Raw genomic sequence first — 72,089 nt, 5'->3', positions numbered from 1 at the left:
GTTCTTAATGGTAAATGTTGCTGTTGTTTAGTCACTAAATTGTGTCTGACTCTTTTGCAACCCATGAACTATAGGCCACCAGGCTGCTCTGTCCATGGGATTTCCCAGGCAAGAAAATTGGAATGTGTTGCCATTTCCTTCTCCAGGGGATCTTCCTGACCCAGGGATTGAGCCGGTGTCTTTCGCACTGGCAGGAGGATTCTTTACCGCTGAGCCATAAGGAAAGCCCAATAGTAAGTATACTAGATGAAAAAGCTAGTGTGTGATGTCAGATTATTTAAACCTCTCTCATTCTCAGTTTGCGCCTTTCTAAAATTTTCTTTCTTTTGTAGAGTACCCCACTATGGTACATGCAGTAAATTTGGAAACCACTAATACAGTAGAAAGAAATGGGCTTTTTCCCCCCTCTTTCTCTAGAACTATGTCTCACAGATACAAGGTCCATAATTAGCATATAATTTCAAAAGCAAGATGGAAAGCAAGCTAGTAGATACAATAATTTGGGTGAAAGAACTCGTTGGAATAAAATAAATATCCCCAAATTGTGTATGTGCTTGTTATAAAACTTTTATAATACTTTTTGTTGTTGTTCAGTCACTCAGTCATGTCCAACTCTATGTGACCCCATGGACTGCAGCACACCATGCTTCCTGTCCTTCACCATCTCCCAGAACTTGCTCAAATTCATGTCCATTGACTTGGTGATGCCATCCAACGATCTCATCCTCTGTCGTCCCCTTCTCCTCTTGCCTTCAATCTTTCCCAGCATCAGGGTCTTTTCAAATGAGTCAGCTCTTCACATCAGGTGGTGAAAGTAATGGAGCTTCAGCTGCAGCATCAGTCCTTCCAATGAATATTCAGGACTGATTTCCTTTAGGATGAACTGGCTTGATCCGCTTGCAGTCCAAGGGACTCTCAAGAGTCTTCTCCAGCAACACAGTTCAAAAGCATCAGTTTTTGGCACTCAGTCTTTTTATGGTCCAACTACCACATCATACATGACTACTGGAAAAACCACAGCTTTGACTAGATGGACCTTTGTCAGAAAGGTAATGTCCCTCCTTTTTAATATGTTGTCTAGGCTGGTCATAGCTTTTCTTCCAAGGAGCAAGTGTCTTTTAATTTCATGGATGCACTAACCATCTGCAGTGATTTTGGATCCTAAAACAATAAAGTCTGTCACTGTTTCCAATGTTTCTCCATCTATTTGCCATGAAGTGATGGGACCAGATGCCATGATCTTAGTTTTTTGAATGCTCAATTTTAAGCCAACTTTTTCACTCTCCTCTTTCACTTTCATCAAAAGGCTCTTTAGTTCCTCTTTGCTTTCTGCCATAAGGGTGGTGTCACCTGCATATCTGCATAAAGTTTTATAATACTTTAAGTATATTATTACTTAAATATAATAAATATGTTATATAATAAATATAATATAATTATATTAAATATACAAATTATATTAAATATATTATTAAGTATAATAAATATAAATAAATGTTATATTTATAACACTATAAGTATATTAAAATATTTCGCATTTTTAGATATTTTCAGATATATATCATTTTAGTAATTAATCACACTTTTTGCTATAATAAAATTGAAACAATCTAATTAGTTAATAGAGGTATAGTAAAATTCATCTAATTATCTTCCATATAAGATACAATCACCATCTTGATCTCATGTAGAATAGAACCACAATGGTGTGCAGTAATGAAAGGCACTCCAGTTAAAGATTAACACAATCAATTAACCACATTATCCTAAGTCGTCCAAGTTTACGTATCAGTCTGAGCTGTTCTGACATAATGAAATGTTTGAGAAAATACTGCAAATTATAAAACATACATGGCAAGGTTCTGTATTTGTAAAACACCAATAATATATAAAATATATACATATATAATATCTAAAGAGATATGTACACGTGTGCTCAGTCGTGTCTGATTCTTGGCCACCCTATGGACTTTAGCCCACCAGGCTCCTCTGTCCATGAGGTTTTCCAGGCAAGAATACCAGACAGGGTTGCCGTTTTCTCTCCAGAGTTTCTTCCCAACCCAGAAATCAAACCCATGTCTCTTGTATTGGCAGGCAGATTCTTCACCACTGAGCCACTTGAGAAGCCCTACAGAGATATAGTATTTGTACTAACAGTGTTTTTCAGATGGATTATAGTTATTTGCAATTTTTGTTAAATGTCTGGTTTTTCATTTACATGTATGTACTGCCTTTTTTATCCAAAAGAAATTCTAAAAAGAAATGTAAAACTTGAGTGTTCTGCTTTTTACAAACTATTTTATTTTAAGCCAAATTAATTGCTTTTCTTGTTTATGTTTTGTGTCTAAGAACACAAGTGATTCACACTAATTTCATTATCAAATATTTACTTCCTTTCAATTTTTCCTATTAACACAGCCTAAGCAAAGGCTCTGGAGACAGACCGTCTGGATACAAATATTGGTTCTGCCATTTGCTAAGTATACAATTTTGGATGAATTATTTAATATCTGTGTGTCTCAGTTTTCTTGCCTACAAAATGATAATAACTGTATCTATTTCATAGGTTAACTGTGAAAAATAAATCAGATAATCCAGCAAAATAAATCTGCTTGCATACAGGAGGTTTCTCTATAGGTATTGGCTATTTTTATCAATATATTTATTACTAACTAGAAAATATTCAAATTAATTGAATAGAAATGAAGAAAAAGAAGCACACACACCAAAAAAAAAAAAAATGACATAGGATATTCTTTTGCAATTAAATTACCCTTTAACAAAGCTTAGTGTCACAGAATTTAAGATTACTGCACTCTATAGAACATTCTACATATTGGCCAGTGGGGAGGCAATAGGCAAGAAATAGAAACCGAAAAGAACCTGGTTAAAGTATAAAGCAGAGATATGTAACATACTACTGTGCTAAATTAACACAGACAAACGCTTGCACATGATTTCATGCTCACAGTGCATATAAAACCAGCTGGGTATCTATAAGCATGAACCTAATGTAGAGCTATAGTGCATTCGAGTCAAAAATCTCTGCTGTCCCAAGGTTTTTTTTGATAACTTCTAAAACTACTACCAAAACTTAGTCAACACTTATGGCCCTTTAGGAACTATTTTTTGGACTAATAAATTAATTTGTTGCATCATTTGAAATTCTTAATTTATTTTCAAAGCAATGAATATGAATAGCTTAGTTCTTTCTAGAGCATTTGCAACCACATCATACAATGATTAAGGGGAAATATGCAGAAAACTTATTTCAGCTAAGATCAAAGTATATTCACAAACAGTAATTAATTTTCATATTTCTAAGTGCTAATGTTATATCGTTTAAAAAAATGAATTACTAATTAAAGAAAAAAGTTCAATATAACAAATAAAATCTGTTAACAATACTGTGTTGGAAATTGCCAATTTTAACTTCAATCTCATTGTAATTTTTAAGCTATACTTCTAAAAACACAGAATTAGTGCTTTTTAAGATATATTTCTCCTAAAACACTGTACTTTTTGGTAACAATATATTTCACAAATAAAATGAAGACCTGGTAGACTGCACTGTTGAAATAATTTTATCTCAGACACTGCTAATAGCTGACTATGTTCAGAAATAGCCAAGGCCACCAAAAAAGCACATATTGCTAAAACCTTAAAAATTAGTTTAGTGCCTATTTCCTGCCACAAATTACAATATTATCCTTGCATTTTTCCTTAGTCTAAAATCAAGTTCATTCCCCTTCTTAAACATCACAAGAAAATGTACTCCTTGAGATACTGGAAGAAAATTTCAGTACAGAAAAAGTTCTATAAACATGATTGACCCAACTCTGACCTCTAGCCATGTGACTAAGAAAACTGCTTGAAAATTGGTTTATACTGGATTGCTTATATATTAAAAATCACTTGTGCATGATGTTATTCGAATACAAGTTGCCAAGAAAAAGCTATTAATTTGTTAACACAGTTTCTAAGGTGTGGGAAATTCATCAATGATGATGTAAGATCTCAATATTATTCAGACAAAGAGCCCATAGACAAATCATCACAAAAGCAAGAAAGATGGAGCTATAATTTATAGGGGTTAAAGAAACTGGATAACTTCCTGCAAGCCCAAAGATAAAAGAATTATAATTAGTTTGCCTGCTTCAACCCAAATGTCTACTGAACATGTCTTAACTTGTATTGTCTGTGCTGGCCAAGTTCTTCCCCAGAAGAAAATGCATTTGAAAGTTTATTAATGGCTATACTATAGCAAGATGCTTTAAGGTTACACTAAATTGTCAAGAAAATGATTATATTTTTCAATCATTTTTAGGTTATTTTGCTTCAAGTAAGCTTTCAAATGAGTCTGGTGGGCTACAGTGCATGGGGTCGAAAAGTTGGACACAACTGATCACGCAGCATTCAAACTGCATCTCTGTAAAAGGTTCTTTATAAAGGTTTATTTAGTTAAAAAGGCAAATAATTGTAGGAAATGCATGATGAGAAGAACCTGAAAAGTTTTTAAATCCTTTGCCTTGAGCCTGAAAAGTGTAAGAATAAGGAGGTGAAGTGGAATATTTATACCACTCAAAACATAGCTACAGCTGGTTTGTATCATTATCTACTAAAAGCCAACTCAAATACATAAAAAGAGGTTCACTGTATAATGAGTGGGATAGTCACCTTTTCCAAAACTTAGTTTTTTAAGGGATTATGTTGCTTGGTATTGGTTTAATGGATCATGATCTAACATTTTAATTGAAGAAGGTAAGATTTTTTCTGCTTTGAAAAGTCTAAAATCCTCCATCAACTCAGCAGCTGTGTACGATTAAGAATGCAAATAGGCTCAAGAGACTGAATCCCCTTCCAGGTCCTCTGCTTATGAATCACCTACCCAGAGACATAATTTTAATGGAAACAGAATTTCTTTCTAAAGCAACAAATAAATTATCTTGCAGGAATACTGCAGCAAGGCAACACTTCTTTACTAGCTATTGCACTGAACAGAGACAGGCTCCATTTTCTTTATTTTAAGACGTATAGTCAGGAAATGAGTTCTGTTTTTCATTTTCTGGAGGAAAAAAAATATTAGAGTTGCCTTTCTAGTAATAGCAACATAAACTCCAAATCTTGTTATGGCAGATTAAAGATCTTTCACTGAGGATGGACACAGTATTTTGGATGGAGAAAGTAGAGTACGTTAAGATTGTTCAAAACTGGTTCTGTTTACCTGGCCATCGTGTGCTCAATTTGCTGATCAACATGAAATCCACGCTAATGCCTGGGATTGTAAAAAGTGTGCTTATTATCTAGTCAATTATTTAGCACAAGGGATTGACTTCAAGCAAGGAAGCCAACGTTCTTTCTGAGTGAAGGATAAAGGTGAGTGAACACAAATCTTAGTAAAAGTAATGCTAATACTTATTTGAAATAAGAGACAACAGCTAAAGCTGAAACTCAAGGAAAATGAACTCAGTCTCACAGACATTCATATGCTGCCCATTGTATTACAAATTAGAATATGTGGACATGTGCACAGTTTTGCTTTTTGCCTCTCAATGGCGTGATGTCAAAACAAAGTACATAGCATTATTATGTAAAATAGACTTGACATATTTTATTCAAATTTGACTCAAAAAAACATGTGTGACTATCAAAAACGTCAAGTTGTATACCTTAAATATATATACTTTATTTGTCTATTATACCTTAATGAAGCTGTTCTTAAAAAATTCTATGGCTATCAATTCTTAATACTGGTCTGATATAAAGGATATAAAGCCTAAGAAGGAAAGCAACCCAGAGTACATAATTCAGTGACCACAGTGACTCTTAATAGTCATTCTTTAAGTTGGAATATAATATAAATGTATCCAATCACACTACGCATTTTAAATGTACCCAATGTTACATGTCAATTACATCTCAAAAAGTAAATAGGAACTTTTATATCAATAGGCATGGAAAATAAAAATTATTCAGATACACTAATTTATCTTTTTATCACTGGTCTTACTTTGAATCATCTTTCTAAACACTAGATAGAAGCCATACAAGAAACAATCACCATCTCTGCTATTCCTTTGACCTCATGTAGATCTGAACCACAGTGGAATATAGGGAAGAAAGGTACTCCATGTAAATCCAGACATAATCATTTAATCATATTATCCTGAGTTATCCAGGAATATTTGTAAATCTTTCAGATATTTTGATGTAACGAACTGGATCATTTATTCAACTGGTCCTCTTTACTTTTGATTGTAGAAGCCCAGGTTGGAAGCAATCAAAGGAAAATAAAATAACTGAGAATCTGAGTACTTCAGAAGCTTAATTTTTTATGACTACAGTCTTTCACTTAAAAAACAGCATGAATCCACTTTTATTCGATGCCATGTTTATAAAATTTTTACTTCATGGCATTTACTTTTGTTTAGTAAAACTTCTTTCTGAAAGTCACCAGTATTTCATTTCAACAGAAAATTACACTCACAAAATGACACAAGATAGATTCTGCTCACAGAATTATAGAAATACCCTTACAGTTTATTGAATGTTTATACTCCCTCAATGCCAGGACATATGGCCTAGTCACTCAGAAATACAAGTTTAATTGCTCAGTTAGCACTGTTCATCTTACAATATTGTGCAAGGGGTTAATGAAACAGGAAATTACCTTTAGTTCCTCCTTAATACCTTCTCAAGAAGATCTGGAAATGAGATTTACATTCTACTAATTGGGAGGTGAAGTGGGAAACCTTAAGTCACTGGAAAAATTCAGATTAAAACTATGACTTAATTCCTTAAAATCTATTAACTTTGCTCTGAAAATAGAATTGTTTTAATATTAAAATAAAAATACCATCTCTGTAACACTCTTTTATAAGACTGAATTTGTGACTAAATTACTAGGCCATTATTTTTTCAATTGACTTCCATAAACGAAACTACTGAAGTTTTGTCGTTTATGGTCTCTCAAACAGACTAGGAAACATAAAGAATGTCATAATAGTTTTCTGTCCACTCCCTAACCACAGTTTGAGGGAAACTTTAAAATGGAAAATAAAGTACTAAGAATCTATTTGTTTTAGAACTATAATTCAGGCTGAAAAAAAGAGTAAGTTCAATATCAGGCATTAAATGTAAGAGAGCAATATGAATGATTCCCTCTTAAATTAGAAGTATGTTTTATGCTGTTCCAGTAGAAAAATAATATACATAAAATACTTTCAGGGCAGATTCCAATATCCACATACATAGACTATAATGGCAAGACCAAAAGATGTATATTTGGGAATAAAACAAATACTAAAACCAGAATTAGGAAAATTTAACTTATTTTCATAGAAATAGTAAAATAGCATTATGTATCAAAGAAACACAGAGCTCCTGAAACACATCTCAATGATTCTAAAAGCTAGCTCGACAAAAATAACATAGAATTTATTTTTTGAATATAAGTTTCTCCACATTCATTTTGAATTTGTTTTTGTGAAGAAAACACTATCCAGAGAATTGTTATTTCTGTTACATTTAATATACATGAGAGCTATCATTTAGCCTTCTAAGTTGGCCATTCAGTTCAGTTCAGTTCCATTCAGTCGCTCAGTCGTGTCCAACTCTTTGAGGCCATTAATAAACGCTAAATTATCAATTACCAACATAAAAATATAATTACACATACATTTCATAAGAACAGATTTCCCTGATAGCTCAGATGGTAAAGAATCTGCCTGCAACATGGGATACTGGGGTTTGATCCCTGGGTTGGGAAGATCCCCTGGAGAAGGGTATGGCAACCACCCGTTTTCTTGCCTGGAGAATCCCATGGACAGAGGAGCTTGGCGGGCTACAGTCCATGGGTTCACAAAGGGTCAGACACAAGTGAGCAACTAACACTTTCCCACATTATAAGTATACAAATGCATTATACACACTTTTCACTAAAGCTTCATTTTTTAATCTAGAAGCTAAATATCTATGGACTTGATTAAATACAATGACAAATTCAATGATGCTTTTTTATGTTTACTTTACAAAGCAAAAATATATGAATATACATGGAATTGCATAGATTTTTAGTCATTGATGTATTTTACTGGTTCACATAGAAGGTAACTCACTAACTTTAAGAACATCAGCTGTTATAAAACCTATTAAATACTTACTATGCAAAAAACTTCCCTGGTGGCTCAGACGGTAAAGCATCTGTCTACAATGTGGGAGACCCGGGTTCGAGCCCTGGGTTGGGAAGATCCCCTGGAGGAGGAAATGGCAATCCACTCCAGTACTATTGCTTGGAAAATCCCATGGACAGAGGAGCCTGGTAGGCTACAGTCTAAGGGGTCTAAAAGAGTTGGGACACAACTGAGTTATTTAACTTATATGCAGAGTACATCATGAGAAACGCTGGACTGGAAGAAACACAAGCTGGAATCAAGATTGCTGGGAGAAATATCAATAACCTCAGATATGCACATGATACCACCCTTACGGCAGAAAGTGAAGAGGAACTAAAAAGCCTCTTGATGAAAGTGAAAGTGGAGAGTGAAAAAGTTGGCTTAAAGCTCAACATTCAGAAGATCATGGCATCTGGTCCCATCACTTCATGGGAAATATATGGGGAAACAGTGGAAACAGTGTCAGACTTTATTTTGGGGGGCTTCAAAATCACTGCAGATGGTGACTGCAGCCATGAAATTAAAAGACACTTACTCCTTGGAAGGAAAGTTATGACCAACCTAGATAGCATATTCAAAAGCAGAGACATTACTTTGCCGACTAAGGTCCGTCTAGTCAAGGCTATGGTTTTTCCTGTGGTCATGTATGGATGTGAGAGTTGGACCGTGAAGAAAGCTGAGCATTGAAGAATTGATGCTTTTGAACTGTGGTGTTGGAGAAGACTCTTGAGAGTCCCTTGGACTGCAAGGAGATCCAACCAGTCCATTCTGAGGGAGATCAACCCTGGGATTTCTTTGGAAGGACTGATGCTGAAGCTGAAGCTCCAGTACTTTGGCCACCACATGCGAAGAGATGACTCATTGGAAAAGACTCTGATGCTCGGAGGGATTGGGGGCAGGAGGAGAAGGGGACGACAGAGGATGAGATGGCTGGACGGCATCACTGACTCGATGGACGTGAGTCTGCGTGAACTCCGGGATATGGTGATGGACAGGGAGGCCTGGCGTGCTGCGATTCATGGGGTCGCAAAGAGTCGGACATGACTGAGCGACTGAACTGAACTGAACTGAACTGAGTGACTTCACTTCACTTCATGCAAAAAACAGTCATATATTATTATCACTTTAAAATAACATAAATCAAAACTTTTCATGTCAAAACATATATCAAAATTTTATAATTATAATCTCGAAATTTTTATTTTAAAAAATTTTGCATTCATATTTCCAACCTTTAAGTATAGATAAACCTAGTCTCATGCTTCCTTTCAATTCTCTTTTTTTGTGAGGGGAAGGGGTAGCAACAAGTAGTGCAGGCACTTTGGGGCATTTTCTTTTTGGATTTTTGGTTCTGTTTTGTTTCTTTGGCCATACCATGGGGCTTATAGAGTACCCCAACTAGGGATTGAATCCAGGCATCTGACAGCAAGTGGAAGGACAGAGTCCTAACCCCTGGACCCCAGGGAATCTCCTTTCCTTTCTGTTCTTTCTCACCACCTATCCTTCCATGTATCTGAAAGAAAACCAAATGAGTCCTTATGTCCACAAACCCATCACCCTAGTGCTCATTCCATTCTGCTGCCTCAAAAATCTGCTTTACCCTTCACTGCCTAGAGAAATTCCCTTCTATCATTCAACACTTACCTCCAATAACATCTCCTCTATAAAGTCTTCTTTATTTACCCTAGCTTATGCTGTTGGCTCTTCAGTGTGGTCAGAAAATTTTTGAATTTATTTATTTTAATTAGAGGATAATTACAATATGTTAATGGTTTTTGCCATACATCAACATGAATTGGCCACAGGTATACATGTGTCCCCCCCTCCCCCATCCTGAACCACCCCCATCTTCCTTCAAACCATAACCCTCTGCATTGTCCCAGAGCACTGGCTTTGGATGCCCTGCTTCATGCATCAAACTTGCACTCATCTAGTTTACATATGATAATATACATGTTTCAGTGCTATTCTCCAAACCACCCCACCCTCGCCTTCTCCCACAGAGTCCAAAAGTCTGTTCTTTACATCTGTGTCTCCTTTGATGTTCTGCATGTAGAATCGCTGGCACCATCTTTCTAAATGCCATATATCTGTTAATATACAGTATTTGTCCTTCTCTTTCTGACTTATTTCACTTTGTATAACAGGCTCAAGTTTCATCCACCTCATTAGAACTGACTCAAATGCACTTTTTCATAGCTGAGGAATATTCCATTGTATATATGCATCATGACTTCCTTATGCATTCATCTGCCAATGGGCATCTAGGTTGCTTTCATGTCCTAGCTATTATAAATAGTGCTGCAATGAACAGTGGGGTACCTGTGTCTCAGTTCTGGTTTCCTCGGTGTGTATGCCCAACAGTGGGATTGCTGGGTCATATGGCAGTTCTATTCCCAGTTTTCTAAGGAATCTCCACACTGTTCTCCATAGTGGCTGTACTAGTTTGCATTCCCACCAACAGTGTAAGAGGGTTCCCTTTCCTCCACACCATCTCTAGCATTTATTGTTTGTAGACTTTTTGATGAATGGCCATTCTGACTGGTGTGAAATGACATCGCGTTGTGGTTTTGATTTGCATTTCTCTAATAATGAGTGACGCTGAGCATCTTTTCATGTGTTTATTAGCAATCTGTATGTTTTCTTTGGAGAAATGTATGTTTAGTTCTTTTGCCCACATTTTGATTGGGGTGTTCATTTTTTCTGGTATTGAGCTGCATAAGCTGCTTATATATTTTGGAGATTAATTGTCAGTTGTTTTGTTGCTATTATTTTCTCCCATTCTGAGAGCTGTCTTCTCACCTTACTTATAGTTTCCTTTGTTGTGCAAAAACTTAAGTTTAATTAGGCCCCACTTATTTTATTTTTGTCCTTCTTTCCATTACTCTGAGAGGTGGGTCAGAGGATCTTGCTGTGATTTATGTCAGCGAGTGTTCTGCCTGTGTTTTCCTCTAAGAGTTTTATACTTTCTGGTCTTATATTTAGGTCTTTAATCCATTTTCAGTTTATTTTGTGTACGGTGTTAGAAAGTATTCTAGTTTCATTCTTTTACACGTAGATGACCACTTTTCTCAGCACCACTAATCTGTGCTTCTTTTCTGTTATACTGAAATTTCCTTAAGAAAAGGATCTGTCTTAAGCCTGTTTAAGCCTCGCTCCCATCTTGCTTCCCTGGTACCTCAGTTGGTAAATAATCCACCTGCAATGCAAGAGACCCAGGTTTGATCCCTGGGTTGGAAAGGTTCCATGGAGAAGGAAATGGCAAACCACTCCAGTATTCTTTTTATTTTTCTTTTTAGTTTATTTTTTTATTGAAGAATAATTGCTTCACCAAATTTTGCTGTTTTCTGTCAAACCTCAACATGAATCAACCATAGGTATACATATATCCCCTCCCTTTTGAATCTCCCTCCCATCTCCCTCCCCATCCACTCCAGTAATCTTGCCTAGAGAATTCCATAGACAGGGGAGCCTGGTGGGTTACAGTCCATGGGGCTGCAAAGAGTCGGACATGACTAAGTGACGAAAGCACACACACACACACACACACACACACACACACACACACACACACACCTGAGGTAGGCCCTTAACAATTATCTTTGAAAAGAGAAATGGGAGTGGGGAAAGAAGAAATAAATTAAAAACAACAAAAAAAAGAGTAGTTAATAACTAATAACTACCTTTTGGGGAAAAACAATTAGAAGCACAAATTCTATGTGGCTAGAACTCTATAAGCAATCATCAACATAAACCAGATATTAAAATACTTTTAAACACAGTCCTTAAATACCACAGCAATGAAAAGGTACATAGGTGTTATATAAAAATCTGCCTTTAATACTGCCAACCTTTAGGAAAATAAAAATTCAGAGCTATTACTAAATGATAATACAGTGAGATTTAGTTTGGGTTTAAGAAAACATATTATTAGTGAATATCTTTCTAAGTAAAGAATAAGCAAAGCTTACAGAGAAGGAGAGGAAATCCTATGGTTATCAAGGAAGGAGTTTAAAGCAAAATCCAACATTTGTTTGATGCAACGGTTTCCCAGGAATAAACTGCTACTCACTAATGGGGTCAAAGACAGTAGATGGCTCTCCAAAATGCCCTTTTCTATTCAAAAGGTATTTCAAAATAAAGTGGGGGTGGAATGAGAGGCTAGGGAACTATTCTGTGCACCAAACACATTCTCAGAGTACTAACAGCTGTTTCAGTTTACATACTTTAAGTATGACTTTACACATAGAAATTAAACTTAGGCAACATGCCTAAGAAGCCTCTCTGCAAAGAACTGCATGTACCATCAACAGCTGGAATTTGTATAGGTCCACATTCTACAGAATATAATGTCCTGTGAGCCACCAGTGACCTCCATCCCCAAACCCAAATGTCAAGAACAACTTCTAATGCTCATGAAATTTTAGGGTAGAGAGGGATAAGATGGTGAAGGAAGAGGAATCTAATTTCAAAACAGTATAGAAGAATTCTAGAACTTAAAGACATCTTTTGTAAATAAATACAAGTAAAGATTTACAAAGATCTTTTTGAATGTTTCTATACTAAGAAATGCTCATCCCATAACACTCTACTGAGCTTAAATATCAGCTAGATATTAAAAATATTTTTCTATGTGCTGATAGGGTAATTATAATTTCTGGTAGAAGTAAAAATACAAAGTCTGCAAAAATAATGATGTGTCTTTGGTGCCACCATGTGGTGTATTTTTATTTTTGCAGTCATTTTTTAAAAACCAATTTTCATACCTAGTTCTGAAGTCATCATCAGCTCAGATCTCTGGCACGCAAATAATATTAAATACTTCAGGAATATAAGGTTGGTTCCAAGATAATTTACCTACTAATAAATCATCAACCAATAAATGGTAATTAGGAACCCACAATGCAGGAAACACTGCATTATGATATCCAAAAGGACAATATACTGTCTTGACCTCTAGGATTGCATATCTGTTAACACCAAAACACAGACAAATCAAGTATTAACTTGAGACAACTCAAGCTACTATATAATTAAAATGCAATAAGTCATATAGAAAAGTTTACCTGCTCAGATTAGAAAGTAGAAAGATAAATGAGAATATTCATGGAAGAGAACTGAGAAGGTTTAAAACTCTTAGAAAGGATTTCAGTTTTTAGAATAAAAATAAGAAGGAATTTCAGGTAGAAGCAACATAAGAAAAGGTACAGATTTAGAATCATCATGGAATGTTAGGAGGACCATACCCACAGCGAGGTTCATAAAAGCAAGAAAAATAAGATAGATTTTAAAAAGTTAGGACAATCTGTGTCAGTCCTTCATTGCCAGCTGCACAGTACCAGAGTGAGCGGTGGGCTCAAACAAACCTTGTGTGCACCAGGACCCAGGGACCCCACAGAGACTGAATGGAACTGTGCTTGAGCGTCTCCTGTGGAGGAAAGGGTCAGCAGTGGACTGCCACAGGAAGAGGGGCTCTGGTGCAGCAGACTTGGGTATGGCATAAGCCCTCTTGGAGGAGGTCACCATTAACCCCGCCACAGAACTGCCAGAACTTAAACAGGACTGGGAAATAGACCCTTGGAGGGCACAAACAGAACCTTGTGTGCACCAGGACCCAGGAGAAAGGAGCAGTGTCCCCACAACAGACTGACCCAGACTTGCCTGTGAGTGTCCAGGAGTCTCCAGTGGAGGCGTGGGTCAGTGGTGGCCTGCGGCAGGGTCGGGGGCACTGAGTCTAGAAGCAGCACATGCATGAGATCTTTTGAAGGAGGTCTCCATTATCTTCATTGAAAGCGAAGTCACTCAGTCGTGTCTGACTCTTTGCAACCCCTTAGACTGTAGCCTACCAGGCTCCTCTGTCCATGGGATTTTCCAGGCAATAGTGCTGGAGTGGATTGTCATTTCCTTCTCCAGGAGATCTTCCCAACCCAGGGCTCGAACCTGGGTCTCCCGCATTGCTTTACTATTGAGCCACCATTATCTTCATTACCTCCACCATAGTTTGCCCCAGGTAAATAGCTAGGAGGGAACACAGCTTCACCCATCAACAAAAAACTGGATTCAAGATATACTGAGCATAGTGCCTTCGGAGAAGGCAATGCACCCCACTCCAGTGGTTTTGCCTGGAAAATCCTGTGGACGGAGGAGCCTGGTGGGCTGTAGTCCATGGGGCTGCTAAGAGTCAGACAGGACTGAGCGACTTCACTTTCACTTTTCACTTTCATGCACTGGAGAAGGAAATGGCAACCCACTCCAGTGTTCTTGCCTGGAGAATCCCAGGGACAGGGGAGCCTGGTGGGCTGCCACCTATGGAGTCGCACAGACACGGACATGACTGAAGCGACTTAGCAGCAGCAAGAGCATAGTGAAAGTGAAGTTGCTCAGTCGTGTCCAACTCTTTGCGACCCCATGGACTGTAGCCCACCAGGCTTCTCCATCCATGGGGTTCTCCAGGCAAGAGTACTGGAGTAGGTTGCCATTTCCTTCTCCAGGGGATCTTCCCAACCCAGGGATCGAACCCAGGTCTCCCGCATTGTAGGCAGACACTTTACCATCCGAGCCACCAGGGAAATCCAGTCACTGGTACTGAGCATGGCCCTGTATAATTATAAGGGACTTGATTTAGGTCATACCTGAATGGTCTAGTGGTTTTCCCCACTTTCTTCAACTTAAGTCTGAATTTGGCAACAAGGAGTTCATGATCTGAGCCACAGTCAGCTCCCGGTCTTGTTTTTGCTGACTGTTGACAGTTCTCCATCTTTGGCAGCAAAGAATATAAACAATCTGATTTCAGTGTTGGCCATCTGGTGATGTCCATGTGTAGAGTATTCTCTTGTAGATCTCATCAAGAAGATTAGAGATATCAAGGGAACATTTCATGCAAAGATGGGCTCAATGAAGGACAGAAATGGTATGGACCTAAGAGAAGCAGAAGAGGTTAAGAAGAGGTGGCAAGAATACACAGAAGAACCGTACAAAAAAGATCTCCATGATCCAGATAATCACGATGGTGTGATCACTCACCTAGAGCCAGACATCCTGGAATGGGAAGTCAAGTGGGCCTTAGGAAGCAACACTATGAACAAAGCTAGAGGAGGTGATGGTAGTCCAGTTGAGCTGTTTCAAATCCTAAAAGACGATGCTGTGAAAGTGCTACACTCAATATGCCGGCAAATTTGGAAAACTCAGCAGTGGCCACAGGACTGGAAAAGGTCAGTTTTCATCCCAATCCCAAAGAAAGGTAATGCCAAAGAATGCTCAAACTACTGCACAATTGCACTCATCTCACACGCTAGTAAAGTAATCCTCAAAATTCTCCAAGCCAGGCTTCAACAACTCGTGAAACGTGAATTTCCAGATGTTCAAGCTGGATTTAGAAAAGGCAGAAGAACCAGAGATCAAATTGCCAATATCCATTGGATCGTAGAAAAACCAAGAGAGTTCCAGAAAAATATCTATTTCTGCTTTATTGACTATGCCAAAGCCTTTTGTGGATCAACACTGTGTGGATCACCACAAAGTGTGGAAAATTCTGAAAGAGATGGGAATACCAGACCACCTGACTTGCCTCTTGAGAGATCTGTATGCAGGTAGGAAGCAACCGTTAGAACTGGACATGGAACAACAGATTGGTTCCAAATAGGGAAAGGAGTACATCAAAGCTATATATTGTCACCCTGCTTATTTAACTTATATGTAGAGTATATGATGAGAAATGCGGGGTTGAATGAAACACAAGCTGAAATCAAGATTGCCAGGAGAAATATCAATAACCTCAAATATGCAGATGACACCACCCTTATGGCAGAAAGTGAAGAGGAACTAAAGAGCCTCTTGATGAAAGTAAAAGAGGAGAGTGAAAAAGTTGACTTACAGCTCAACATTCAGAAAACTAAGATCATGGCATCCGGTCCCATTACCTCATGGGAAATAGATGGGGAAACAGTGGAAACAGTGCCTTACTTTATTTTGGGGGGGCTCCAAAATCACTGCAGACAGTGACTTCAGCAATGAAATTAAAAGACGCTTGCTCCTTGGAAGAAAATTTATGACCAAACTAGACAGCATATTAAAAAGCAGAGACATTACTTTGTCAACAAAGGTCCATCTAGTCAAGGCTATGGTTTTTCCAGTAGTCATGTATGGATGTGAGAGTTGGACTATAAAGAAAGCTGAGCACCGAAGAGCTGATGCTTTTGAACTGTGGTGTTGGAGAAGACTCTTGAGAGTCCCTTGGAGAGCAATGAGATCCAACCAGTCCATTCTAAAGGAAATCAGTCCTGAATATTTATTGGAAGGACTGATGTTGAAGCAGAAAATCCAATACTTTGGCCCCCTATGCGAAGAGCTGACTCATTTGAAAAGACTCTGATGCTGGAAAAGATTGAAGGCAGGAGGAGAAGAGGACAACAGAGGATGAGGTGGTTGGATGGCAACACAGACTCAATGTTCATGAGTTTGAGTAAACTCCAGGAGTTGGTCATGGACAGGGAGGCCTGTTGTGTGGCAGTCCATGGGGTCTCAAAGAGTCGGACACGACTGAGTGACTGAACAGAATTGAACTTCATTGCCAGATCAAGAAGCCTAGATTTTACCTATGGATCATAAGGAATCATTGATTCAAATTATCATGCTTTTATTTACCACTGTAGAAATAATAATTTATTTCCCAAACTGAAAATAATCTAACAAGTCAGGCCCTTTAATATCATACTCTGAATCAGTAATTTGAGATTACAAAGCCCTGAAATCAAAGTCAACCAATAAATCACTCCAGAAAGAAAAAAATTAATAAGTACTAAAATGGACAGTGACTGAACCCAGTGAGATATGAAACCTTCTTCCTAGTCTTTTACGGAGATCTGTTCTGAGTGGATGGGTGAGCGTTGCAGGGAAGGAGAATTTTAGACTCACAGGCGCCTTTGGAAGCAGAGTGTAATGTAGTGTGTATTGAAGAAGAGCAGAGTCAGATAAAGGAATGATGGGCTAGGACAATTGCTAGGTGAGACTTAGATGGCCAGGTAAAAGTGAACACTCTAGCACTGGGTCAGTTTTCTTCAAATGGTTGATATAAAAAATTTTTTAAATAGAAAATTTACTGCGGGTCATGTTATTGGATGCTATAACTGATCTGTTCTTTAAAATGCACTTATAGACCACCATGAAGAATAAAAGATCTCCAGGGGAAGATTCAAATAACAGTTCCTCAATCTTCACATGTGAGAAATCATGGGGGAAAACTGGGGTCTTTTTTATGCTGTTCATTCTGCCTGGAATGTTCTTTACAGAATCTCTTTACATGGCTTACTTCTATTCATCCTTTAAGAATTACGTGAATCATCACTTCCCTCAGAAATTCAGATCAGGTCAGGGGGCCTTCTGTAAACCCACATCACCATGTATATATGACATTTGCACTGGACATGGAAAAACAGGTTGGTTCCAAATAGGAAAAGGAGTACGTCAAGGCTGTATACTGTCACCCTGCTTATTTAACTTATATGCAGAGTACATCATGAGAAACGCTAGGCTGGAAGAAGCACAAGCTGGAATCAAGATTGCCAGGAGAAATATCAATAACCTCAGATATGCAGATGACACCACCCTTATGGCAGAAAGTGAAGACGAACTAAAAAGCCTCTTGATGAAAGTGAAAGAGGAGAGTGAAAAAGTTGGCTTAAAGCTCAACATTCAGAAAACGAAGATCATGGCATCCGGTCCCATCACTTCATGGGAAATAGATGGGGAAACAGTGGAAACAGTGTCAAACTTTATATTTTGGGGCTCCAAAATCACTGCAGATGGTGATTGCAGCCATGAAATTAAAAGACACTTATTCCTTGGAAGGAAAGTTTTGACCAACCTAGATAGCATATTGAAAAGCAGAGACATTACTTTGCCAACAAAGGTCCGTCTAGTCAAGGCTATGGTTTTTCCAGGGGTCATGTATGGATGTGAGAGTTGGACTGTGAAGAAAGCTGAGCACCAAAGAACTGATGGTTTTGAACTGTGGTGTTGGAGAAGACTCTTGAGAGTCCCTTGAACTGCAAGAAGATCCAACCAGTCCATCCTAAAGGAAATCAGTCCTGAATATTCATTGGAAGGATTGATGTTGAAGCTGAAACTTCAATACTTTGGCCACATGATGCAAAGAGCTGACTCATTTGAAAAGACCCTGATGCTGGGAAAGATTGACGGCAGGAGGAGAAGGGGATGACAGAGGATGAGATGGTTGGATGGGATCACCAACTCAATGGACATGGGTTTGGGTGGACTCTGGGAGTTGGTGATGGAGAGGAAGGCCTGGTGTGCTGCGGTTCATGGGGTCGCAAAGAGTTGGACATGACTGCATGACTGAACTGAACTGAATACACCTATTTAGATGATTTTTAAAAGATTAAATGGATGAACTACTTTATATAATCTCTCTGCTAAGTCCCTTCAGTCGTGTCCAACTCTGTGCAACCCTATAGACGGCAGCCCACCAGGCTCCCCCGTCCCTGGGATTCTCCAGGCAAGAACACTGGAGTGGGTTGCCATTTCCTTCTCCAGTGCATGAAAGTGAAAAGTGAAAGGGAAGTCGCTCAGTCATGTCCGACTCTTCGCGACTCCATGGACCGCAGCCTACCAGGCTCCTCTGTCCGTGGGATTTTCCAGGCAAGAGTACTGGAGTGGGGTGCCATCGCCTTCTCCGTCTTTATATAATAGACCATCACAATTTCATAATTGTTTAATGTTTTTATATTTTCACTTGTTTTTCAAAAATTATCAAATTTCTAAACTAAATTAATTCACAAAGGTTGTATGTCCACTCTAAGGTGTAGAAAAACACTGTATCTTGGGGGAACAAAAAAAGGCCTTAGAAATTCATCACTTTGGATAATGCAGAAACACAATTTACTATCAGACACTTCATCTTACATGTTGAATTAAATTTCGTGATTGCATGTATCAGTGGATAATTATTTAATCTGATTTAATTCAGATTTTATGAATTATAAATTAATCAACATAATTTAATTCAAAAATGAGGAAACAAAACAGAATAGACATCAGTTGTATATAAACAAGAACTTTTTAAAATTTTGCAGTATCTGGGAAACCAATTATAATCAGGTTTAAAAATAATAAATACTGTATTAAAGATGTCAAAAGTGCCCTCTATATTCACATTTGTTTCTTAGCAACCAGTTTCTAATCTTGTTAAATTTTGCACCCTAATAGTTGAAGAGACAATTTTAGTATGCATATCCAAATATATGTATACACATAGGCTAGGGATATGTGCCTGTATGCGTGTATGTATCCATAGTAGTGTACTAAATTCTTATAAACACAAAACCAAATAAACACGAAAAGGAATAAGATCAGAGAAGCTCCAAAAAAAGATTAATGAAATCAGGCCCTCAGCAGAGTTAGTGACTGGTCATTCTGTTGCTGTAGTTGCTGTTGCTTAGCAGCAAGGTTATTCTTTTGTGACCCCCATAGACTGTAACCTGCCGGGTTCCTATGTCCATGGGATTTTCCAGGCAAGAATACTGGAGTAGGTTGCCATTTCCTTCTCCAGGGGATCTTCCCGACCCAGGGATCAAACTCATATCTCCTGCATTGGCAAGTGGGTTTACTGCTGAGCCACGATGGAAGCCCATGTGTAGCTAATTACATCTTTATAGATAGTAAGGAAGTTTTAGTAAAAGCTTGTAATGAATAGCTAGAACACCCTTGGGGATATAACTAGCATAAAGTATAGTGTTTTGTATAAGTTGATTTTTATGTGGGTAGGACTTGAGACTCTACTCAATGGCTTATTTTGCACTTGTTGTTTAGTCACTAAGTCATGTCCAACTCTTTGTAACCCCGTGGACTGCAGCACCCCAGACTTCCGTCTTTCACTAACTCCTGGATTTTGCTCAAACTCATGTCCACTGAGTCGGTGATGGCCATCCAACCATCTCATCCTGTCACCCGCTTCTCCTCCTGCTTTCAATCTTTCCTAGAATTAGGGTCTTTTCCAATGAGTGGGCGCTTCACAGCAGGTGGACAAAGCATTAGAGCTTCAGCTCCAGCATCAGTCCTTCCAATGAATATTCAGGACTGATTTTCTTTAGGATTTACTGGTTTGATCTCCTTGCAGTCCAAGGGACTCTCAAGAGTCTTCCCCAACACCACAATTCAAAAGCATCAATTCTTTGGCACATAGCCTTTTTTACGGTTCAACTCTCACATCCATACATAACTACTGGAAAAGCTTTGCTTTGACTGTATAGACCTTTGTTGGCAAAGCGATGCTTCTACTTTTTAATATGCTGTCTAGTTTTGCCATAGTTGTTCTTCCAAGGAGCAAGCATCTTTGTATCTCATGGCTGCAGTCACAATCTACAGTGATTTTGGAGCCCAAAAAAATAAAATCTGCCTCTGTTTCCCCATCTATTTGCCATGAAGTGATGGGACCGGGTGGGATGGTGTTCATTTTTGTGAAGATTTAAACCAGGTTTTCCACTCTCCTTTCACCCTCATCAGGAATCTCCTTAATTCCTCTTTCTGCCATTAGAATGGTATCATCTGCAAATCTGTGCACAGTCGTCACTAAATTGTGGAATTTCTTAAGCTTTGTTGACTGAAAAAAACATACACACAACCTAAAAGTTGAGAGCTATATGTCTATTTGGTGGAAATTGTTAGGACTTCAAGCCTGAGAGACAGCATCGCAAGCAGCCTAAGAAACTGCTCTGAGGAGGCAGAGGAAGGAGTCAGCTTATACAGAAGTTTGCAACAAAGGGAGCAGATAGTCAGTACATCAGATTATTGTTAATTAAGGAAGCTAAATATCTCAAGTTAAGAAATTTAGTGCTCTTCTATATATGGGAAGATGCAAGCTCTGGGCTTGCATCCTTTTCATATGCATCTCAGCTCTCTGAGGCCAGCATCCTGCTTCTCGATTATTCACATCCTTTATTCTTCATTTGTTCACCATAGAGAGTGGTGGGTATGGTGGATGGCTGGCACTTGCACTTTCTCCCACCCCCATGAGCTCCTCCAGGCTAACCATGGGGAGTGGCTGATGGCTGCTGGATAGCTGGCATTGTTCTTCCTGGCTTGGAAATTTACATTTGGAAGGTTGGAATCCCTAAAGGCTCTGCCATCCGTGTATACCGCTAAGGCAGGAAATATTCCATTTCACAGCTTTATGAAGCTATTCCCTATGGCCTAGACTCTCAAATTAAAATCTGAGAGTTCAATAAGAATTTTTAATTTTTGATATCATTTTAATAATCTGAGAAAAATTACCACAAAAAATAACAACAAAAGTTCTCTTTTGAGTTATATCCTCAGTCAGTACAAAATAAAATAATACTCTCCATGTTTTCAGTCTTCACGGACACCCTCCATTCTCCCTCCCTAGCTTACTGTTGAGTAGAAACCTTGGTGGTGGTGGTGTAGTCACTAAGTTGGGTCCAACTCTTGTGACACCATGGACTCCACACAAGATGGATTCTCCACCCAAGAATACCAGAGTGAGTTGCCATTCCCTTCTCCAGGGGATCTTCCCAACCCAGGAATCAAACCCAGGTCTCCTGCATTGCAGGCAGATTCTTTACCAACTAAGCTACAAGGGACGCCCCCGACTAAAACCTTACCAATGACACAGTCATTTCACATGCTAGTAAAGTAATGCTCAAAATTCTCCATGCCAGGCTTCAGCAATACATGAACCGTGAACATCCTGACGTTCAAGCTGGTTTTAGAAAAGGCAGAGGAACAAGAGATCAAATTGCCAACATCCGCTGGATCATGGAAGAAGCAAGAGAGTTCCAGAAAAACATCTATTTCTGCTTTATTGACCATGACAAAGCCTTTGACTGTGTGGATCACAATAAACTGTGGAAAATCCTGAACGAGATGGGAATACCAGACCATCTGACCTGCCTCTTGAGAAATCTTTATGCAGGTCAGGAAGTAACAGTTAGAACTGGACATGGAACAACAGACTGGTTCCAAATAGGAAAAGGAGTACGTCAAGGCTGTATATTGTCACCCTGCTTATTTAACTTATATGCAGAGTACATCATGAGAAATGCTGGACTGGAAGAAACACAAGCTGGAATCAAGATTGCCGGGAGAAATATCAATAACCTCAGATATGCAGATGACACCACCCTTATGGCAGAAAGTGAAGAGGAACTAAAAAGCTGCTTGATGAAAGTGAAAGAGGAGAGTGAAAAAGTTGGCTTAAAGCTCAACATTCAGAAAACGAAGATCATGGCATCCAGTCCCATCACTTCATGGGAAATAGATGGGGAAACAGTGGAAACAGGGTCAGACTTTATTTTTGGGGGCTCCAAAATCACTGCAGATGGTGACTGCAGCCATGAAATTAAAAGATGCTTACTCATTGGAAGAAAAGTTATGACCAATCTAGATAGCATATTCAAAAGCAGAGACATTACTTTGCCGACTAAGGTCCGTCTAGTCAAGGCTATGGTTTTTCCAGTAGTCTTGTATGGATGTGAGAGTTGGACTGTGAAGAACGCTGAGCGCCGAAGAATTGATGCTTTTGAACTGTGGTGTTGGAGAAGACTCTTGAGAGTCCCTTGGACTGCAAGGAGATCCAACCAGTCCATTCTGAAGGAGATCAACCCTGGGTATTCTTTGGAGGGAATGATGCTAAAGCTGAAACTCCACTACTTTGGCCACCTCATGCAAAGAGTTGACTCACTGGAAAAGACTCTGATGCTGGGAGGGATTGGGGGCAGGAGGAGAAGGGGACCTCAGAGGATGAGATGGCTGAATGGCATCACTGACTCGATGGATGTGAGTCTGAGTGAACTCCGGGAGTTGGCGATAGACAGGGAGGCCTGGCGTGCTGCGATTCATGGGGTCGCAAAGAGTCGAACACGACTGAGTGACTGAACTGAACTGAACTGAACTGAACTGAATGACACAGTCAGTGAATATATATTTTTATGTTAAGTGTATTATCTGTATACATTTTCTACATTCCTGACACACCTAACTTTTTCTTAATTTTTTTGATAGTTCTAGACAATACAGAGAATCTGTGAGTCTTTTCAAATTGTCACAAACCTCAAAAAAAAAAAAAAAAATCCAACATATTTGTTGAAAAACACCTGCATATAAGTGGACCTGTTGCAGGAAGGCGGACCCCTTCCAGGGCCCGAAACTGGGCTCTTGTCTAACACTCGGAAATGAATTGTCCAAGGAGACACATCTGCTGACAAAGCAAGAGATTTTATTGGGAAAGGGCACCCGAGTGGAGATCAGTAGGGTAAGGGAAACCAGGAGAACTGCTCTGCCGCGTGGCTCACAATGTCGGGTTTTATGGTGATGGGATTAGTTTCCGGGTGGTCTTTGGCCAATCATTCTAATTCAGAGTCTTTCCTGGTGGCGCACACATCGCTCAGCCAAGATGGATGCTAGTGAGAGGGATTCTGGGAAGTGGATGGACACTCAGTGTCTCCTTTAGACCTTTCCCGAACTCTTCCGGTTGGTGGTGGCTTATTAGTTCCATATTCCTTATCAGGATCTCCTGTCATAAAACAACTCATGCAAATGGTTACTATGGTACCTGGCCAGAGTGGGCGGTTTCAATCAGTGTGCTTCCCCTAACAGACCCATAGTTCAAGACTGGTCCAGGGCATATAAGTCGACCCATAGTTCAACAACAAACCCATGTTGTTCAAGTGTCAATTGTATAAAACTCTTCACATTAAACATAGGAGAATATGTTCATAAATGTGGAATAGATAAAAAGAGTTTTTAAATACAACAACAAAACATTATCCACGAAAGAAGAGAACTGATAACTGTACACCAAAAACTTCAGTTCTATGAAAGATACTATTAACAGAATGAAAAGGCAAGCCACAATCTGGGAGAAAGTATTTACAATTCACATATCTGAGAAAAGAATTGTGTCTAAAATACATTTTTAAAAATTTAAAAACTCCAAAATAAGAAAATAACCAATAAAACAACGGATAAAATATCTGAAGACACTGCACCAAAGATATTAATATATAGATAGGAAATGAACACATGAAAAGATGCCCAACAGCATTAATCATTAATGCAATGAAAATAATAACAATGAAATCCCACTATAAAATTACAGTGGCTTAAATTAAAAATACTGACAAAACAACGCTGCAAGGATGTAATGTAACTAAAACTTCCATAACTAACTGATTAGCATGCAAAATGGTACTGAAACAGGAAAAACAGTCTGGCAATTTCCTAAAAACTTAAACATTATTTGACTAAGCAGTCCCACTTATCGGTATTTATTCTAGAAAAATAAGACTTCCCTGGTGGCTCAGATGGTAAGGAGTCTGCCTGCAGTGCAGGCGACCTGGGTTCGATCCCTGGGTTGAGAAGATTCCCTGGAGAAGGAAACGGAAACCCATCCAGTCTTCTTGCCTGAACAATTCCCATAGACAGAGGCATTGGGGCTTCCCTGGTGGCTCAGACAGTAAAGAATCTGCCTGCAATTCAGGACACCCAGATTCAACTCTGGGCTGGGAAGATATCCTAGTAAAAGGAATTGGAACCCACTCCAGTATGCTTGACTTTTAAATAAGATTCTGGAGAGGAATAGAAAGAAAAGGAGCACTAAAGAGAACCAAGGACTTGTCAAAGACACTCAGTTCTCAACAAATGAGCCAAACGTCCCTTTTTCTTTTCTATGAAATGGCTAGGGAAGTATCTGATACCGTGTTCAGAGAGTACACACCCACCTTCTATCACCCTTAATATTCTATTAGTTCTTTCAAGTCCTCCAAACACTTAAGAAAATTATGCTTTTATTTTAATGTTTGTAAACCAATCAACAAAGACTGTGGTGTGATATATGAATGTCAGTATACTAAACGAAATATTAAGGAGCAGAATTCATTATACTTCAGTTCAGTTAGATCACTCAGTCATGTCTGACTCTGTGACCCCATGGACTGTGTAGCATTCCCTGTCCATCACCAACTCCCAGAGTTTCCTCAAAATCATGTCCATTGAGTGAGTGATGCCATCCAACCATCTCACCCTTTGTCGTCCCATTCTCCTCCTGCCTTCAGTCTTTCCCAGCATCAGGGTCTTTTCCAATGAGTCAGTTCTTCACATCAGGTGGCCAAAGTATTGGAGTTTCAGCTTCAGCATCAGTCCTTCCAATGAATATTCAAGACTGATTTCCTTTAGGATGGACTGGTTTGATCTCCTTGCAGTCCAAGGGACTCACAACAGTCTTCTCCACCACCACAATTCAAAAGCATCCATTCTTTGGCACTCAGCTTTCTTTATAGTCCAAACTCTCACATCCATATATGACTACTGGAAAAACCATAGCTTTGACAAAATGGACCTTTGTCGGCAAAGTAATGTCTCTGCTTCCAAGCAGCAAGCGTCTTTCAATTTCATGGCTGAAGTCACCATCTGCAGTACTTTTAGAGCCCCCCAAAATAAAGTCTCTGTTTCCATTGCTTTTCCATCTATTTGCCATGAAGAGATGGGACTGGATGCCATGATCTTCATTTTCTGAATGTTTTAAGCCAGCTTTTTCACTCTCCTCTTTCACTTTCATCAAGAGGCTCTTTAATTCCTCTTTGTTCTCTGCCATAAGGGTGGTGTCATCTGCATACCTGAGGTTATTGATATTTCTCCCGGCAATCTTGATTCCAGCTTGTGGTTCATCCAGCCTGGCATTTCGCATGATGTACTCTACATATAAGTTAAATAAGCAGTATGACAACATACAGTCTTGACGTACTCCTTTTCCAATTTGGAATCACTCCATTGTTTCATGTCCGGTTCTAACTGTTGCTTCTTGACCTGCATACAGATTTCTCAGGAGACAGGTAAGGTATTGGTATTCCCATCTCTTTATGAATTTTCCAGTTTGTTGTGATTCACACAGTCAAAGGTTTTGGAGTAGTCAATAAACCAGAAGTAGGTGTTTTTCTGGAACTCTGTAGCTTTTTATGACCCAATGGATGTTGGCAATTTGATCTCTGGTTCCTCTGCCTTTTCTAAACCCAGCTTGAACATCTGGAAGCTCTCCATTCACGTACTGTTGAAGCCTGGCTTGGAGAATTTTGAGCATTACTTTGATAGCATGTGAGATGAGTGCAATTGTGTGGTAGTTTGCCTTTCTTCAGGATTGGAATGAAAACTGACCTTTTCCAGTCCTGTGGCCACTGATGAGTTTTCCAAATTTGAGTTTTCATTATACTTAGAAATTCCTTTTTTCTCTTTCCCTTTTTAAAAACTACTTATTTGGCTGCACCAGGTCTTAGTTGTGGCATGTGGGATCTAGTTCCCCGACTGGGGGGTCAGGCCTGGGCCCCCTGAATTGGGAGCAAAGAGTCCTAGCCACTGGCCACCAGGGAAGTTCCTACACTTAGCAATTCTTGCAAAAGTGACTCAACAATACATACTCAGTTTTAAATAATGAACTGCCCACACTTGCTACCTTTCAACTGGTGCTCACTGATGCAGTATTTATAGGCAACTTTGTTTGCCTTGCACTATTTCATCAGTCCTCTTCCTTCCTGATTTCTTTTTAAGAAATCATACTCTCTTATGGACTTTCCCAAAACTTTAGACTAAATAGTTCCCTTTTTTGGCTGTTGTTAGTTATTTCTCTTGGTTTTCCCAGTAACACGCATCTCTATTCCAGTAAACACTCCTTCAAAATTTAAAAAAATATATCCTTCAACCCCACAATACTTATCCTATGAATATCTCCTACAGCAATACTGTCACAAATTTATGTCAAATTTATATGTCCTATAGCACTATGTGCCCTTTTTAAAAAAAAATGGAAATGACTAAATGTCTACTTTTGAGGGATTGATTTAATCAAGTATGCTACATTTACTCTGTGAAATACTATGCAGTTATTAAAAAGGAGATAAAATTTTAATACACTGCAATGAAAGCATATAGACGGGGGGGAAAAAAACTTGGTGCATTGCAAAGCATTGAAGAATAACATAAGGTATATATGAATATGCATATATGTATGCTTATAAAAATATCAAGAAGCATATACTCCAAACTTTTCACGGTGGAGATATTAGGGGAAACACACTGACTGAAACCGCCCACTCCAGCCAGGCACCATAGTAACTACTTCCACGCCTTATTTTATGACAGAAGGTCCTGCTGAGGAACATAGAACTGATAAGCCACCACCTGGAAGCATTAAGGAAAGGGCAAAAGGCGATGCCATGCGTCCTCTAACCACCCAGAATCCTTCTCACTGGCATCCATCTTGGCTGAGCAATACATGCGCCAACAGGAAGGACCCTAAGTCAGAATGATTCTACAGAGAAAACCATCAGCCATGTGACCGAACAGTCTTCCCAGTTTCCCTTATCTACTGCTCTCCACCGGGGTGCCTTCTCCCAATAAAGCCTCTGCTTTATCAGCATGTGTGTCTCCTCAGACAGTTCATTTCCGAGTGTTAAGACAAGAGCCCCCATTTGAACCCTGGAAGGGGTCTCCCTTTCTGCAACAGAGAATAGGATCAACAGGGACCATTCTATTTCTGCCCACTGATTTTATACCAAATTTGTATTACCATTGAATTGTTAAAATATTACCTTTTAAACTACACAACCTTAACACATATTCATCAGGTCAAGCCTAAACCTCCTCAGAGAAAACTATTCTCTCTCTTATATTCCTATTTTATTTTCTTCAGTATACAATGTGATCATTTTGTTTGTTAAAGATTTTTGCCTTTCTCCCATCGAAGGTAACAGGGCAGGGATCACGTCTGTCTTGAATTGTGTCTCACATATAGAAGGCTCTCAATAATTATTTGCCTCCAGAAAGACGAGAGATGTGGCAATTTTCTACAGAATCAAGGCAGCTCTTGTTCCTGTTATAGTTAAGCTGTCTGTTGCTCTTTACACTTGAAGAGTTACAGAGGAGATTGGTAAATGTTTATTGAATGAATGAAACAATGAATGAAGAGAAGCACCCCCTCATATATAGGGACCACGAATATGTAACATATAAGCTTACAAAAGGGAACGAAGACGGGGGGCATAAACATTCTCAGAGTTCAGGGATTCGGTTGACTAACTGGAGAAGCTAAAACCCCAGAAACACGCGCGAAACAGCAACCAGGGGGCAGGCTAAAGCCCTTAGCCAGGGTAAATGATCTAATGAACGTGGGAGAGATGGAGTAGAAGCTAATGAACGTGGGAGAGATGGAGTAGGAGCCAGGTGTCCAAGGGAAAAAGCCAGGCTCATGGAGCTATAAGGGTTCTACAGGAAAGTAGGCTCAAAGGAACACGACTACGGGACGACTAACGAGAGGTCCTAACAGCTGTGCAAAATATAGAACGCTACCTTTCCAACCAAGAACTCAATTTGCGCGACCAAGCAAGCCGTTGGCTCGAAACGCTGGCGTCATCTTGCAGCGCCCAAATGAGAGGTAAGAGAAAGGCAAAGACTGGAAGAGTTTGGGAGACTGGAGGTAACTTGATACTTTGGGCCTCCTTTCTCTTCCAGCAGAACAAACTATAGAGTTGGGTTAACACGGCAGGAGAGCAATGTATCTATAATAAACAAGAGTTTGGAGGAATCTGATATAAATACATTGTGTCTCTGTCTCTGTTTCGCTTTTACCTTTTCAGTTCAGTTGCTCAGTCGTGTCTGACTCTTTGCGACCCCATGAATCGCAGCACGCCAGGCCTCCCTGTCCATCACCAACTCCGGAGTTTACTCCAACTCATTTACCTTTTACACGCGTCCTAATGTGGGTCGGGAAGATCCCCTGGAGAAGAAAATGGCACCCCACTCCAGTATTCTTGCCTGGAAAATCCCATGGACTGAGGAGCCTGGTAGGCTACTGTCCATGGGGTCGCAAAGAGTCGGACACAACTGAGTGACTTCACTTTCACTTTTCACTTTTCAAAGTGACGTTGCCCAAGTCAAAGATGGCCGCGCAGGCTCTGGGCCTTACCATAGAAACCTACCATAGAGACTGAGTCCTAGAATGCCCCCGCGTGGCGGCCTGTGGGCCGGGACAGAGTACCTACCCGCCGGCTTCCGTTGAGGAAGCTCGTGGCGGAACCGGCCGTAGAGAGTCCTTGCGCGTGCGCGAAGATGGTGGAGCAAGAGGGCATCCGCGTGGTTCGTTGTGGCGGCAGCGAGTTGAACTTCAGGCGAGCGGTGTTCTCTGCGGATTCTAAGTATGAGGCCATGGGTTATTGCCGGCCCGGCTGAGGGGCGTGAGTCCACGGGTGGCGAGAACTGCCGGGCGCGTCTGGACGGGCCAGCCGGCGCTTCTGGCTCGGGGAAGCGGCGCGCGCGGGAGGGAGCCGGGGTCCAGGTGCTGCGAGAGGAGTCGGAAACCCCTTAATCCAGAGGCACCGCAGGCTGGGGCGCGCTCGCTTCCCGGCTCCCCGGACCTGCCGATAGGCTGAGGGGGCCCCCGGGCTGCCGTTGTGTTAGAATCGGCTCAGCATTGGAGAGGCTGGAAAATGGTTCAGGCACAGATCCGCTACTCTTGGAAAACCAGGAGTAAACAGCCTTCTTTCGGACCGAATCGTGACTTAGGTTACTGAACGATTGCAGGTTCCGATTTCTTTGCAGTTCCCTAACACCTAAAAGATGCGTTTTGATAGCCTTTTTGGAGCTCTCCGTAAAAACTGATATTAGATTCTGTGTGAAATAAATATATGCGTAAGTCCTGATGCCCCTGCTCAGGAGTTCAGTGTAGCTGGAAGCGTAACTAAGCCCGGTTCATCTATTGTGTGCTTTTCGCGAGGTTCTTAATCTTTGCTTCAGTTGCCTCATCTATAAACGGGAATAATATTTAGTAGTTCATTTCATAGGGTTGTTACAAGAGGATTAAATGCCTTAATACATAGTGTTTAGTCCTTCAGTCGTGTGCGACTCTTTGCGGCCCCGTGGACGGCAGCACACCAAGGCTTCCCTGTCTTTCACTGTCTCCCGGAATTTGCTCAAACTCTTGTCGTTTGAGTCAGTGATACATACCATCCAGCCATCTCATCCACTGTCACCCCGCCTCCTCCTGCCCTCAATCTTGCCCAGCATTAGGGCCTTTTCCAATGGCTCTTCACAGTTCAGTTCAGTTGCTCAGTCGTGTCCGACTCTTTGCGACCCATGAACTGCAGCAACGCAGGCCTCCCTGTCCATCACCGACTCCCGGAGTTCACTCAAACTGACGTCCATCGAGTCAGTGATGCCATCCAGCCATCTCATCCTCTGTCACCCCCTTCTCCTCATGCCCTCCCAGCATCAGGGTCTTTTCCAGTGAGTCAACTCTTCGCATGAGGTGGCCAAAGTACTGGAGTTTCAGCTTCAACCTCAGTCCTTCCAATGAACACCCAGGACTGATCTCCTTTAGAATGGACTGGTTGGCTCTCCTTGCAGTCCAAGGGACTCTCAAGAGTCTTCTCCAACACCACAGTTCAAAAGCATCAATTCTTCGGCGCTCAGCCTTCTTCACAGTCCAACTCTCACATCCATACATGACTACTGGAAAAACCATGAGGTGGCCAAAGTATATAGAGAGCATGTCAAACAATGCTTGTCGTTGAATGGCTCAGTATATGTCAGCTCTTACATCATTGCTATATTGTGAACATCATCTAGAAATGACACAATATAAAGAGGTTTCCAAGTCACTCAGGGATAGACACTTACCAAACTCCCTTTCTGTCTTGGAAAAGCAGAGGTAGTATCTTACGAAAGTTTGTATTGCCACAATATCTTACGGGTATATGGCAATAGTTATTGAATGCATGCATGACTTAAAGAAACTTCTGTAAATTGCTTTAGAAAATTGCAAAAAAAGAAAAAAAGATCTTTTGGTCTTTACAATACAAAGGGCTTTGTTGATACTCAACTTGTGAGTCAGGAGGAAACTGAGGCTTCAAGAGATTGCCAGAGTTCTGCCACTTTGGACTTTTATCCAGTTTCTTCCTCCAGTGTACTATTTCTACAAGCTATTCATTATATTGGGATCTAATGTTTTTCACTTCCTTAGTCTTGCAGTTAATTTTTAAGTGTTTACCAACTATGTGTTTGTAACAAACAGATTTTGAAAACTAAGATAATTCCAGGATTGATCCTACCTTTAAGAATTTCAAACCTAATGAGGAAAAGAAGATAACCAGTAACAGATGTTTCATACAGTGGCACTTTGGAAGCCCATAAGAAACAGTGTTTCAGACTGAAAGGATGGAGAAGGTTGAGGAAGTGATGTTTAGGCTCCCCATGGAACAAACTCCGGGAGATGGTGAACCACGGGGAAGCCGCAGGCAAAGGAGTCACAAAGAGTTGGACACGACTTGAGCAACTGAACTACAATAAATGGATGGTATTTTGACTAGAGGATATAGATGGAAGGCATTCGGGATAGGGGGCACAGTATAAGCATGAGAACTGTGGTACAGTTAGCTAGTAGGAATGGTGTGTGGAGAGAGCTGGGGATATGAGTTTCGAAAGGAAACATAGAATCATTCTTGGTTGTTGTTTGGTCCAAAGAGAGTGTATTTTTTTAGTTCTCTAGATAAGGTATACTCAGGCAGGGGGTGGTAACATAAGATTGTGTTTCAGAATATGAATCTGAAAACTGTATCACTTCAGTTCAGTTGCTCAGTCGTGTCCAACTCTTTGCGACTCCATGAACCGCAGCACGCCAGGCCTCCCTGTCCATCATCAACTTCTGGAGCCCACCCAAACCCATGTCCATTGAGTTGGTGATGCCATCCAACCATCTCATCCTCTGTCGTCCCCTTCTCATCCTGCCCTCAATCTTTCCCAGCATCAGGGTCTTTTCAAATGAGTCAGCTCTTCACATCAGGTGGCCAAAGTATTGGAATTTCAGCATCAGTCCTTCCAGTGAACACCCAGGACTGATCTCCTTTAGGGTGGACTGGTTGAATCTCCTTGCAGTCCAGGGGACTCTGAAGAGTCTTCAACACCACAGTTCAAAAGCATAAAGCTGTATAATACATGGTGGAGAGATGAGAGACGGTAGGAAAGCATACTCAAGGTACAATGCTGGCATAGAAGAGGGAGTCACACAGTGAGAAAGTTTCCCTTCAGCAGTAGGATCTTGCAAAACCAGTAGGAGTTTGCTCCTTCTGTGATATGTTGGGAGGCAGGGAGATTAAGCAAAGCAGACAACTTAAATTGGAATAGGCGGAGGGTTATCATGGCTGTGGGGTCAGTGTATCTGCAGCATAGGGTGAAGGGAAGTGGTAGGAGAAGAGTCTAGAAGGTTATAGACCAGGGCTCTGAAGGCTAATGCAGGCATCCAAGCAAGAGATGACTTTGGCCAAAATTAAGATACTGTTGAGGGTGAAGAGAGAAGACAGGGCTTTGGAGTGCTTTAGCAAATAGGATTAACAAGGAAAAGATGTTGGGTTCATACTGGGCCTCTTGAGTTTAAAGTACCTTGAAAATAAATGTGAATGTAGCAGATGTTTAGGTAGAAATTCAAGATAGGAACTTGGTCAAGATTTAGAGATGCTTTTTTTCATGTATATATATATAAGCTAATAATTAAAGCCAGTTTTTTAGCAAATTAACAGGGTTATAATGAAATCACTGAAGACTTGAATATTATCTAAAAGCTACTAGAAGGAGTTGGCTAACTTATACAAAGAGGAATAAGGAAATGTTGTATTTTACTTCAAAGAGTTTATCAAAAAAGCTGAATTAGTAAATGAAATGACAGAATCGTGGAATTTTAGCAGCATCGTTTTTCTTTCCCAGCCCTTAAATCATACATTCTTCAGAACCTCATATAAATCCTGTTTCCTGCTTGAAAACATCATTAATTTCATCAACACTCTGTCAACAAAGATGCCTTGAGTCCTCTGTGACAGGCACTGTGGCGGTGCTTAATGTGCATTCCTGTCTACATAGTTTAGGTATTGTTATCCTCATTTTACAGAAGTATTTACTGAGTGTTAGCTGTGCAAAGCTTGCACTTGCACACATTGTCTCAGTGTACCTTTATAATAATCTTATAATAATCTTTATAATAATCCTGTGAGTAGACATCAGTGAGGTTTAGAGAGATTAAGTAAGTTCTCCAGCGTCATTCAGCCCATACATGGATAAAAGCTGACATTCGAACCCATCTGGGTTTGACTTCTTTAAAATGCATTCTTTTCTACCACACTGTATTTCCATTATTATTTGTAATAAGTAAACATAATTGCTCCCCTCAAGGAGCTCACAGCCTGGTCGGGAAGGTCTCTCAGAACACTGTGTGGAAAATGCCGGAGTAGAGCTGAGCCCTGCACCCTGTGGAAGCAGGTTTAAGACAGGCACTGATTTGGAACAGAATGAGGGAAGGTTTCCCGTAGAAAGATACCGGAGCTGAATGTCAAAGACATAGAAAATGTTCTCATTCTCCATGGATAGCAGAATGTGCAAAAGCATGGAGTGTTTCCTCTAGAGGTTTGTATTTAAATATTGGTAGTTAAACCCATTATTCTCTGCTGAGGAGGAAGGAGAGAGGAAATCACTTTCCTGTAGAGAAGAGTATCAAAATCAGCTAGGGTGAGTTTTCAGTACCCCCTCACCCACCACCATCTCAAGGAAATACTGCCTAAAGGACCTGCTGATGCAGGGGGGTGGAGGGTTGGGCAGGTTTTTGGAAATTTGAACCACTTGGCCTACTGTTCAAGTGAAAAAGTTCTAGACAGATTGGAGTCAAACTTAGGAATTGGGATCATATCCTGAAAGCAGTGAAAAAACCTTGAAGGATTTTAATTTAGTTTTTGTTTAAGGAAGTAATATGGTCAGGTTTGTAAAAATTAGTCTGGTATGAATAATAAAAGTGAATTGAAGGGCCACACCTGGAGACTGAAGGGAGCCCTTAAAAGAGTGGTCTGGGCTGAAGACAGTGAGAACCTGGGTACTCCTGGGCATGGAGAGGAGGAACGAGCCAGCAGGGGCGTCCATGGGCCTCGGTTGCTTCATTGCTTGTTCTTTGTTGATCTTATTAAACAGTTGAACACAACTGTGTCCTCTGGTCACAGCACTTGGAAGAGGCATCTTAATTTCAGAGATGTATGTGTGAAAACTCAAGTGTCTTAGAAATGATAAAACAGGGTAGTAGCAGCCCTAGTCAGCGTAGATTTACCCTTTGATTATTTGGTGGTAATTCTTTCATTTTATCTAGTTTATAAAACCTTTGAAGATTGGGCAAGTTCTGTTTGACAAATGTGTGCATATATTGCAATCAAATATAAGTAAGGCCTCTGCCCTATAGGAGCTTATGGGTACATAAGGGAGATGGATATTTAGATAAATGAGGAATTTCAACACAATTCAAAAATAGATCAAATGATTTGGGATCACAGAGTAGAGAGAGGTCCAGTCTAAGGATTCTGTGGTTTTTACCTTCTTTGGTATATGAGGAAGCACCATGTTAGACATGTACAGTGTCAGATCTAATAGGCATAGAACAAGCATCTTTTATTTGATAGATCCTAGAATATTTGCAGTTCTGAGCTTTGTCTTATGGTTATGCCTACTATGAAAAAAGTCAAATATTACCCCAGATTAACCACAATTAATAATTTAATAGCCTCTGCTATATGGAAGAAAGCCACAAATCTAGAAAAACAAAGGCAAAATCAGCATTTTGGCAGTAAGAAAAAGAACTGCCATGAAGTCTTTACACTTTGCTGTATGAGAGACCTCACTGAGTAGAGAATCTCTGACTTCATACTTGTAAACTGGTGTCCGCAATGAATGATGGAGTATTGGAGGACAGGGAAAGACTGCTGTTAGCCACACCACCACAGAATAGTAACTGATTGTGCATAACACAGTCTCTGCATCCATTAGTGAGCAGGCAACTTGGTTAGGTCAGCCGTTTTTGCAGGATGATTCCATACAGCCTCTGCCCCTGGCACAGGTCAGAGATGTGATTTTGGCATCATTGATCTACTTTTGAGAGTTAATGAACTAAATGGCCTTAGATGTCCCCATAGGTGTGAGCAACACAATTTGAGTACTCAGTTCTTAAATTTTTTTTTTGAATGAAATCTCCATTGCATGTTTTAATTTTTCATGGACAATAGACAGATTATACTGTATGGAGAAGTGAATCTTGTTTTTCTCTCTTATTTCCAGGTATATCTTCTGTGTCTCTGGAGACTTTATTAAAGTTTATAGCACAGCTACAGAAGAATGTGTGCATATATTGCAAGGGCACAGAAATCTGGTGACCGGAATCCAGCTCAATCCCAACAACCATCTACAGGTGTTAAACGATTCGCAATTTAATATTTTAATATTGACGTTACTGTTGCCAGAATAATTTAAATAGAATTTGGCTGAGAAGCTTTCTAGGTGACGATCAAGGAAATATCTATTTTGATTTTCTGGCTCAGGATATTTTTCACTTATTTTTAATTATTAAAATAGGGTCACAGCCTAGAACTACATTATTTATGAGATGAGTTCCATGTCCTACTCCACCATCTTTCTTGTTAAATTGTTTTCACAATAAGCACACACAGAAGTTCGGTATAACCTTAGTAAAACTCAGTCCACTGAAACAGAAATAAAAACATGTTACTAAGGCATTCTGGTGTTACCAAAGTTTGGCCCACAGACTGTTGGTTACAGTGAGGTAAGTGTAGATATTGACTGTTACACCCTACATTCCTTTGATACCTGTGCAAGATAAAAGTAGTTCTGCTGGTAAAGAACTGGGCTCTGGGATAATAGTCACAAGCTCTCAAGAGTTTTTTATTACTCGGTACCTTATCATCTCCCTCTTGAAAGTAGAGGGTTGACTTTTTTCCTTCTTTTAATTAAAATTTGATAGGTCTCATTTCCGCAAAGAGCTGTGATAAGATTTTTTATTTTGCAAAAAGAGTATAAATGACTTCACGTCTTTAAAGCTAATAATAGATTAATGAATAGGCAATGCCTTCTGTATCAGCATTTAAGTTACTTGATAATCTTATTGTAGTTCTTTTTCTTAATCAGTTTTGCACTGTTTTTACCCTTTTAGCTGTATTCTTGTTCCGTTGATGGCACGATTAAACTGTGGGACTATATAGATGGCATTTTGATAAAGGTACGTGGATTGAGTTTCCATTTTCATTATGGGAAGAGGAATGGCAACATAAGACAGATGTTTTTTGTTACTTCTCTGAGGTCTCATCTTTTAATGAGCAGTGAAAGAACATATTTACAAGAGATATTATCGGTGATACACAAAATTACCAAGAACCAATAAGGAAAAGCTAGTGACCCCACAGGAAAAAAAAGTTGGTATAGAGTAGGAATATGTAATACACTAAAAAGAAATAGCCAATAAACATGAAAAGGTTCTTAACCTTGTTAATAGTTAAATGTAAATTAAGAGATAACACAGCATTCTTCCCTCTCAGTTTAGACAAATTACAAATTGAAAATATATAGTGATAAAATATAGAGAAATAGACATTTTTGTATATAGTCAGTATATGACTGAAAACGAATATGTTTGCTCCAGCAATCTCACCTTTAGGAATCTCTTGTTGAAATAATGGCAGGTACATACGGTTCTTAAAACATTAAACATTGTTCATGGTAGAAAAAAGTTGAATCTAATCTTGAGTTAAAATTGGGTATTCATTCAATAGAATACTGTGCACCCATTGAAAAGAACCAGGTAGATCTAGAGATACTCACTGAAAAGGTTATTCAGTAAATACATACTGAATGTCCACCTAAGTCAAGGTTTCTTCTGATGTTGGCAAAATAGCAGTGAGCAAAATGGATTAAAAAATCCCTCCTGTTATGAAACTTTTGCAGGGGGTGGACAGAACAAATAATATGGTGCTCTTTATCTTTCAGACCTTCAGAGTTGGATGTGAACTTCATGCCCTCTTTACTCTTTCCTGCGCTGAGGATTCTGTCTTCGTTATGATAAATAAAGGAAAACCAGGTATAGTAAATTAATTTATTTTGATTTATATATCTTTGAGTGGCTTTTTTTTTTTTTACAGTGTCTCAAATTTAACATTTTCGTTTTAATCTGAAGTCAACAGTTTTGGAGCTGGTGTTTAAACTGGTTTCATCATTATTGCAGTCATATGGGGGAGGGTTTGTATTACTTTCTGAAGTATTGATGATGGAATGATTATTTAAAATATGGTTGTGATAATGGACAACCTTACTCTAATTTTAAAGCTGTTTTGAGGTACAGTGTGTCTTGCTACTGAACAAATGTCAGTTTTAAGCATCACTATCATTTTACCCATCCTCGAACACCACCCATTTGTTGACCTTGAATCTGGAAGAAATGGTATAGAAAACAAATTATTAGCAGCTAAGAGAGTGGCTAAATTATTTTTATATTTTTTGTTATCATTGGAACATTATTCACTCAAATTGCCATGTTTCAGAGCATTCTAGGAAATATAGAATATCTTCAGTGGTTACAAGTAATTATCCTTTAGCAGTAAGTTTAATACCCCAGCATTGATATGAAGAATATATCCAAAGCATTTTTCCAATCTCAGACTTTAAGAATCCCAGTGCAACCTGTGTTTATCCTCCTAAAAATAGAGTTGTATTCAGAATACAAAGTACAGAGCAGCTTTAAATTTGTAACTGGGTGGTCAGCTAGATTGGCTCACAACCCATTAACTAAGTAATCCTTTCCATGGTGTGGGTGGTTTGGAAATTTTGGGGAGATTTTTGGTTTGTTTTTGGGGGGGTGTTGGTAGTTAGATTTGGGGGATTTGGGAGGGGGGTCGTTTCTTTTGTTGAAACAGTTTGCAGATTGCTAATGTCATGAACTTTTAAGTAACTTGAGAATAGTCACAACTGTGAAAGTGAAATCGTTTTCAGCTAGAAGTCATTTGTTAACAACCGTGTTAAGGAGTAATGTTTTTATCTATCAGAAATGTGACATGAAAGAATAAAAAGCTATGAGTTTTCTTATGTGACCCATCAGTTCAGTTCAGTCGCTCAGTCGTGTCCGACTCTTTGCGACCCCATGAATCGCAGCATGCCAGGCCTCCCTGTCCATCACCAACTCCCGGAGTTCACTCAGACTCACGTCCATCGAGTCGGTGATGCCATCCAGCCATCTCATCCTCGGTCGTCCCCTTCTCCTCCTGCCCCCAATCCCTCCCAGCATCAGAGTCTTTTCCAATGAGTCAAATCTTTGCATGAGGTGGCCAAAGTACTGGAGTTTCAGCTTCAACATCATTCCTTCCAATGAACACCCAGGACTGATTTCCTTTAGGGTGGACTGGTTGGATCTCCTTGCAGTCCAAGGGACTCCCAAGAGTCTTTTCCAGCACCACAGTTCAAAAGCATCAATTCTCCTATGCTCAGCTTTCTTTATAGTCCAACTCTCACATCCATACATGACCACTGGAAAAACCATAGCCTTGACTAGATGGACCTTAGTCAGCAAAGTAATGTCTCTGCTTTTCAATATGCTATCTAGGTTGGTCATAACTTTCTTTCCAAGGAATAAGTGTCTTTTAATTTCATGGCTGCAGTCACCATCTGCAGTGATTTTGGAGCCCCAAAAAATAAAGTCTGACACTGTTTCCACTGTTTCCCCATCTATTTCCCATGAAGTGATGGGACTGGATGCCATGATCTTCGTTTTCTGAATGCTGAACTTTAAGCCAACTTTTTCACTCTCCTCTTTCACTTTCATCAAGAGGCTTTTTAGTTCCTCTTTCTGCCATAAGGGTGGTGTCATCTGCATATCTGAGGTTATTGATATTTCTCCTGGCAATCTTGATTTCAGCTTATGCTTCTTCCAGCCCAGCGTTTCTCATGATGTACTCTGCATATAAGTTAAATAAGCAGGGTGACAATATTCAGCCTTGACATACTCCTTTTCCTATTTGGAACCAATCTCTTGTTCCATGTCCAGTTCTAAGTATTGCTTCCTGACCTGCATATAGAGTTCTCAAGAGCATAAACTGTCTTTAAGGGACATTTCAAAAAATGTCCTGGAAATGGCAGTATATTTCTTAAAATGATTGTTGCCTTATATGGTGACTGTTTAAAATAACACTTTTCAGTATTTAGGTTCTGCCTGTACATAAATATGTGAATTCTTAATGTCTGTTGTTGTTGTTTAGTCACTCAGTCGTGTCCCACACTTGTGACCCCATGGACTGTAGCCCACCAGGTTCCTCCGTCCATGGGATTCTCCAGGCAAGAATACTGGAGTTGGGTGCCATTTCCTTCTGCATCTTAATGTCTCTCTTAATTCTTAATCTGTATGCGTATTAAAAAATTAATGTTTCTAAACTCCAACTCACTGGGTCTGAGATTTGGTCTAGGAATGAGCATTTTTTGTATCTTCCTAGGTGGCTTTGCTCATCACTGTAGTTTGGTAGCCACTCCCCATACTCACCACATGATTCCTCAGTTGAAGTGGGCAGTGTTGGGGAAGACTTAACGTTAGAAAAGAGAATACATTTTTAGGATTTAGGCATATACAGTTTGAGATGACTGAAAAGGCTGTAAGAAAGACTGGAAAACAGAAAAAAATAGTAGATCAATGCATTACAGAATTTTGTATTCATTGTAAAGTCTCAGGGTCTTCCCTGTGAGAGGATAAGGAAGAAATAGTGCAGTGAAATATAACTGTTTCCTGTTTAAGGAGAAGCTCTTTTAACAGAATACAAAGAGAAAAGCGTGCCAGTTTACAGAAAAGATTTATCCTATGTTTGTGTGGCAAGTCCATAGCATTTCTGAAAGCTCTCAGATGATTCGTTGCTTGTGGCTGCTCATTTCACCAGTATGTCATATTCTGTCTCCATTTTAAAGCTCACGTCAGCACTTTGGAAAGCAAAATGCACCAGTAAAAGAAACTGTTTCCTATTTCTACCTATATGACGCTTGTGTGTATACATAAATGAGTTGTGAGATTAGACTTCTGTTAAAACTTGTATATTCAAATGAAGAGTACAGCTTTTTCAGATAGCCAGAATTATGATCTTGGCATCAAGTGAACTCTGGAGTTCTGATAAACGGTCTTATATGAACAAACACACATGTTTTTCTCTGGAGAAGCTTTCTATTAATATAGCTGCCTTTGGCTAGATGTCTTTCAGCTGGCTTCAGTGAAACTACCAAAATCATCAAGTCAGGAAGTAGAAGCTAAGGAGCTCTCCTTTGTTTTGGATTACGTAAACCAGTCACCCAAGTGCATTGCCTTTGGAAATGAGGTAAAATTTGCTTTGTTGGTTTTCTTTTGTGTACATAAAATCTCTTTCCTGCAGTCTTCCTCTGAGTATTTTATGTTACAGTCATTTAATATTGCCTTGATAGTAGCTAAAAAAACTGTCTTGCAGCTTTAGCATACGTTCGCAGTATAGATTTTTTTAGGGCCATTCTTATCTTGTATATTGTCTTACTGCTCTTATAAACTCTGTAATTGTTCAGAAAAATCAGTGGTTTGACATATTTTCTGTACTTCTTAGCCTATACCACATAAAAGCCACTTAAATTCTTTGATTATAGACATATGTCTTTTGAAAATATGACCTCCATGTCTATAAATAATATGCCTTTACAGAAAAGTAAAGAAATGAAATCTCACAAGCGATAATATTTGAGGAATCTTTTTCTAGACTTTTGCTTAAATATGTATAAAATAACTTCCCAAACTGAATAATTATCTGAGGGCGTTTATCTTTTTTTTCTTCATTTAGCACTGCAGCAGTGTATACTTAAATTTTTATCTGAAACAGTAACTGTATGATGTTCATACAATAATTTATTCAGCTATCAAATCAAGTACCATAGAAAGCCCCTAGATATCATTGTGATGGCATGTTTCTTTAGTCTTAAGTTTTGTAACATTATTTTGGTTTTGTTCTAAAAAGGGTTAATTTCTTAGAGAAAACATAAACGTCATTACTCTTCAGCATCGTAGTCATCAGTTAAATACAAATTAAAAGCACAATGAGATACTACTTCACGTCCACTAGAACAGATAGTGACGGTACTGAAAGTGAAAGTGAAGTCGCTCAGTCGTGTCCGACTCTTTGCGACCCCATGAACGGTAACCTACCAGGCTCTGCAGTCCATGGGATTTTCCAGGCAAGGATACTGGAGTGGGCTGCCATTTCCTTCTCCAGGGGATCTTCCCAACCCAGGAATCGAAGCCGGGTCTCCTGCATTGCAGACAGACGCTTTACTGTCTGAGCCACTGCTGCTGCTGTGTGGTACTGAGTGGTGGCTAAATATGGGGTAAAGTTAAACATGTGCCTTTACTGTGACCCAGCAGTTCTGCTTATAGGTAGCAACAAGAAAGCATGGCCACAAAATGACATGTACGAGAAAGTGTGTGTCAATAAGGGAATAAATGATTTGTAATACATATGCATTCACTGGTTGCTGCTTCACAATAAAAAGGAACTAATGATACATATAAGAGCATGGGTGAATCTCAGGTGATATTGAGCTACCATTGTAATGTATTAAATTGGTGCAAAAGTAATTGTGGTTTCAGACCATGAATTTTAAATCATAATTAGGCTGAAACACATCTTTGTTTTTTTTCCCCTTTTTTAATTTTTTAAAATATAAATTTATTTTAATTGGAGGTTAATTACTTTACAATACTGTATTGGTTTTGCCATACATCAACATGAATCCACCACAGCTATACACATGAAACATATCTTTATTAATCAAAATAGCGACCATTGCAATCAAGACATTTTTGCCAATGAGAAATAAGTTTGCTTATTTCTGTATCATAAAAACCCATGCTTCAGGATTCATCAGACTCTTAGAAAGCATTTTCTGCCTCCTGATTGTGGAGCGTTTTCCCTGCAAAAAGTTGTTGAGATGCCAGAAGAAGTGGTAGTTGGTTGACAAGAGGTCAGGTGAAATATAATAGATGAGGCAAAACTTGATAGCCTAAATCATTCATTTTTTGAAGTGTTGTTTGTGTGATGTGCAGTCAGGCATTGTCTTGGGGAAGAATTGTGCGCTTTCTGTTGACCAGTGCTGACTGCAGTCATTGCAGTTTTCACTGCATCTCATCAACTTGCTGAGCATACTCCTCAAATGTAATGGTGTCACCGGGATTCAGAAAGCTGTAGTGAATCAGACAGGCAGGAGACCATCAAGCAGTGGCCACGATCTTTTTTTGATGCAAGTTTGGCTTTGGGAAGTGCTTTGGATCTTCTTCTCAGTCCACCCATAGAGCTGGTCATTGCTGGTTGTCATATACAATCCACTTTTCCTCATATGTCACAGATCGAGAAATGGTTCATTGTTGTTGCATAGAATAAAAAGTGTATATATATATATACATATATTTTTTTTTTTTTCCTTTTTGGTCAGCTGTTGAGACACCTACTTATTGACCTTTTTCACCTTTCCAATTTGCTTCAAATGCCAAACGACCACAGAATGGTTGACATTGAGTTCTTTGGCAATATCTCATGTAGTTGTAGGAGGATCAGCTTTGATGATGGCTGCCAGTTGGTCATTGTCAACTTCCAATGGCCAGCTACTACCCTCCTCATCTTCCAGGCTCTCGTCTTCTTTGCAAAACTTCTTTAACAACCACTGCACTGTACATTCAGCAGTCGTTCCTGGGCCAGATGTGTTGTTGATGTTGTGAGTTGTCTCTGCTGCTTTATGATCCTTTTTGAACTCAAATAAGAGAATCACATAAATTTGCTTTTCGTCTAATACCATTTCTATAGTCTAAAAGTAAGTATAAACAGCAAGCAATAAGTCATGAGCAAAAAACATAAAGTGAGAAATATGCATCAAAATGGTGTATAACATAACCACATTTATTTAAGAATGTATTCCAATATCAAATGGCAAAGTTCAGCAGTACAAAACCACAGTTACTTTTGCACCAACCTAATATTTACCATTCTGTTATAGAACAGGCTGAGAGGTAAGCTATGGTGATAGCTGGCAGGGCTAGATGCATTGGGGATTGACTGGAATAAAGAACAAATGAGCACTCCTGAGGCAAAGAAAATGTCCTAAATCTTGATTGTGGTGATGGTTACGTGGTTATATGCATGTTAGACGTTGCACTTTTTTGTTGATAAGTTATGCCATAATAGAAAAAAGTTTTAATCATTATGCTTAAAGTTTGAGAGTCTAGTTTTAGGATATAGGATCTACATTCCTCTTTAATTTTCTGATTATTATAAAAATGGGAGTATCCTTTCCGTACAATAATCATGCTGGTAAAGAATCCACCTGCAACGCAGGAGACCCCAGTTTAATTCCTGGGTCGGGAAGTTCCCCTGGAAAAGGGATAGGCTACCCACTCCAATATTCTTGGGCTTCCCTGGTGGCTTAGATGTTAAAGAATCTGCCTGCAGTGTGGGAGACCTGGGTTGGAAAGATCCCCTGGAGGAGAGCATGGCAACCCACTCCAATATTCTTGCCTGGAGAATCCCCGTGGACAGAGGAGCCTGGTGGGCTACAGTCCATGGGGGTCACAAAGATTCAACTAAGCAACTGCACATGCTTTTCATTGTTAAACTGTAATATATTGTTTCATATTAATATACTCAATCAGCAGAACAATTTTGTTGCTTTGTTAACTATTGTGATGAGAATATTTCATTTTAAACTGTTTTTATGAATGTTACCTTCTCTTTGCAATGCCAGGGGGAGTATGTTGCTGCAGTACGGGACTTCTACTTGTCTGTTTATTTTTTCAAAAAGAAAACAACAACAAGGTAAGAATTCCGTTTTGATAGCCTTATTTTATTTACTCAAGAGTTCATTGTAATTGTATTTATCTTAATTTTATTCATCCTGTGACCCAATGCTATTTCTCTACCATATTAAAATTATGAAACCACAAGATGTAAAGATAGAATTTTTAATCCACAGTGAGTTAAAATTATTACCCACAAAATCCTAGGGAGCTTGTCTCCCTAAAACCCCATCCACACATAGATTTCTGCTGTCAGAATTGGGATATGGTTTCCAAAGTCTTTTCTAGATGATCCTCATTCATTTTATGGCAGTAGAAATGAATATAGGCTTTCGGATATCTGGGCTTAACATGATTCAAATTAGTTCATTGAACCTCCTTGTACTTCAGATTAACATACATTTTAAATGGGGATGATACCATTAAATGCAGATCATGAACTCCTTATTGCAAAATTCAGACTTACGTTGAAGAAAGTAGGCAAAACCACTAGACTCTTCAGATATGACCTAAATCAAATACCTTACGATTATACAGCGGAAGTGACAAACAGATTCAAGGATTTAGATCTGATAGAGTGCCTGAAGAACTATGGATGGAGGTTCGTGACATTGTACAGGAGTCAGTGATCAAGACCATCCCCGAGAAAAAGAAATGCAAAACGGCAAAATGGTTGTCTGAGGAGGCCTTACAAATAGCTGAGAAAAGAGAAACTAAAGGCAAAGGAGAAAAGGAAAGATACATCCATTTGAGTGCAGAGTTCCAAGGAATAGCAAGGAGAGATAAGAAAGCCTTCCTCAGTGATCAATGCAAAGAAATAAGAGGAAAACAATAGAATGGGAAAGACTAGAGATCTCTTCAAGAAAATTAGAGATATCAAGGGAACATTTCATACAAAGATGGGCATAATAAAGGACAGAAAGTGTATGGACCTAACAGAAACAGAAGATATGAAGAAGAGGTGGCAAGAATACACAGAAGAACTACACAAAAAAGATCTTCATGACCCAGATAACCATGATGGTGTGATCACTCACCTAGAGCCAGACATCCTGGAATGCAAAGTCAAGTGGGCATCACTACGAACAGAGCTAGTGGAGGTGATGGAATTCCAGTTGAGCTATTTCAAATCCTAAAAGATTTGAAAGTGCTACACTCAATATGCCAGCAAATGTGGATAACTCAGCAGTGGCCCCAGGACTGGGAAAGGTCCGTTTTCATTCCAATCCCAAAGAAAGGCAATGCCAAAGAATGTTCAAACTACTGCACAGTTGCACTCATCTCACACGCTAGCAAAGTGATGCTCAAAATTCTCCAGACCAGGCTTCAATAGAACGTGGATCATGAACATCCAGATTTTCAACTGGATTTAGAGGAACCAGAGATCAAATTGCCAACATCCAGTGGATCATCAGAAAAGCACAAGAGTTCCAGAAAAACATTTGCTTCTGCTTTATTGACTATGCCAAAGCCATTGACTGTGTGGATAACAACAAACTGTGGAAAAGTCTTCAAAAGATAGAAATACCAGACCACCTTACCTGCCTCCTGAGAAATCTTTATGTGGGTCAAGAAGCAACAGTTAGAACTGGACATGGAACAACAGAGTGGTTCCAAATAGGGAAAGGAGTACTTCAAGGCTGTATATTGTCACCCTGCTTATTTAATTTATATGCAGAGTACATCATGTGAAATGCCAGGCTGAAGGAAGCACAAACTGGAATCAAGATTGCTGGGAGAAATATCAATAACTGAAGATATGCAGATGACGCCACCCTTATGGCAGAAAGTGAAGAGGAACTAAAAAGCCTCTTGATGAAAGTGAAAGAGGAGAGTGAAAAAGTTGGCTTAAAGCTCAACATTCAGAAAACAAAGATCATGGCATCCGCTCCCATCACTTCATGGCAAATAGATGGGGAAACAGTGACAGACTTTATATTGGGGGGCTCTAAAATCACTGCAGATGTTGGCTGCGGCCATGAAATTCAAAGATACTTACCCCTTGGATGAAAAGCTGTGACCAGTCTAGACGGCATATTAAAAAGCAGAGACATACTTTGCCGACAAAAGTCCGTCTAGTCAAAGCCATGGTTTTTCTAGTAGTCATGTATGGATGTGAGAGTTGCACTATAAAGAAAGCTGAGCATGGAAGAATTGATGCTTTTGAACTGTGGTGTTGGAGAAGACTCTGGAGAGACCCTTGGACTGCAAGGAGATCAAACCAGTCAATCCTGAAGTCAGTCAGTCCTGAATATTCATTGGAAGGACTGATGCTGAAGCTGAAACTCCAATACTTTGGCCACCTGATACGAAGAACTGACTCGCTGGAAAAGACTGATGGTGGGGTAGATTGAATGCAGGAGGAGAAGGGGATGACAAAGGATGAGCTGGTTGGATGTCATCACCAACTCGATGGACATGAGTTGAGTAAGCTCCAGGAGTTGGTGATGGACAGAGAATCCTGGCGTGCTGCAGTCCATGGGGTCGCAGAGTCGGACACAACTGAGCAGCTGAACTGAACTGAATAGAGTCGTAAGGATGAATGAGATAATATATTTAAAGAGGCTAGTGCTAAGCATGGGACGTCCCAGGTGGCACATTGGTAAGGAATCTGTCTGCCAGTGCAAGAGATACTAGAGACATGGGTTTGATCGTTGGATTGGGAAGTTTCCCTGGAGAAGGAAGTGGCAACCCACTCCAGTATTCTTGTCTGGAAAGTCCCATGGACAGAGGAGCCTGGTGGGCTACAGTCTGTGGGATTGTGCAGAGTCAGATAGGACTGAGCACAGCACACAGCGACACAGTGCTAAGCATGAGAAGTCATTCTTCAAATGACGCGGTCCTCTTTAACCCTGCCTGAAGATTAACATTTGTTTTCCTTTGCAGTATAATAAGCATCCTGACATCTTTGAACAGATTATCCAGTTGTCTCAGATATAATTTCTTATGCTTATCCATACTTAATACTAAAAACTTGGCTTAAACAAGAAATTTTAACAAACTTTGGCCAGGTAGAAAACCACAAAAAGGACTGTCTATTCTTTACTTCACTCTCAGTGGCTTCCATGGATAAGTTATGGCAGAATGTTATTCACGTAAAGTTTATATTGTTTAACAATACATGTTTATAAAACACAATTCATGATTCCTGGTCACAGTTTTTCTTAAAAATCGTACATTTATATTCAATACATCTGAGAGCTCACCAGTTTGGCTTGATAAGGATGGCCCTCCCTTTTACCTAACTATATCATACCCACCAAGTCTTTAATAATCAAGGTGAAATTTTTTTCTTCTAGGTTTACCTTATCATCATCAAGAAATAAGAAACACGCTAGGAACAACTTTACATGTGTAGCATGTCACCCAAAGGAAGATTGCATAGCAACTGGTCACAAGGATGGCAAAATTCGTCTTTGGTCAGTTTACTCGTGAAAAGCTTGATGATCATTTATTTCTTCTGGATTAGTCCTGCAGAACAGGGATGTACCTGGGTACAGGGAGAAGGACAGAACCGAAAAGCAGCTGCTAATAGTAGAGATGAGGCTTTGCTGGCGTCCTCCCTTTCTTATATTACTGTACTCTTCGCTGCACAGACTTACTATTGTAAGATTTCCACCCTTGGCCCTAGGAGTAAAAAAGGTGCATTTTATCTATAAGAGAGCTTTTTGTCAGCCTTTAAGTAAAATGGAAAGAGTAACAACAGTGAATATTGAACTAGTAGGATACTGTGATGGTTTGTTGTTTGCAGAAGTGACTGGTTTAGAAATAGAAAGTGTTCTTTTTGCACATTAAAACCAGCAAGCTTGATAAACATACCCCTTTGACCAAATTAAGAATTTTGGTTTTCTCCAACAGGAGGAATTTTGATGATGAAAAGAAATACACATATACATGTTTACATTGGCACCATGATTTGGTTATGGATTTGGCTTTTTCAGTGACAGGTAAGTGCAGATTTAATCATTAAAATGAACTTTTGAAATGTGTGAACCAGGTATTTTAATTCACTGTATATATAGTCTGAAAGACTTAAAATTGCCTGGACCAAATGAATTTTAAGCGCTTATATTACCCGTGTTTTAGGCACAGTTAGCACAGTGCTTATTGCACAATACCATTTGCTTAAGGTTTCAGAGCCCTTCAGAGTATCAAAGTGTACACCTTTCATAAAGCCTCTTGTTAATACACACCTATTTAAATTATATTACTTTTTTGTTTTAATATATGTGCACATTGTCAAGTCCTTGCTGTCCATGAGTCTAACGCAGTTTATCAAGAGCAAGTGACTGCTAATGCTTCACATCCATTATCTCAATTCATCGTTGACTCCAAAAATAATAGGCACCTTTATTCTCATTGTACAGATGCCATAAATGAGCTTTATAGTTGACAACTAACTTGCTTAAAAGGTCACATGGCTAGTAAGTTCGATTTGGACCTAGATCTAGTTCAAAACTTTCTTTTTTTTACCTATTAGATCGCCACATTCACTGTTTGAAGTTAATTCAGTCCTTCGTTCCATTTAAGCTGCATGAGAGTGGCTGTAATGAGTAAAAATACCTCCTTGGAAATAGGATGACCTGCAACAGAAATTTGGGGTACATTTTGTCTTTGGTTACTTTAGCATCCCTACACCTGTGTGCTGAAAATCATGTCATATTTTGACTGGTTCCGAACAATGCAGGGGAGGGGGTGCTAGATGCTCCAGGGGTTGATGTCCCTGGAGAAAGTGGATTTTCTTCCTGCAAGTCTTCCTAGAGATGGCCAGGACAAGTCTTAGTGCTGTGTGCCCTGGATTCCTACAGGGTTTCTTGGGTTTAACTCACTGGAGCCTTGGGAAGTAGAAGGTATCCTCAGCCCATTTGTGCTTTTGATTTTGGGGGTTGGGGAGTGGTATCTGGAAGGGTGGGACCCAGCCTGATACGCTTAGAGTAGTACAGCAGGAGTCCAGCCTCGACATACAGGATCTGAGAACAAAAGGAGAATGAAGAGGGTGTTAACCCTGTGGATGGAAGGCTTAGGCCGTCTTATCTTTAACCCCACCCCCACCCCAGCCCCCAGAGTACAAATGAGGGTGTTTGTGGCGTTTTGTATATATGCGTCTGTAATGTTCAGGCAGTGTCTTTATTCTTTCCTGACCCAAGGCGGGTTCTTTTGCCCTTGCTACTCAGTTTGTTTCTCTCTGCTGTGGCCCCTGCTCAAATCAGAACCAAGATCAGCTGGTAAATATTGTCATTGTGACTTTTCTCTTTTGTTGTCCTTACCCATCTTGCCCCACCGCCTGTCAAGCTAGTTATTAGTCATAGCTTTCTTGATGGCCTTACTTATCCTTAAGCCCTGGAACATTCAGGATCGGCCTTTTCAGGTGGGGTTAGGGAAGAAGGCATAGTTAGATTAGTTGGTACTCCAAGAAAGTAAAAACGAATACCAGAAGCCTCTGCTGTGACCCAGGGCTTTTGTACAGGACGTACTGCAGATCATCTTGGCTAATAGCTGAATTCTTGATGTCATTTTTTCAAATCACATGACTGTTTGTAAACAAGGAGTAATATAGTACATGGTTGTCAGTGAAATGTTAGAATTGACCCTGAATGTGTATAAGAGATAATTGAAGAAAGAAATTAGTTGTCTGTGCAAACAGTTTTTAGAACTATTTATAAGTTAGGGTAAATATTAACTGTATAAACTGTTTTGGCTCCGCTTTGAACCCAGTCATGCTGTCTGTGAAAGCATCTAATTTTTGTTGTTTTTTAAATTATGAAAATAACACATTTACAGGAGACCTGGAAAATATAAAACAAAGTTATATGTAGTTTCACTGTATATATTACAGTTGTCTGTTTTAAGTCAATAAATTAAGATTTTTAGTTAGTTTCAATATCAAACTCTCAGAAATTATTAGAATGAATGTACAGATGAGTCCAAGTAGTAGACCTGAAAAGCACTATGAACCAATTTGACGTAATTAAGATTAATACAATTTTCACACAACAGTAGGATACAAATTTTATTCAAGTTCCCATAGACTGTAAACTAGGAGATATCCAGACATAAGACCAGGTGCAGAAATTTTGTAGTCATAAAGTATTGATCTTATAGAGTCTGTTCTCTTTTTACTGTGGAATTATGTTAGAGATCAGTATCAAAAGATATCTGAAAAAACCCACATGTTTTCTTCAAGTGCAGTGTGACCTTTACCAAGAGAGATCTTTGCCTTAGCCATTGAAAGACTCAATAAAGGTAGAGGACTGAGAAACAGAGGGTGGTTGCAGAGAATCTTTTAAATGAGAAATGAATAGCAGAGCTACTTTAAAAAATCCCATGTATTTGGAAATTAAATGTCCACTTTTGAATGAGGGGTATATCTAAGATGCCATAACAAGGAAAATTACAAAATATTTGTAATAGAATAAAAGTGAAAAGAGAATTCACCAGAATTTTTTGCAAGCAGCTGATACTGCTCAGTGCAATTAAATACAATGTGGAGTCTTAAATAAGGTATGAAAACAAATAATGGACACTAACATAAAAATTTGAAATGTGAACAAAATCTGTACTTCAGTTAATAATACTGTATCACATGTTAATTTTTTTTTTAATTTTTATTATGTTGTGTTAGTTTCTGCCATACAACAATGCAAATAAATTGCACATACATCCCTGCCGTCCCTAGCCCCCCTGCCCTGCCCCCATCCGATGCCTCCAGGCCATCACAGAGCACCGCACGGGGCTCCCTGTGATGCCCGGCAGCTTCTCACCAGCTATCCATCTCACACCCGAGAGTGCATACACGTTGATGTTACTTTCTCTGTTCATCCCTCTCTCCCTCCCCCACTGTGTCCACAAGTCCATTCTGTGTCTGCACCTGCATCTCCTTTCCTTCCCTGCAAGTAAGTTCATCAATATCACTTTTTCTAGCTTCCATATTTATGTGTTAATATACTATATTTGTTTTTCTCTTTCTGGCTTACTTAACTATAACAGATTCTAGGTTCATCCACCCTGCTAGCATCTAATTTGTTACTTCATTCTGATCTTTAAGCCTTTCTTATTTCAGTGCTGTAGGTCCTCAGGTTAATGTTGAATAAAAGTGGTATGATGTTCCCAACACAGGGGGAAGGTTTTCAGTGTTTCACCACTAAACTACTCGTAGATTTTCTATAGGTGTTTTGGTGAAATTTTAAAGGTCTCACTACTTGTTTACTAAGTTTTTATTATAGGTGTAGAATAATATCATTTACGTTCTCTGCATCTATAATAAAATACTGATAATTTATTTTTCCTTTATTCTCTAAGTAGAGTTCATTACACTGGTTTATTTTTCAAATGTTAAAATAACCTCACATTGCTACAATAAACTTTACCCTGCAGTGATGTCCTGTGTTTTTAGTGTATCATTGGATTCAGCTTGCTGTTTTAATGAGGTGGTTTTTGCCTGTTAAGAAATTGGCTTGCACTTTTCATATGGTGTACTAGTTTTGGTGCTGAAGTATGCTGGTCTTCAAAACAAATTGGGAAGTGTTCTTTTATTTTGTTACCTGGAAGAGAGTAAAACTGGTTTATTTCTTCTTTAAATGTTTGGAAAAGTTCACTAGTGAAGCCATTTGGGCCTGGAGGATGTTTGTGTTACCCAGATTTTCTAGTTATTGGCAGAATTGGTCAGCAACGAAGTAGTCACATTACTGGAAAGAGAAAAAATCCATGAATCAGTGATCTTTAAATCTTTTGTCTTACAAGTTTATTAAAAGATATAAAGACACTTGTTTGCATGTTTTTTAAAAAGTTTTTCTCTAACGTAGGAAAACTCACAACATTTATTATATCTTCCTGTTTTTTCTGTCTTTTTCATTTCTTTGGGTGGATGAGAAGGCAGCAGTCTGCTGAGCGGTGGCCGTGAGTCTGTCCTCGTAGAGTGGCGTGAGGCAGCAGAGAAGAATAAGGAGTTCCTCCCCCGCTTAGGAGCTACCATTGAACATATCTCAGTGTCACCAGCCGGGGATTTGTTCTGTACTTCACATTCCGATAATAGTAAGTCTGAATTTGTTGTCGTGAGGAAATATGATTTTGTGTAATGTCATAAGTCAGCTAGCGTCTGTAGGGAATGGAAAACAGCAAAGCAAGAGTAGCATAGGATTTAACCAGCCTATTTTTCTCTTCCATTTCTCATCTTTTCTCCATCCCTTTCTTGCCCTTAGATGCCACCAGAATCCTACATTTCCAGAGATGTTTTTATGAGAGTATAGGGCTGAGTGTATATAGTTATTGTTGTGCCACTTACATTTAAAGATCTTTTTCATGTGGGATGATGGGGGGAATAAAAGAAGGGTTTTGAAATGGGCGTTTGTGTTTTTACAATATAATGGCATTTTTGTAAGAATGCTATGAGATTTTCCTTCGGTATGACCACTATCTCAGTGTGAGAGCTATTATCTCACTGTGAGATTTTGACAGAAATGGAGGCTGTCTTGTGATTGCGCCAACGCATTTAGTCATCCTGTTATAACTCAGCTGAGATGTGAATCCCGTAGCCCACTGCCTTGTTTCACCTCAACAGCGAGCATGGCCGACCAACCCATTGGTGCAGTGATTCATTTCAAAGTAAACTGTAACCATCTCTTTGGGGGCAAATAAGTTTCTGAATTAACATTTTCAGTGTAGTCATAGTCACAGCAGAAAACTAGAGGTTCCAACAGGGACTGAAAGGTGGGATGAAAAGCCCTCATCCCACCCCTAGTTTTTCTGTTAAAGAACAAACTATAGTCCTAACTCTCCAATCACACCCCAAGAACATAACTCAGTTGTCTTCTGTATTCTGGTATATATCAGAAGAATATAAATTCACCTTTTTTTTTTTTTTGCCTTGAAATCTGACTCATTTATGTTTAACTGTTTGTTTTTACCCACAGAGATAACAATCATTCACCGAAACCTTGAGGCGTCTGCAGTAATTCAAGGCCTAGTGAAAGGTACTGCAGACCTTTGGCTGTGGAATGGTGTACATTTTTTAAAGTGAATATTTTTCTGATTTCAGCTACTATTCATCACTTGTTTTGCAGACAGAAGTATCTTTACCGGTTTGATGATTGACCCAAGAACTAAAGCTTTGGTTTTGAATGGGAAACCTGGCCACCTGCAGTTTTATTCTCTCCAAAGTGATAAACAGTTATACAATGTAAGATTTTGATGCATTAACTAATCTTAAAACTAGTAAAATTTTTATAGCACCCACTGGGGTCAGGTAACTTTTGTGACTTCTTAAGATGCTGTGCCTATGTTATTTAAACATTGTATTATCAGTTGTTTACAGCATGATCCTAACGAGGCCACGGTTGCAGATGAAGTCTGCCTGTAAAAGCCAGTCAGGGCTGTTGTGTAGGCTCTTATTTTATTGTTTCAGACAACACTAATTAACTGTTAGACACATCTCTACCTTTGAGTAGATACCTCTGTCTACCAGAAGGATGGGATATGAGAATATGTGGATTGACAACACAGACATGTCTGTGTTTTGTGGCAAAACAGTGTCATATGTGCATACTGAAGATAAAATTTTCAGTGTAGATTAAAGAGGAACACTTTCTGTAATCCTAATAAATGCAGTTTAGACTTTCCACTTTTTCTTTTGTGCCTCACAGTACCCTTTATTGGAGAAGGAAATGGCAACCCACTCCAGTGTTCTTGCCTGGAGAATCCCAGGGATGGCGGAGCCTGGTGGGCTGCCGTCTATGGGATCACACAGAGTCGGACTGAAGTGACTTAGCAGTACCCTTTATAGATTTCTATTACAGCCTCTCTAACACTTTGTCTCTTTCCCTCCAACACCTTTTAACCTCTCAAAGGAAGAAAGCTTACTGATCTTTGTACATTTCTAGTACAATGCCTGGAAATAGTAGACACTGAATACATTTTTAGATGTAGATGAGGAAATAGAATAAAGGAAAAAATTATAAATGCTCATCTGTTTACAGTATTGTTCTTTTTTCACTCCTTAAAAATTGTAGGTTTTATTTTTGCTCTCTTTGTTTCTAGTGATGTGCAATCTAGTCTTGAGATTTTATATAAAACTATAAAGAAAAACATTACTGTAATCTAAGATTCTGTTCTAAGATCTATAAATGGAACATAATCATTACTAAAATTCAAGATCGTTGAAAAATTATCACCACTGAATTTTATGTTATATAATATGCTTCATTTTTTAATGGCAGTTTTGATCACTATAAGCAATTGTTAGTTCATTTTTGTCTAAAAGTTTGTTACTCTAGATTCCAGAAGGTATCTATGATGTGGTTAATATTCCTTGACTGCTTTAACATTTACGTATTTACATTAATAGAAATTTTGGATTTTTTTTAACCCATCAGTTAGATATTATACAGCAAGAATATATCAATGATTCTGGTCTGATCCAAATTGAGCTAACAAAGGCTGCATTTGGCTGCTATGGTAATTGGCTTGCAACGGTGGAACAACGTCAAGAAAAGGAAACTGAGCTTGAATTGCAAATGAAACTATGGATGTATAATAAGAAAACACAAGGGTAAGATTACCTATATAGCTGTGCAGAGCAGAAAATTATTTGACTTTCTAGCTTGTGGTTTCAATTATTGGTCTTTTTGATACATTTATATTAAGAGAAATGAAGGAAGTGTTACTCCTCTAATAAAGCCTTTAAGCTTTCTGCTCTGAGAAAGCAGTGGTGTCTTCCAAGTTATGAGTCACCTCATTGCATAAATGAGGAAACATGGAGAAGTGACACCCCCAAAGACACACCTAATTCCAGGCAGATCCAAGATTAGAACAGCTGTCTTTGTTCCTTGGCTCTTTTATTGATGTTAGACTACCTTCTTTGGGAAAAATGACAGTAGCAGGTGGTGGAAGTGTGGTGTGGTGCAGTTTCGACTAGATAAGGAGCCCACTGGTTTCAGTTAGTATGGCAGTAATAGCTATTTATCAAGTCCTTGCTTGTCAAGACCTAGGCTTAGTGCTCTGTGCCAGTTATCTTGTGAATCTTCAAAAGATAAGCCTGTTGTTGCATTTTACAGGTGAGGAAACAGTCCCTCCATACCACTCTCATAACCTGGACTTTTAAAAAATCTGTCAGCCAGACCGGACCACTGCCCTGATATTCTAGAAAACAGTACTAGCATGAGTTCCTCTCATTCACACCAGTGTTCTGTCGAGGCAGAAACAAACTTCGGGAGGTAGTTTGGGTGACTTATTAAATGCTGACCAGGGCAGTTTGAAATAGGTAGTGTTTCTTTACCTTCTTGCCACAAGGAGGGGCTTTATAGCCATTTCCTTTTTTGCGTTTTTTTTTTTTCAAAATAGGTATATGTGTTCTGCAGTTTTCCTGTATTTTAGTGTAGTAACCTTTCAAGCGTCATGTTTTGACAGACCCCTATTTTATACTCATTCTGTACCAGTAAGTTGACACTACGAATCATCTGTGTTAATGTAAGTTACCCGAGGCCAGAGCTAATGTGCTGGAACTCTTTGCATCTTTAGTCTGTTAGTGACAGAGCACTCAATTGTTGGTCATTCTGGTGGTAATATATAAGTTGCCTAATCTTAAAGATTCTATTGGAAAATGTACAACTTGTAAGGAATTCTTAATACTCAGTGATAGTATATCATATTGTCCTGGTATAAAAATAAATTGGTTTCCTTCCTACTAGGTTTGTTCTTAATACAAAGGTTAACATGCCACATGAGGACCACATCACAGCTCTCTGTTTCTGTAATGCAGAAAAATCTGAAAGCTCCACGTTGGTTACAGCAAGTAAAGATGGCCACTTCAAAGTGTGGATATTAACAGATGATTCTGATATATACAGTAAGTTGCTTAAATATAGTATATGCATATGTAGTGTACAAGTTTAAGAATTGGTATGTTTAACTCATGAAAATTATATCCATTCTGGGAGGATTTTTTCAACTATAATTCTGTAGACCATTGCCTAATTTCAAATGATTTGGGAAATAACATTTTTACATCTTTCTTTCCCAAATCTTTACTTATTTTATGACATTCTTGATTAAGTGTATGCTAATTATTCCATTCTATGAGGAAAGAGTTTAAAAAAAAAAAAGTTCCTCCCTTTCGCAGTTACTGCCTTTACTCTTCCACTAGAGGAAGGCCAGGGTCTCTTGGAAGGGATACAAATTTCATATCAGTCAATGATATGTAACTAAATCTGGGGGAGGAAAGTTTTTTGTTGCCTGCTTGTTTTTTAATATGTGTGTCTACTAAGTTCCCTAAAATATTACCTAACATTATACTATTTTTATGCTCTATATTTCCACAGAAAAGGCTGTTGGCTGGACCTGTGACTTTGTGGGTAGTTATCATAAATACCAAGCAACTAACTGTTGTTTCTCTGAAGATGGCTCATTACTAGCAGTTAGTTTTGAAGAAATAGTTACAATATGGGATTCAGAGACTTGGGAACTTAAATGTACATTTTGTCAACGAGCTGGGAAAATAAGGTAGGTAAATTATTGGGAGAGTATAAACTACTGGATTTTTTTTTTTAAATCAAACTAGTCTTTCTACGTAAACTTTAACAATAATTTATGCTTTCTCCAAAGGTATCCTGTGTGTCAGTGGTGCCACCAAAATACTGGGAAGCTAAGAAATGCTGTGTTTGTAAACCATGTGCGTTAGTTTTCTTGGTTGTACTACAGCTGTAGATGCCATGCATAAGCCTCGGTAGATCCAGACAGTGTACTTTCTCTGCATCTTCATAAAAGCAATGTTACACTCAAACTTCATTATTTTTAATAATGGCAAGAGAATTAACAATAATATCTTCCATTTTATTTTAGGTCACTTGAGCATTTGAGGACAGAATGGCTAATTTTTATAATTTCTAACATACCTAATTCTGAATTTACTTTATAAAACTTCACAATTCATATTGCAAATCTGCCTCTTGAGGCAAAAAAAAAAGCATAAACGGTTTTAAGTAACTTGGTATGTTTCACATACATGTTCTCTATATGTGCCAATTACTGTACAGCATATTAGAAAAGAATCGGTCATCAGATCTGTTTTCCTAAAGAAACAAAATAGCTCAATAAACCTTTCCTTTTGTGCTCCTTACCCCCTTTTTCTGCAGGATAATTAGGAACAAAAACGTGTGTGTATCTAAAACTCTGCATTGCACAAAACTAGTACTATGTGGGAAGTCTGCAGTCCTTTGTAACTGAGTGTGGTAGAACTAACTGTTGTTGACTTCCCTGTTTTAATCTAGGGTGAGAAGTCTGCAGTCCTCTGCAACTGAGTGTGGTAGAACTAACTTGTTGACTTCTCTTTTTTAATCTAGGGTGGGTAGTCTGCAATCCTCTGTAACTGAGTATGGCAGAGCTAACTTGTTACCTTCCTTGTTTTAATTTAGGGCAGGAAGTCTGCAGTCCTGTGTAACCAAGTGTGGTAGAACTAACTTGTTAACTTCCTTGTTTTAATCTAGGCACCTTTGCTTTGGGAGATTGACTTGTTCCAAGTATCTTCTTGGTGTCACTGAAAATGGCATTCTGTGCTGTTGGAATCTGCTCAGTTGTGCATGTAAGATATTTTTTGCTATAAAGTGGTATCAGAGCACATAGGAAAATTTGGAGTGCTATGCCTATAATAATAGACTTTGATTACAGTTGGCTCTTGAGTGATGCAGGAGTTAGGGTCATTGACCCTCTGCACAATCAAAACTTCACACATAACTTAGAGACATCCCTCTGTGGATTCAGCCAGCCTTGGATTGAACAGTGCTGTAGCATTCACTGTTTTAAAAGTCTGTATATATGTGTACCCGCTCAGTTCAAATTCGTGTCATTCAAGGGTCAGCTGTATTTATAAAGGGCTTCCCGGGTGGCCCTAGCGGTAAAGAATCCACCTGTCAACGCAGGAGATGCAAGAGACTCAGCCTTGTTCCCTGGAAGAAGGCTTATTCCCTCGAGTGGGAAATGGTACCCTGCTCTGGTATTCCTGCCTGGAAAAGTCCATGGACAGAGGAACCTGGCAGGTTCACAGTCCATGGGGCCACAGAGTGGACACAACTGAGCGCACACATGTGTAGACCTGCTCAGTTCAAATCTGCGTTATTCAAGGTCGGCAGTGTTTATAAATTATTGCCTAATTTTCAACAAATCAGCTTCCATCGTCCTTGCTTTTTTCCCCACTGTCTTCAGTGTGTATGACTGCCGCCCTCCCTATTCTCCATCCTCCCAACAATTTGTGGAAAGTTTCTCTAATTCATAATGCATATTAACCTGCAGTGCCCCTGTCAGCATTAAATTTGAATGGAGCCTATTAACAGTCCTCATAACAAACATGGACTCTGTGGCATTTTACTTATTCAAGTATGTTTGGAAGGTATGGTGGTTGCTTAGTAATGAATGTTTATAACTTATGATGATTCTGGTTAACATTTTGCCCACATTTAGCAGTAGTGGAAAAGCATCAGACCATCGTTGCACTGAAATAATAACCGTTTCATTGCATGTGGAAGATATACTCTGTTTTTTTGCTTCCTGCCCCTCATCTTAGTGCAGATTTGCACAGATAATTTCAGTACGTTGACTCTGTATTATCTGGAAGCATAAAATCCCTCTTCCTAAGAATAATAAAATTGATTGTCCCAATAAATATTGAGTACCTACTTTAAGAAAGCTTTTGGTAAATCTCTTCTTAGAAGTGAATCCCTTTTTCCCCCAGTGGAATGGAGTACGAAATTAAATGTGAGAGTTATGGAACCTGATCCCAATTCAGAGAATATTGCTGCAATCACTCAGTCTTCTGCTGGTTCAGACTGTAAGTACACACATTTCTTTGACAGAAGAAATCTGTTAACCTAAATTTTCTTTTTAGCATCTTTAATGTAATTTGAATTAAACTTTTCTTTGGATCAAAAGCCACTTGCCTGACTACTGCTCTTCCTTGAGTTCCAGCTTGAGGACGTCCCTCATTTTTCAGCATGTCATCTTCTACTCAGTCTTCAAAATCCAAGAGAGATTTCACCTCTTTGAAGGATTTTGAAAGCACCCCCCAACCCCCAAGGAGCTTTAATCGTGCCTTCTCAGTGACCTTAAGGCTCCACAGATGTCTGTTCTAGAGCTTAAGACAAAAAGTACTTCTGCAGTGTTTTGGTGTCTGTTTTCTGCAGTTGGCCCTGCTCTCAGAATTAGGAATTTTTCTTTCTCTTTTTCATCTTCAAAGCCCTTGTTCCTAACCTGCTTGACACATAGTAGGCATCATGTAGATACTTGTTGAATCAAAGCCTAAAATAATCATGACCTGGGCCATTTACTCAATGGGGTAAGTCCCAGGGTGAGTATGGTCCTCCAACCTGAGGCTAGAACTAACCTTTGCCAGGAAAATGTTATTGTCTGTTTTTTTTTCCTCTAGTGTTTGTATTTAAACCTAGCGAGCCAAGGCCATTGTATATTCAAAAGAATATCTGCAGAGAGGAAGTCTTGTGGGGAGTGTTTGTTCCCCGAGATGTCCCTGAATCATTCACCTCAGAAGCTCACCAGTGGCTGAACAGATCCCAGTTTTACTTCCTAACAAAATCACAGGTAACCATCCACCTCAGAAAAGGCAGTCATTAGTATGTGTGAAATAGTTTTATTAAGGATTACCCCTCCTCTCCCTACCCACCTCAACCCACTGCCAAATCATCTAATATGCTCAGTACAGTCATATTATTGGTGGGAGTATATTAGCCCCCACCTTTAAGGCTATTTCTTGTATTCATTCATTCCATGACAGTAAAAAAGATATGATCTAAAAGATAATTAGAGTATTGTGAATGGTATTTGTTAGAATGGCCTTTTTTTAACTTTTTTATTTGAGTTACCATAAAGAAATCAGTGGCTTAAATTAAATCTATCAGTTGATTTTGTGTATATATATATCTTTCAGAACAATCTTAGAACTGTCACAGCAGTTACTAAATACATTTTCTGTGAGCATATATATATATAAGCATGAAAAGTTGACATTATTTTCTAACTTTAATATCTACAGTTTATATTTTGCATCATTAATTGACCTCTCTTTTCAGAGTTTATTGACATTCAGTACACAGTCTCCAGAAGAGAAACTCACACCCACAAGCAAACAGGTACGTTCTGGTCACTTATAGCTCAGAGCATACACATTGCCTCTCTACAAAGATAAGTTTATCTTTCAAAATTCAGCCATGACAAAAATGTTTTACCTGCCCTGAAGTGGAGTTTTAAATTATATACTTAGAAACCACTTGCTTCATTTGATGTCATAGTGGTCTTTGAAATTGTAGTTTTAATTTGTAATGCTAGTGATATGCTGGTGATCCAAAGAATCAAATAGTTTTATGAGACTTTTGTGAGAAAATTTAAACTTCACCACCAAGTGCGATTACCCACAAAGATACTCCCTCTCAACTATTTAGTTGAAGTTTTTATTTACCTCTGTCTCTAAGAAACATGTTTATATTGCTAATTCTGGATTTTTCAGATCTAGGCATTAGATTTGGTCTTTTCTAATTGTGATCTACTGAAGTTGAAATTTCTTCCACACCCCTCCCCCCAAATACACAACATACACCCACATACACCCACATACATTCTGTCCCTAATCTTTCCAGTGTAGATAAATCTTAAATTTATCTTAGATCGCTGTTCATCCTTAAAAATGTTAACACAATTCATAACTGAGCCATGCAGTAACAAACAGGTTGTTTTCCCTTTTATGACCAGCTTCTTTTATCTGGAGTTAATGATTGCTTATCTTTTCATTTGCTCAGTTTCCTATTCTCATCTAGTGAAAGTGAGAGTGTTAGTTGCTCAGTCACGTCCAACTCTTTGAGACCCCATGGACCGTAGCCTGCCAGGCTCCTCCATCCATGGAATTTTCCAGGCAAGAATCCTGGAGTGGGCAGCCATTCCCTTCTCCAGGGGTCTTCCTGACACAGGGATCGAACCTGGGTCTCCTGCACTGTGGGCACCTAGTTCACCACCAAAGTCTATCCTAGAGTATAAGTCTTCTCTCATGGTTTTCATATTAGGTATTCTGAGTCTTGAAGAAGTATTTTCAAGAGCCTCTGACCTGCTTTTTTCTGAACTGATTGCCCTGTTATAAACCTAAAACCTGCTGCACAGTAGTCATCTTAGGATCTGCATTTGCTGCCATTCTGGGGATTCAGTCACCTCTACTGTAATAGATCTGTGGTTTATCGCTCACTTTGCTTACTCGTTTGCTCTGGTAAATATCTCCCTGTTGGTGTATGGGCAGTAAATTAAGACATTGCAGGTTTGAACTTGTTTTCTCTCCCATTTGATTGGTTGGTTACATAGAAATCTAGGTTGAAAATCATTTTGTCTTAGAACTTTGAAGATACTGTTATACTTTATCTGTAACCTGACTTAGTTTTCTCTGAAAATTCATTGAATTCATTCAGCATTTTTTTGTTGATCATTACTATATGCTCTAGACATTTAGGGTATCGGTGAATGGAAGGGTCAAGTCTCTAAATTTGTAGTGTTACAGTCTAATAGGAAGGTACAGATAATACACATTAGGTAAAATATATAGTATTTTAGAAAGTAATTATTTTTTTCCCATTTTTTATAGTGAGAGATTTCTTGTTTTTCATCTGATCTTATTTTTATATATATATATATTTGGGGTTGGGTTTTTTTTTTTTTTTTTTTTTTTTTGTATCTCTCGAATGGTTTATTTCCATTAGGTTTTTTCTTTTCAATCTGTTTTGGAGATTTTCATCAGAGTCTGATGATTCTTGGCTCTCTGCTTTTAATTAAAAGGGAGCAAGATCACCGTTTGAAAGTTCGCCTGGATGGAACTTGACCCCTGGTCTCCGCTAGCTGACTGAGCTGAAGTCATTACTTTTAGAACTTTCTTAGACTGGTCGTTAATCATCCAGATAGACTTCTTCCAGGTTCCTGCCTGAAAGGCATCACCTGACTCCAGCACTGTGGGAAGCGCCCTCTATGGGCCGCAGCTGCCTTCAGCTGCGCAGCCACCACCACCCTCTATAGCACGCTGTGCAGTCTAAAGAGGCACTTGGTTCTGCTCTTCAAGGAGCATACTGCCAGCCTTCTGCTGAGGCTGAGGAGGAGACCTGGAAACCTGAGAGCTCTTGAGATAGGCTTTAACCAGGCTAACTGGGTTTCTTTTTTTTTTTTTTTTAGCCTTTTTCAGAGGTACTATTAGTACCAATTCTTGAGCATTGTGAGATTCTACAGAATAAATTTGGAGAAGGAAATGGCAACCCACTCCAGTATTCTTGCCTGGAGAATCCCATGGACAGAGGAGCCTGGCAGGCAACAGTCCATGGGGTCACAAGAGTGGACACAACTTAGTGACCAAACCACACCGCCACAGCATAAATTGGGATGCTCCTTAGCGTTCGCCACCACCAGCTTAGAATCCTGTTCTCTTGGGTCTGCTAGGTTAGTTACCACCCTTCAGCCTGCTTTCCACTTTCCACATCACCCAGTGTCTTTATTACTGCAGATTTATGCCCTCCCCTTTGCTGCTGTTTTTATAGGACTGGGGGAAGAAGTAGTGGTAGGTGTGCATTTTGTTCTGTCATCCAAGTGTCCACGTTGGCTTTTCTCAGAGTAAATGGACTAGTCACAATTGCTTTCCTTGTGAAGTGAAAGAATCATACAAGATAACCTACAATTCCTTTCATCCCTGTTATTTTATTACTGTAGTACTTGGATCAGAAGGCAGTTCCTCCTTTTTTATTGAAACTATTTCCCTGTTCTTTAACCCTTACAGCTATTAGCAGAAGAAAGTCTTCCAACAACCCCATTTTATTTCTTACTGGGAAAGCACAGGCAGCAACAACAAAATGACAAGTTAAATGAAGCTTTGGAGAATGAGCTGGTACAGCTGCCCTTAACAGAAAACATCCCTGCAATTAGTGAGGTAAGTAATTAACTAATTACACAAGTTTATCATAACACTGAAACTAATAGTATAAATTAATTGCTTATACCTATGTGACATGGATTAAATACAGTAAAGCACTCTAACTAAAGTTGGAATTTTTGTGTAATCAATCTGTAACAAATAATTTTTGGATAGTCATTTGTGTATTGTGCAACTTTACTTCTCAAACTAAACGGTATAAAATTTAGGATTTCTGATGGGGTCGGAGGAGGGGTTGTTTGCATAAAAGTAGGAGTTGTTTGGTTTTTCATCAACAGAACCTGGTGTTGATAAAAGCCTTGGCATTTGCTCTTTTTAAATGGAACCCTGTTTTTCTGTTTTACTCTAGCTTCTTCGCACTCCAGCCCATGTCCTGCCATCTGCTTCTTTCCTCTGCTCCATGTTTGTAAACTCACTGCTGCTGTCTACGGAGACTAAGAGGTAAGGCTGTTCATTAGATGTGTTCAGATACTCTGTTTGGAGAAACAGGATGGTCTGTGATATCATTGATCACAATATTCTTTCCCTGTATTTCTCCTTCAGCTTTAATCTGTATTTACAGGGTATAGAATTACTAAGTCAAATAAATAAAATAAAAATATATTCAGTAACAAGAATTTTCATTAATTTTGTTCATATGATTTTTTCATAAGTATCTTAAATTAGAAAGTTATTGTTTAGAAATATTTTTCAATAGTAATTGCATTTTATTCTGTTATTGTTAAAGTGCTGAAGAAAATCCTGATGATGTCGATATGGAAGAAGAAAAAGAAAGTGATGATTCAGATGAAGAAAATAATTTCACTGAAAAGATCCAGGATACAAATAACACAGATTTGGAAGAAGACATTATACATCAGTTGTCAAAATCAGAAGAAAAGGAACTGAAAAAATTTAGGAAAGTAGACTACAGCTGGATAGCTGCTCTTTGAGCCTTGGAGGATGGGGGAGGGTTCTGCACTTTGTTTTTATGTTTTGACTTGTTTTCGTTATATGTTGATACTCCACAAATCTATTTAAATGTTATTTCTGTTCTTGAAATGTTAAATATTAACAGGCTTTACTTTTAAATAACTGGTAATATGAAGTTGGGTTTACATCACATTTTACAGTTGCCATATGTATCATCTCATTTCACATATCAGCCTTAAGGGAGAGCTGGAAGTTGAACTTAAACAGCATAAGTCCCCTTATCTGCAATTTGGAGATATAATAAAATTTTTTAAGGTTTTGTAGATAGTGTTTTAATTTCAGAATTCATTTGGTGGCCAAGTACGACTTGAACTGATGTGAGGTTCTCTACAGTCTTGATTTCAGCCCTCTTGTATGTTTCTCATAGAGAAATTTAGGGAGATGATTTGATTATGGTAGTATTTCGCTGAGAATGTTACATAATATAAGCTGCCTAAAATCTGGAAACATCATCTGACCCCATACCTTTCTGAGAAGGGTGTCTACTATGCTTGTAAATACGGTCTTCGTGTCAGCCTTAGAGCCGGTAAGAGCTAGTGTTACTCTGTCCGTGTTACTGTGTCTACTGAGTCATGGAAGAGTCCCTTAGGAGTTTTCCAATTCAGTGATCCTCTTCTGTAAAATCTATATTAAAAAGTTAATGCAAAAACAAGTGTACACATAAGTGCACATCTCAGGGAATGTTCACAAATTTGCTCTAAGTGGCTCTTTTTAAAATATTTTTTTAGATTCTATTTCTACTGTTTTGGGATTTTACACTTTTATATTGGTACTCATTGAAAGTAACCTTATAAATTTCTCTAATACACTTAAACATCTATATGATTTATGGACTTAGAGAGTGTCTTCTACTGACTATCTAGTATGGTGGTTAAAATAGTACATTTAACATCCCGTCATGTCTCTTTATGGCCACTCGAGTTAGTTGGTCGTTTTGTTGGTTTTCATGGATGCTAACACTGCTGAATAAATTGGTACAAAGCAGAACAATGATGGATCTTTTTTTCTCTTGTCACACACTGTCCCTTGCTCGGTTCTTTTCAGATAGCGTTTTGGAAAAATGATTAGATTTGATCCCTGCACTTATCCTCTTGTAATTTTGTTGAAAGTTCTATTTTGAGGTTCAGTTCAACTTCTTGAGGGTATAGCTTGTGATCTTAAAATTGCCTTTATATTTTCTTAATTTTTTCTCTCACTTAATTCATTAGCTTCATTGAATACATCACTGCTTCTAGTCAGAAGATGCAGAAGATGGCAGAACTGAGGTCTCTGGCCAAGGAGCTACTAGGAAAGAACATAGGAAATGGCGTTTCCCTGGACATTTTGCTCTTAGCCATTCACTCCCTTACAGCCTCTGCTCTATTTTCTCTTCTGATCTTTCTTCCAACTGAATGTGGTTTTCAAGAGTCAGGCAAATGTTTATTTTATTTAAAAAAAAGATAGCGTTGTGTTTTTTTATTATTGTACTTTAACTTATTACATTCTTTTTTCCTTTTTAATTTTTTTTTATTGAAGGATAATTGTTTTATAGAATTTTGTTGTTTTCTGTCAAACCTCAACATGAATCAGCCATAGGTATACATATATCCCTTCCCTTTGGAACCTGCCTCCCATCTCCCTCCCATGACACCCATCTAGGTTGATACAGAGCCCCTGTTTAAGTTCCCTGAGCCATAGAGCAAATTCCTGTTGGCTATCTATTTTGCATATGGTAATGTAAGTTTCCATGTTATTCTTTCCATACATCTCACCCTCTCCTCCTCTCTCCCCATGTCCGTAAGTCTGTTCTCTGTGTCTGTTTCTCCATCACTGACCTGTAAATAAATTCTTTAGTACCATTTTTCTAGTAGATTCCGTATATATGCATTATGTACTATATCTTTCTCTTTCTGACTCACTTCACTCTGTATAATAGGTTCTAGGTTCATCCACCTCATCAGAACTGACTCAAATGTGTTCCTTTTTATGGCTGAGTAATATTCCATTGTGTGTATGTACCACGACTTCTTTATCCATTCATCTGTCTGTAGACATCTAGGTTGTTTCCATGTTCCAGCTATTGTAAATAGTGCTGCAGTGAACAACGTGATACATGTGTCTTTTTCAGTTTTGGTTTCCTCAGGGTATATGCCTAGGAGTGGGATTGCTGGGTCATTTGGTGCTTTTATTCCTGGTTTTTTAGGGAATTTCCATACCGTCTTCCATAGTAGCTGTATCAATTTACATTCCCACCAACAGTGCAAGGGCATTCCCTTTTCTCCACACCCTCTCCAGCATTAATTGTTTGTAGACTTCTTGATGATGGCCACTCTGACCAGTGTGAGGTGATATCTCATTGTAGTTTTGATTTGCATTTCTCTAATAATGAGTGGTGTTGAGCATCTTTCATGTGTTTGTTAGCCATCTGTATATCTTCTTTGGAGAAATGTCTGTTTAGATCTTTTTCCCACTTTTTGATTGGGTTGTTTTTCTGGCATTGAGTTGTATGAGCTGCTTGTATATTTTTAAAATTAATCCTTTGTCAGTTGTTTCATTTGCTGCTATTTTCTCCCATTCTGAGGGTTGTCTTTTCACCTTGTTTATGGTTTCCTTTGCTGTGCAAAAGCTTTTAAGTTTAATCACGTCCCACTTGTTTACTTTTGTTTTTATTTCTGTTACTCTAGGAGGTGGGCCAAAGAGGATCTTGCTTTGATTTATGTCAAGTGTTCTGCCTGTGTTTTCCTCTAAGAGTTTTATAGTTTCTGGTCTCACATTTAGGTCTTTAATCCATTTTGAGTTTATCTTTGTGTATGATGTTAGGAAGTGTTCTAATTTCATTCTTTTACAAGTGCATGTGTGTGTGCTAACTTGCTTCAGTCGTGTCTGACTCTGCGACGCACCAGGCTCCTCTGTCCCTGGGACTCTCCAGGCAAAAATACTGGAGTGGGTTGCCATGCCTTTCTCCAGTCTTTTACATGTAGCTGTTCAGTTTTCCCACTACCATTTATTGAAGAGGCTGTCTTTGCCCCATTGTATATTCTTGCCTCCTTTGAAAAATAAAGTACCCATAGGTGCATGGGTTTATTTCTGGGATTTCTATCTTGTTCCATTGGTCTATGTTTTGTGCCAGTACCATACTGTCTTGATGACTGTACCTTTGTAGTATAATGTGAAGTCAGGAAGGTTGATTCCTCCAGCACCATTCTTAAGGCTGCTTTGGCTTGGGCTTTTGTGTTTCCATATGAATTGTGAAATTTTTTGTTCTAGTTTTGTGAAAAATGCCATTAGTAATTTGATAGGGGTCTCATTGAATCTGTAAATTGCATTTGATAGTATAGTCATTTTCACAATATTGATTCTTCCTACCCAGGAACATGGAATATCTCTCCATCTGTTTTTGTCATCTTTGATTTCTTTCATTAGTATTTTATACTTTTCTCTGTACAGTTCTGTTGTCTTCTTACTTAAGATTTTGCCTAGATATTCTTTTTGTTGCCATGGTGAATGGGATTGATTCCTTAATTTCTCTTTCTGATTTTTCATAGTTGGTATATAGAAATGCAAGTGATTTCTATGTATTGATTTTGTATCCTGCAATTTTGCTAAATTCACTGATTAGCTCTAGTAATTTTTTGATACTATCTGTAGGGGGTTTTTTTTATGTTTTTTCATGTCATCTGCAAATAGTGAGAGCTTTACTTCTTTTCTGATCTGGATTCCTTTTATTTCTTTTTCTTCTCTGATTGATGTAGCTAGGACTTCCAGAACTATGCTGAATAATAGTGGTGAAAGTGGATACACTTGTCTTGTTCCTGATCTTAGGGGAAATGCTTTCAGTTTTTTGCCATTGAGAATAATGTTTGCTGTAGGCTTATCATATATGGCCTTTACTGTGTTGAGGTAGGTTCCTTCTATGCCCGTTTTTTGAAGAGTTTTAATCATAAATGGGTGCTGAATCTTGTCAAAGGCTTTCTGCATCTATAGAGATGATCATACAGTTTTTACCTTTCAATTTGTTAATATGATGTATCACATTGACTGATTTCTGTATATTGAAGAATCCTTGCATTCCTGGAGTAAACCCACCTTGATCATGGGATATGAGCTTTTTGATGTGTTGCTGAATTCTGTTTGCTAAAATTTTGTTGAGGATTTTTGCATCTATATTCATCAGTGTTATTGGCCTGTAATTTTCTTTTCTCGTGCTGTCTTTGTCTGGTTTAGGTATCAGGGTGATAGTGGCCTCATAGAGTGAATTTGAAAGTGTTCCTTCCTCTGAAATTTTTTGAAATAGTTTTAGAAGGTTAGGTATTAGCTCTTCTCTAAATGTTTGATAAAATTCTCCTGTGAAGCCATCTGGTCCTGGGCTTTTGTTTTTGGGGAGATTTTTTATCACAGCTTCAGTTTCAGTGCTTGTAATTGGGTTGTTCATGATTTCTATTTCTTCTTGGTTCAGTCTTGGAAGATTGAACTTTTCTAAGAATCTGTCCATTTTTTCTGGGTTGTCCATTTTATTGCCATATAGTTGTTCATAATAGTCTCTCATAATCCTTTGTATTTCTGCATTGTCTGTTGTAACCTCTTTTTCATTTCTGATTTTGTTGATTTGATTCTCTCTTTTTTCTCCCATGAGTCTGTCAGTTCTGTTTACCTTCTCAAAGAACCAGCTTTTAGTTTTATTTATCTTTGCTATTGTTTCTTTTATTTCTTTTTCAGATACTTCTGCTTGGATCTTTATGATTTCTTTCCTGATACTAATTTTGGGATTTTTTTGGTTCTTCTTTTTCCGGTTGTTTTAGGTATGAAGTTAGTTTGTCTGTTTAATGTTTTTCCTTGTTTCTTAGACCTGCTTTTGCTGCATCCCATAGGTTGTGAGTTGTCACGTTTTCACTGTAATTTTTTTAGATTTTTTTTTAATTTCCCTTTTGATTTCTTTAGTAACCTGTTGGTTACTTAGAAACGTATTGTTTAATCTCCTTGTGTTTGTGTTTCTTACAGTTTTTGTCTTGTAATTGATATCTGGTCTCATAGCGTTGTGGTCAGAGAAGATGCTTGACACAATTTCAGTTTTCTTAAATTTCCTGAGGTTTGATTTGTGACCTAAGATGTAGTCTATCATGGAGAATGTTCCATTTGCACTTAAGAAGAAGGTATATTCTGGATTTGGATGGAATGTCCTGAAGATATCAATGAAATCCATCTCACCTAATGTATCATTTAAGACTTGTGGTTTTTAATTAATTTTCTGTTTTGATGATCTGTCCATTGGTGTGAGTGGGGTGTTAAAGTCTCCTACTGTTATGTTACTGTCAATTTCTCCTTTCATGTCTGTTAGTGTTTGTCTTATGTATTGAGGTGCTAGTATGTTGGGTCCATAGATACTTAACGATTGTTATGTCTTCCCGTTGGAATGATCCTTTGACCATTATGTAGTCTCCTTCATTATCTCTTATAATCTTTCTTTTAAGGTCTAGTTTGTCTGATATAAGGATTGCTGAACTTGGCGATAAGAAGTTCATGATCTGAGCCACAGTCAGCTCCCAGTCTTGTTTTTGCTGACTGTATAGAGCTTCTCCATCTTTGGCTGCAAAGAATATAATCAATCTGATTTGGTATTGACATCTGATGATGTCTATATGTAGAGTCTTCTCTTGCGTTGTTGGAAGAGAGTGTTTGCTATGACCAGTGCATTCTCTTGGCAAAACTCTATTAGCCTTTGCCCTGCTTCATTCCGCATTCCAAGGCCAAATTTGCCTGTTACTCCAGGTATTTCTTGACTGTCTACTTTTCCATTCCAGTCCCCTATAATGAAAAGGACATCTTTTTTGGGTGTTAGTTCTAGAAGCACTTGTAGGTCTTCATAGAATCGTTCAACTTCTTCAGCATTACTGTTTGGGGTATAGACTTGGATTACTGTGATATTGAATGGTTTGCCTTGGAAGCGAACAGAGATCATTCTGTTATTGCCCCATTCAGACTTACATTGAAGAAAGTAGGGAAAATCACTAGACCATTCAGGTATGACCTAAATCAAATCCCTTATGATTATACAGTGGAAGTGACAAATAGATTCAAGGGGTTAAATCTGATAGACAGAGTGCCTGAAGAACTATGGATAGAGGTTCGTGACATTGTACAGGAAGCAGAGATCAAGACCATCCCCAAGAAAAAGAAATGCAAAAAGGCAAAATGGTTTTCTGAGGCCTTAAAACTAGCTGTGAATACAAGAGAAGCAAAAGGCAAAGGAGAAAAGAAAAAATACACCCATTTGAATGCAGACTTCCAAAGAATAGCAAGGAGAGATAAGAAAGGCTTTCTCAGTGATCAGTGCAAAGAAATAGAGGAAAACAATAGAATGGGAAAGACTAGCGCTCTCTTCAAGAAAATTAGAGATACCAAGGGAACATTTCATGCAGAGATGGGCACAATGATGGACAGAAATGGTACAGACCTAAAAGAAGCAGAAGAAATAAGAAGAAGTGGCAAAAATACACAGAAGTAGTATACAAAAAAGATCTTCATGACCCAGATAATCATGATGGTGTGATCATCAACCTAGAGCCAGACATTCTGGACTGTGAAGTCAAGAGGGCCTTAGAAAGCATCACTATGAACAAAGCTAATAGAGGTGATGGAATTCAGCAGAGCTATTTCAAGTCCTAAAAGATGATGCTGTGAAAGTGCTGCACTCAGTATGCCAGCAAATTTGGAAAACTCAACAGTGGCTACAGGACTGGGAAGGGTCAGTTTTCATTCCAATCCCAAAGAGGGCAATGCCAAACAATGCTTAAACTACCACACAACTGCACTCACATGCTAGTAAAGTAATGCTCAAAATTCTCCAAGCCAGGCTTAAACAGTATGTGAACCATGAACTTCCAGATGTTCAAGCTGGATTTAGAAAAGGCAGAGGAACCAGAGATCAAATTGCCAACATCTGCTGGATATTGAAAAAGCAAGAGAATTCCAGAAAAGTATCTAATTCTGCTTTATTGACTATGCCAAAGCCTTTGATTATGTGGACCACAACAAACTCTGGAAAATTCTGAAAGAGATGGGAATACCACACCACCTTACCTTCCTTTTGAAAAATCTGTATGCAGGTCCAAAAGCAACAGTTAGAACTGGACATGGAACAGACTGGTTCCAAATAGGGAAAGCAGTATGTCAAAGCTGTATATTGTTACCTTGCTTATTTAATTTATATGCAGAGTACATCATGAGAAATGCTGGGCTGGATGAAGCACAAGCTGGAATCAAGATTGCCGTGAGAAATTTCAATAACCTCAGATATGCAGATGACACCACCCTTATGCAGAAAGCAAAGAACTAAAGAGCCTCTTGATGAAAGACAAGAGTGAAAAAGTTGACTTAAAGCTCAACATTCAGAAAATGAAGATCATGGCATCTGGTCCCATCACTTCATGGCAAATAGATGGGGAAATAGTGACAGACTTTTTTTCTTGGGCTCCAAAATCACTGCAGATGGTGATTGCAGCCATGAAATAAAAAGACGCTCACTCCATGGAAGAAAAGTTTTCACCAACCTAGACACCATACTAGAAAGCAGAGACATTACTTGGCCAACAAAGGTCCGTCTAGTCAAAGCTATGGTTTTTCCAGTAGTCATGTATGGATGTGAGTTGGACTATAAAGAAAGCTGAACACCAAAGAATTGATGCTTTTGAACTGTGTTGTTGGAGAAGACTCTTGAGAGTCCCTTGGACTGCAAGGAGATCCAACCAGTCCATCTTAAAGGAGATCAGTCCTGGGTGTTCATTGGAAGGACTGATGCTGAAGCTGAAACTCCAATACTTTGTCCACCTGATGCAAAGAACTGACTCATTTGAAAAGACCCTGATGCTGGGAACGATTGAAGGCAGGAGGAGAAGGGGGCGACAGAGGATGAGATGGTTGGATGGTGTCACCAACTCGTTGCACATGAGTTTGAGTAAACTCCGGGAGTTGGTGATGGACAGGGAGGCCTGGCATTCTGTAGTCCATGGGGTCGCAAAGATCAGACACGACTGAGCAACTGAACTGAACTGAACTGAGGATGCTACTGGAGCTTAGTTTTGCTTTCCATTTGCATGGAATACATTTTTCCATCCTCTCACTTTCAGTCTATATGTGTTTTTAGGTCCGAAGTGGGTTTCTTGTAGACAGTGTTTATATGGGTCTTGTTTTCGTATCCATTCAGCCAGTCTGTGTCTTTTGGTTGCACCACTTAATCCATTTACATTTAAAGTAATTATTGATATATATGTTATGATTGCCATTATCTTAATTGTTTGGCATTCATTTTGTCACTCTT

The 72,089-nt window shown here is 38.8% G+C and overlaps 1 protein-coding gene across 1 annotated transcript; it reads left to right on the top strand.

The window, feature by feature from the left end:
• The first annotated feature begins 29,303 nt into the window (after window positions 1-29,303).
• Window positions 29,304-63,935, top strand: WDR75 (WD repeat domain 75). Its single transcript, XM_052635460.1, has 21 exons — window positions 29,304-29,389; window positions 35,328-35,457; window positions 36,217-36,282; window positions 37,047-37,137; window positions 40,275-40,399; window positions 43,833-43,903; window positions 47,184-47,303; window positions 47,743-47,831; window positions 51,757-51,915; window positions 52,794-52,853; window positions 52,944-53,059; window positions 54,252-54,427; window positions 55,566-55,723; window positions 56,196-56,376; window positions 57,360-57,454; window positions 58,601-58,696; window positions 59,291-59,460; window positions 59,949-60,008; window positions 62,672-62,821; window positions 63,174-63,265; window positions 63,552-63,935. Exons 1-21 carry the CDS (start codon window positions 29,304-29,306, stop codon window positions 63,754-63,756), a joined length of 2,496 nt encoding a protein of 831 aa, XP_052491420.1. The 3' UTR covers window positions 63,757-63,935.
• The last annotated feature ends 8,154 nt before the right edge of the window (window positions 63,936-72,089 follow it).

This window comes from Budorcas taxicolor, chromosome 2, assembly GCF_023091745.1.
Source record: "Budorcas taxicolor isolate Tak-1 chromosome 2, Takin1.1, whole genome shotgun sequence".
Taxonomy (NCBI): domain Eukaryota; kingdom Metazoa; phylum Chordata; class Mammalia; order Artiodactyla; family Bovidae; genus Budorcas; species Budorcas taxicolor.
The sequence above is the reverse complement of the archived record's forward strand: the minus strand, read 5'-3'. Positions and strand labels throughout refer to the sequence as shown.

Excerpts from the sequence above, each read along its gene's own strand:
- WDR75 (XM_052635460.1), top strand. The coding sequence starts at position 29,304 with ATGGTGGAGCAAGAGGGCATCCGCGTGGTTCGTTGTGGCGGCAGCGAG. Across the intron at positions 47,832-51,756 it reads TTTGGCTTTTTCAGTGACAG|GCAGCAGTCTGCTGAGCGGT; the intron begins GTAAGTGCAGAT and ends GTGGATGAGAAG. Across the intron at positions 60,009-62,671 it reads TCACACCCACAAGCAAACAG|CTATTAGCAGAAGAAAGTCT; the intron begins GTACGTTCTGGT and ends TAACCCTTACAG.